Genomic DNA, 62,540 nt, shown 5'->3' with positions numbered 1-62,540 from the left:
TGTAAACATGCCGGTAGGCCCTAATGTTTAACATTTTAAGGATAGGCATTTGTGTTTGTGTTTTGTAATGACAGAAAGACCCATGACATCGTTTTATGAAATTATAGAACCCTGCACAAATCAACGCTTTTGTTGGGTGTCTGCTGACTTTGCTGAACGTTATCATTTCTTTTCTAGCCCCACAATTATAGACCCAACAATTTCGTACCATTGTACAGTGTTTATAGACCCAGTTTATCCAGCATAATGATATTCACGTTCATTATATTTTGTCAGTTTTCTTGTTATTCAACTCCTTGCGTTGCAATGTCATGGTCGTTTCCTTGGCATTAAACACTGGCTCGTTCTAAATTCACGAGTTCTACTTTAGTTTGTAGTTTACTATATTCATGAATGTAGGTACCCTACTCTGTAAACAATTCATGTATGCTTCATCAAAACAAACACAGTCATTCGAAATCTGATTTATCAAAAGAGAAAACACTTATCTATTTGTCAAACAACATTCATTTCACTGGCACTAGTTGTGATGATTGAAAACTCGAGAAGTTTTCTTAACGTTTTGTTGTTGGTTTTATATGACGTTATTTCTCCGTTTGCTCCATGAAGTGCCAATCGTTTTCTTTCCTAGAAGAGTCATTTTTTTTCTTTCTCTCTCTCTCTCTGACTCATGTTCATGACATGAAACGGACATAAAATTTTAAGCAGGTCTTCCAAGACAAAAATCTTCACGGAAACTGACAGAAAAAAAAAGGGTCATGTGTGAATCAGGATAAATTATAGTAGCACTACTAGTACTCGAGCAATAGGCAAAATCCTATAAGACATGTAGTGACGTTTTGAACAGAGTGCATCTTCGCCACTCTACACCTAGTCATGACATGCCAACAGTCAAACACAGATTCAAAATTTAAAAAAAAAAGTATTATTTTGCTCAGATTCTCATTCATGAAGTCATTTTGCGCAACAACTTTTGTGCAGATCGTTCCTGTAAATTTCCCAAATTAATATGGGGGGGGGGGGAGCCTTGCTATTAGAGGAGATATTACATTATGCGCTGGATGTTTTCAGAAAGACGCACAGTATTCGACATGTGGGGAAAACCCACTTCCATAACTCTAAATGGATCACACGGTGAAAAGGTCACAATACAGACAGCCCTTCCATAGTTGCTCGAATAGCCATTTTGTGAGTGCTACGTCATCTCTCTTTCCTTCTTAAACTAAGTCTTGTTACTCTGTCCGGGTTTTAAAAGTAAGACCTTTTTCAATCTCATTTATACTCGCACCTTCGTACAGGCTGAACAGACTATACACGCTGCGATCTCATGCCTAAATGTAGGCACTACTTCGGAGCCAGACAGAAACCAGCAAAACTAACCCCGGAAGTACGCAGCATATTTGGTAAGCATACGAAACGATCTATCCACACTCACGCATGTTGCTTGTGCCTGACACGGAGTGTAGTTTACAAATGCAAGATCCCTACATGCCTAGAATTAATTCTCCCTTGTTCGTTTGGTGAGTGCCTCTGCTATGATCTAGCTGATTTTGTTTAACATATCTAATCCCATAATTAAGAGTATGTCAGACAGGAAAAAAACCATAGCCTGTTATAATAATTCTATTTAACAAAAGATATTCCTTTGAAAATGAATCAACGGCTAAGGATTCTACAGTGCGTATAAAAAAAAGGTAATCCAACTTTGCAGGGCTACTATTTTTGTCTGCTATGGAGAGCGCTATGGTGGTTAAGGGGAAAGGTGAGCTCTTCCTCTTTCCAATGGTACCTAATTATGTTATAAAACGTCATGCATGACTGAGCACATGAACTAATAAAGACAACAGTGACAAATTGCACTTTTTACAAGTCTGCGTGTTCTATTGAAGGAACAATGCTTGTCTCACTGCATGGATGAGATCTGTCAATGAAAGTGGTCAAATTGTCAGGCCGGCCTGCCGCGAATGCATCTTCGTGTTTAGAGTTTCTTCTAACCTTTTGTGGTTATTTGATAACCGTCAACATGGTGTTTTTTATTTATTTTTTTTGACAAAAAATGTTTTACCCTCTACAATATTCCTATTCCTTTGGCTAACTGGGAAGATGCATTAGTTATACATGTATAGTATGATTGCAGCTTAAATGATTATCAGTGTAGTTACTCCTAAAAACTTGTATATGGGATTACAATCCCTTTTGTCTAATAATAAATCATCAATCTTTATACCAGAATCAATCTGTGGATTGACATTGCAGCGCGTTGTTTGAAAATGCATGAAACTTGTTTTATTAATATTCCTAGACAATCTATTGCATTTAAATCAAGATGATTCTTCCCAGTTCTGAATTTATTATCCGAATAATGGTATGATGGTTCTTACGAGGAGCAGTGATGTCATCCACAAACATGAAGTTGAGAATCGACCTTACATGAATTTATTACTGTATATCATTGACATATATTCAAAATAGTGAGGGAGAACTATGGAACCTGAGGGTTCCACAATAATATTTGACTTGGATAAATCTGACCTTGTACACTTACAATTTGTTGCCATACAGATGAGTGTCTTTTAAACCAAGAATAATTATCCAGGTACCATAAATTCTAAATAACAACATATTATAAAATGATTAAAAGAACGGTAATTATCTAATTTCTAAAGTAGAGTTTATATCTTAGGCATCAAAGACCTCGCGTAAATCGATTTAATATGGCATTAACGAGCTTTTTGTGAGTAGTTTTATAACATGATATCTATCATTATTGTATGATGGAAGAATTCAGTCCAATATGTTTCCTACAACCAAAGTCGGATTGATTGAGGATATTTGAATTGTCCAACCCCCCCCCCCCCCAAAAAAAAAAAAAAAAATAAGTCTTTCATATAATCTTCTCTACAAATTCTGAAATAAAGGGCTCTAACGAGATGATAATGAGATAATTTTTTCCTCGTTTTATCATATCTTTTTAGATAGTAAATTGGTATCAAGTTTGAAATTTTTTGCAATTTCGGGCAAATCCAACACAGTAAAGGCATATCAGGACACTTGAAAGGAGATGCAATTGAAAAAAAAAAAAAACCTGTTTAAATCTTTATACTCAATCCATCATATCCAGTTGAAGTCTGAGGTTTCAATGATTGAACAAAACAGCATATTTAATTTCACTTTGAGGTTTGGCATTAGAAAATATTGGACGTAATACAAATTCAGAAAAATGTAGATTATCACAGTGTATCATTAAAGTAGATCGGGTGCGATGGAGAAGAATCATCCTATCTACTGGCTCACCAGAATATAATAAATTAATATCCATAAATCAGCATCACTGAAATAAAAAATATTTCTCGTCTTTTTTATGATAATGGGTGGTCACACACTACATGTACACGTATCGATGCTAACTTGTGCCTCATTGCTTCAATGAATTTTACAAAACGCAAAGAATGTAAGAGCATGCCTGGCACTGACCCTCCCGTCTCCGTTAGGTAAATAACTACGCTATTGATTCTGCTTGTATTAGTTGATCTATTTAATGATATGTGTTTCTCTTCTCATAGACAAACAATCACCATGGCAACATTTCATCAAATCAGCAGCCAGAATTTGGAGTGTCCTATCTGCCTGACACTCTTTAACCAACCTAAACTACTGGCGTGTTCTCACACTTTCTGCACTGACTGTGTGGAACGCATCGTTCAAACTCAGCTAAAGGAACAAACCATAACCTGCCCTGTATGCAGGAAAGAAACGCCCCTACCCAGTGGAGATGTGAGTAAGTTACAAACAAACGTACCACTGAGTTCTCTCGTGGATGAAGTGAAAACCAAGAATCCAACATGCACAGTTTGTGAGATGGACGAAAAGGCGCCAGCTGTATCTTACTGTCAGGACTGTGGGAAATCTATGTGCAAATCGTGTGAGAAAGGCCATGGTACTTGGAAACCGTTGTCCAACCACGAATTGGTGCCCATAAACGAGGTGCTCGAGGAAAAGGTTCCGCTTAAGAGGCGACAAAAGTGTAAGAAACATCCTAATGATGATGAAGAGTGTTTCTGTACCGGATGTCGGGAGTATATTTGTTGTAAGTGTGGGATGCTGGAGCATCTGCAAGAGGGTCACAAGCTGGAACATGCAGCTATCCATGAGGAAAAACTAATGACAAATATCAAGGAGTTACAAGAAAGGGCAAAATCAAAGAAAACAACTTTTGAAAATCATATCGATTGCATAGAGACACAACGAAATGAAATACTAAACATGATGAGAAAGCTCAACAATGACATCGACAAGACGTACGAGGAATACATGAAACTATTGTCAGCCAGAAGAGAGGCCCTGAAAAGCCAAGTGAAACAATGGTCTGAAAAATTCACGAATAAATTACAAGTCATGGAGAAGGAGAGTCACCAAATAATTCGTCACATAAATGCTATGGAAGAACTGGTAACTTATGGCATGAAGGTACCACTAGAGAAAGACGCCGTGTTTGCACACGACAAGCTATGCGAGAACTTAAAGAGCTTTCTGGGACGAGATGATCCTGACGACCAATCACCGAGAGGTGTGGCACAACGAGCTCAAAAGATTTCATTCCGTAAGGATGTAAAGGTCAATGAACTTTGTCTTGGAGAGCTGGGAGGTTACACATGGGAAGTCAAAGCAGACGTAGAGCTCCCTATAAAAGACGGCATGGATCGTATCACTCGGGCGCCAGACGGTAAGATGGCAGTGGGGTTGTACCTTAGCGGCGGAATCCATCTCTACTCCCCTGATGGTGAGTTACAGCAGACCGTGCTAAAGGATGTCCACATCCGTCAGTTTGGATTCCTATCTGATGGTCGAAGTGTTGTACGTGATACAAAAAACAAGATGTCACTATATACCCCACAGTGGGAGAAGCTCGACGTCATGTTCGAGACGCTGAGTAATGATGAAGGAGGTAATGGTGGTCTCACTGTGGATAAAGATGATAATATCTACGTGAGTTATAAAAAACCCAAAAAGATTCAGGTATCTAGCCCGCAGGGTGGTAGGGCAGTCAGGGAAATAATTTGTGATGGGTATACACCAGTGCAATTATTCTCTTTTCACACCACCGGGAAACTGATATTAAAAGACTCATCAGCTGTCGTGTGCCTTGATGGTAAGGGGAAGAAGGAGAATGTCTTGAAGAAGGAGGGCATGTATGCCTTCCCAGCTGTTTGTCGAGATGATTCAGTCATTGTAGCCTGGGTGAAGCACAAGGAGGGTCTCGTCAGTATTGATCGATACACAAGAGATTTTGAGCCCGTGTGCAACATCGTCACTGATTTCAAAATACAAAAATCAGAGAAAAGAATTTGGTACTACCTACAAGAGTTTGAGAGTGGTGAAATAGCTTTCTGCACTACCGATAGACTCTACATATTATTTTGATGCGATATAATTTGAAAATATAAGTATCGCCACAGACGATTTTGTGCTGCTGTTTGAAGTTAGGAAAAAGAAAAAAAAAAGAACATCTCTATGGAATATTCTTGGTAATTTGCATGTAATGTAAATGGAGTTTATATTGTTACAGATTTAGGTCTGCCTCGTCTAATTACATGAATATGTATACAACAATAATGTTGTAAAACACAATGTTAGGAGGTACAGGCATGTCCTCATAATGATACGATGCTTGACAATTCCAGTGGTCACGGTTTATCAACGTTCCGTGTTTCAGATGTCGTTGACTTGTTCCACCTTCGTGAGTATAGTGAAGTGTCTCTCAGTATCTGTTTTGAGTACATACTCTCTATGTTTGTATTAGATTTTTAAAAACTTTATTTCATTCTTTAATTCTTCAAGTAAATAATGTAACAAAAATTTTTTCAAAAATCATACCTTGGATACACAGATATGGGTACGGTATGATAATGTATAGTAATGTAAATGTATGTTGGGGCCCCATCCCTGCCAAGCTCTGCTTGCAATGTCTGTCTCCTGTAGTATAGTTTCTGTAGTGTATTATGTTCTTCATTAGGGGCAGTCTTGTTACGAAATCAGAATCAGAAATTAACAATTCGTATATTGATTTGTATCTTATTTTTGTGCATATTATGTATTACTTGAAGATAATATATACAAAGTGAAACTAAAACCAATAAAAAAAACACCAAACAAACAAACAAAAACGTATAACAAGACAAGGAGTACAAGAATTACGCTGAATAGCGCCCTCCATCCAACGAGTGGTGTTTTTATTTAAAAAAAAGAAAAAAAAAACAACAACGGAACTTTGTAAAAAAACAAACAACGGGTTATATTTCAAAGAGAGAATGTCACTGCCGTTTACTGTATAGGGATTTCAGTCATGTAGACGATTTCGTTCCAAGGAAAACCTCCCAATCGTTAAGTGTTTCTCTTTGATATGCATCGTGTTACGGTAAAACATATTCTACAAGGCGTATCCACTATGAGTGAAAATACTAGTGTGTTACAACGATAACTTTTGAATAATATCAGAGATACACTTTCTTCTTCTCGCGGTTCACTTTCAATTAATCGATCAATCCAATAATAATTCAGGAGAGATTAAGGTTCCCGTTCCGTTTGGCATGATCTAAATTGTGGCCACGCCAGAGAACATGTAAATTTACAACTTAAAGTTGATTTTATTGTCGATTACAAGCAGTGTTCTACTGTGTCTTATGAAATCACGCCGATGACAGTTTTGTTCTTCAGATGAAGTGACTGTAAAGCAACCAGTCATTACATGTATAATAGTTGGGGTCATCCCACGAGGCCGATATTGAAAATAGGTCCATGAGTCATACATCCTACGTGAAATACAGCCAAAGAGTCATACAGCTCATGAGTTCGATACTAGGCAAATGAAGCCCATGGATTCGATACTACGAAAAAAAAAAAGGCTAACGAGACCGACACTACGTAAAAAAAAGCTCACGAGACCGACACTACTTAAACAAAGCCCAAGAGACCGACAATACCCATAAGAGTCTCACAAGACCGGTGTGACGTGCACCCAATAGTCAACCTTGCCTAAGTCGAATCTATTTGGACTAAAGAAATAGCTTCGCCTTAGAGAAGATTCGACTTGGGAGGGATTAAAACCAATAGAAGAATATAAAAAGAAGAGGACTTAAAATGACCTCCGACTTAGGCGATGATAATTCAAAGGGTGTAGGATCCTTGAGGCCATATAGTTAAAGTTACTTGTATATATAATTTTTGCACCGTATAAAATGTTACACGTTTACTGACGGCATATGACATACTAAAGTCACACAATGATAAGTTCCACAGTAACATTTCATAAATTCATTGAATATGCCAATTGTTAACGTATGATCTATCACTAGGTCAGATTTTCTGCCAGAGGTATGTCTGTTGTTATGCCGTTATGAGTTGTGAATGCGAATTATGAAATATGGCATTAACTGAAGAGACTTGACTTGGAAGAAAGCTCATTCGCTTGTGATATACATAGTGGTGTTTATACAACTAGCCAGAAGGAAATTATAACCTAAGTCTAAGGCGACTTTTACCAACCAGTTTCAGTATCTCATTGCAGAGTTGCATTAAATGTCTTGTCCCCGCAATTTACTGTCTTATCATGATGCATTTTTTCTAGTCATGTACACGCTGCCAGTCATAACAAAAACTCCCAGTTGTAGATTTTTTTTTTGTAATTTTCGTTTTGTAGTTACCTTTCGTTTATTTCACCGTTCTCTTGCGTTGTGTCCATCATTTTAATGATGTAGTCATGAGATTATTAGGTTCCTGTTCTATTTGCCAGGCAGCTGATACGTGACTGATTCAAAGCTCACGATCACATGTATAATATAGAGTAGGCCTTGTATACAAATGATACACAGGTCAGAGTGGATCGGTGAGAATTGGACGAGTTTAACTTTGGAACTGTTTAAACCCACGAGCGCAGTGAGTGGGTTTTAGACTGTTCAGAAGTTAAACAAGAGCATCCAATTCTCACTGATCCACGAAATCGGCCTGTGCATCATTTGTGTTATAAAATGGGCCCGTAAATTCATGAAATACACCTACTACACTATACAAGACTTGAGCCATGCGCTCGGATTTTACCGGACGCATGGCACAGTGTGGATCAGTAAAAATCAATGCATGACAATAATTGACCAATCAAATTGCAGAGATTCTTAAACCCCATTTTATAATAGGTCTATGAGCCGTGATTTCGCTTTCGACTTTGCCTTTAACGTTAAGATACACTGTATAAGATCAAACGTTAAATCATTTCAAAGTACCCGAAAAGTTAGCGTATGTATAATTTCCGTAACTGAAACGAAGGAAGTTAATTGTATTCAGGTTCTTCAACTGAAGTGAAACGTAATTTCTGCAGTAAAATCTAGGCCGCTCATGAGGTAGAAAGCCATATCAGAAAATAATCGACATGTATTTTGGTAATGTTTTCACACTGGAGATGATACAAACAAAATAATCTATTTTCCATCTGTTTTTCGTTCTTTTTTACATATTTCTTTTCGAATGTCATTCCTTGGTAGTCTTTTCGTATTTTGTAAGCTTCAATACAAAAATGAAGTATTGAGCCATATAGGCTACTACTGAAGTCGTTGCCTAGGTTTTGATACTCGGTTGAACAAAGTCTTGTTTTGTTTTCATACTCCGGTATAGGGTATGATTTAGGCTGATAATTACACTGTATTATATAATCAAAACAAAGATATTTTGTTACCTGAAGTGTTTCCCGCAAGAACTGGTACTAGTTAGGAATACGTGATTTTATTTGTGATTGTTGAAGTGGTATAACTGTAGGATAATGTTACCTATAATATAGGGCCTACTCATTTGTAAGTGCTCCTGGGCAAATGACTCCATTGTGCATCAATTCAATTATCCATCCGTCAAGTGCTATACATACATGATATAACGTCATACCAGAGTAAAAAAAACTATTTTGCTTCGTGTTCACATTGGTTGGAAAATCGATGCTTTCATGATAACTATGTAAACTGTGTATTTGTATTGTAATGATTGTTGCATGGCATGTGATCTGATAATCTCATAATATTAATAACATAATAACATTGAGATAATAATGTTATAGTCATGTACCACATGAGGTTTCGTTATTCATTCTACAGACAGTTCCTTCGTCCCCTTCATCGACTCTTTTTTTCCTTCCTATAAAGTTGTTGGTTTGGATTACTGTTATGTGAACACAAACCAATCGAGGTAGTATGCCTAGATAGTATCCCTTATCTGCTCCAGCTGTTCTTTAGCATGTAACATGATGACATGTAACATGATGACTGCTTGCTGTTCTTCCATGGATTCAACAAATGAATTCCAAACAGGAATGTCACCAGTTGTTTGTAAAAGGTACAAGGAAAATAAACCTATGGTGTATCGTGTGCATGAGTATGTATACATGCATGCTGTCACTGAAGACCATGGAGGAATATGGGTAGAGAAGCCGGTGGAAATCTGTATGAGAATGGCACAGGATAAGGAAACCTGGAGAAGGACATCTCAGTTCCCTAACGGCAGAAATGCTACGGGTGTGACCTGACCTGACCTGACCTGATGTCACTGCTCTGTATGATTAAATAACAACTTGAATGCAAATAAAATTGCTGGCCATTCAGTAATCGTTTGATTCCTTGCACTCGTATTTGTGTGTTGTGTGTGTGTGTGTGTGTGTGTGTGTTTACTTGCCTTCATGAAAGGTTAATCAAATACATGTAGAGGTTTGAATTTCTATATGCAAAAATGAAAGAGAAACTCCGAAAGGTCCTGACTCTCAGGCAGCATTGCAGCAATATGAGGATCAAAACACACACACACACACACACATACACACACACAATATATATATATATATATATATATATATATATATATATATATGTATATAAACATTGACATATTTAAATTATATATATGCGTGCATACTGAAAATAAGGAGAAAAAGGTAAAAGGAGTAGAAAAAGAGAGAAATGGTATTAAAGGGCATGACGATATTACAGTCACAAATCGACCATCCATAAGCTCACTGTTCAGACTCCCTGACATACACGCTTCTCCCTTGGAAGGCACTGAAAGTAAAATGTTACTACGCTTAAAATTACTCACTTTGGGTTATTGCATCGCCTGGTCCTTAGCTGTACTCCGAGGCCACAGCTGAAGGAGCACTCACCCCACGGGGTCCACTCGCTCCAGCCACCGTGCACGATCGTTACACGAACGCAGCGTTCCCTCACGCATTCCTGAAAGAGTGTGTAAGCAAGATTTTAATTAGTCTTGTCGTACCAAATTGTGTGGTGGTATCTAAAATGTTGCTGTTTTTTCATACCTTGATTTGTCTATATACACACAGTTTGTTCTTTCTTCCAATTTGACTCTTACACAAAAGAGGACATACGGCAAACGTAATAAACATTTATAGGGGGGGGGGATGTTTATATGGAGAGTTATTTGATTTTGATTTGATTTGATTTTGATTTGATTTGATTTTATTGGTTCCTGCATTACATCATTGCTCATGCAGATACATAAACATATATCATATACATTAATGGCACCATACATATAAATGGATATACAGAAACATTAGTTGCTAACAAAATGAGTTTTTTCATTACCTTTAGAATATACAGCAATACATTTCTTCATTGCCTGTACATAAATGTCCAACAGAACAGTGATGCAATGAATAACGCAGAAGAGCTACAGCTTAAGCATTGCTTGATTTGCATGCAGCCCTCGTACATAATACATAACATAGACCCCGTTTACAGTGCGAGGCTCGGCCGCGGCCGAGCCGCGGCCGAGCCCAGCCCCGCTTCAGTGCAAACGCGCAAAAGGCCAAATGCGAGGCCAAAATTGGCCTCGCATTTGGCCTCGCTCTGGAGGTGGTCTCGGCCGCGGCCGAGCCGCGGCCGAGCCCGGCCTTTTCTTGGTGTAAACGCAAATTGGGCCAAATGCGCGGCCAATTGCGCGGCCAATTTTAGTCTGGCTTCCAAACCCTCTGCATGTATCTTTCGCTATTCAGGATATCAACCCCCTCAACGTCGAAAACTAGTATAGTTTAAGGTGGTTTTGTCCTGCAAAGGATTTTTTCCTTCGGCAAAGGCCTTTGCCCGAACGGCGACTTCGTCGCCACGGAATTCATTTGGCAAAGGGTCTGAAAACCAGACAATACCAAATTGCGTTTGTTTACAAGCAGAGCGCCACAGTACGACAAAATATTGAAAGGTTTGAATCAAAAGCGCGGCCGAGCCCAGCAGTGTAAACGGACAAAATTGCGAGGCTCGGCCGCGCAATTGAGGCCGGACTCGGCCGCGGCCGAGCCGCGGCCGAGCCCGGCCCCGCACTGTAAACGGGGTCATAGACCCCGTTTACAGTGCGAGGCTCGGCCGCGGCCAAGCCGCGGCCGAGCCCAGCCCCGCTTCAGTGTAAACGCGCAAAAGGCCAAAAGCGAGGCCAAAATTGGCCTCGCATTTGGCCTCGCTCTGGAGGTTGTCTCGGCCGCGGCCGAGCCGCGGCCGAGCCCGGCCTCTTCTTGGACCCCGTTTACAGTGCGGGGCCGGGCTCGGCCGCGGCTCGGCCGCGGCCGAGCCTCGCAATTTTGTCCGTTTACACTGCTGGGCTCGGCCGCGCTTTCGATTCAAACCTTTCATTATTTGGTCGTAGTGGCGCTCTGCTTGTAAACTAACGCAATTTGGTATTGTCTGGTTTTCAGATCCTTTGCCAACTGAATTCCGTGGCGACGAAGTCGCCGTTCGGGCAAAGGCCTTTGCCGAAGTAAAAAAATCCTTTGCAGGACAAAACCACCTTAAACTATACTAGTTTTCGACTTTGAGGGGGTTAATATCCTGAACAGCGAAAGATACAGGCAGAGGGATTGGAAGCCAGACTATAACTGGCCGCGCATTTGGCCCAGTTTGCGTTTACACCAAGAAAAGGCCGGGCTCGGCCGCGGCTCGGCCGCGGCCGAGACCACCTCCAGAGCGAGGCCAAATATTGAAAGGTTTGCCGAGCCCAGCAGTGTAAACGGACAAAATTGCGAGGCTCGGCCTCAATTGCGCGGCCGAGCCTCGCAATTTTGTCCGTTTACACTGCTGGGCTCGGCCGCACTTTTAATTCAAACCTTTCAATATTTTGTCGTAGTGGCGCTCTGCTTGTAAACAAACGCAATTTGGTATAGCCTGGTTTTCAGACCCTTTGCTAACTGGATTCCGTGGCGACGATGTCGCCGTTCGGGCAAAGGCCTTTGCCGAAGGAAAAACCCTTTGCAGGACAAAACCACCTTAAACTATACTAGGTTTCCAAGTTGAGGGGGTTAATATCGTGAATAGCGAAATAGTACGGGCAGAGGGTCTGGAAGCAGGACTAAAATTGGCCGCGCATTTGGCCCAGTTTGCGTTTACACTTAGACCCTGTTTACAGTGCGAGGCTCGGCCGCGGCTCGGCCGCGGCCGTGCCCAGCCCCGCTTCAGTGTAAACGCGCAAAAGCCCAAATGCGAGGCCAAAATTGGCCTCGCATTTGGACTCGCTCTGGAGGTGGTCTCGGCCGCGGCCTTTTCTTGGTGTAAACGCAAACTGGGCCAAATGCGCGGCCAATTGCGCGGCCAATTTTAGTCTGGCTACCAAACCCTCTGCCTGTATCTTTCGCTATTCAGGATACTAACCCCCTCAACGTTGAAAACTAGTATAGTTTAAGGTGGTTTTGTCCTGCAGAGGATTCTTTCCTTCGGCAAAGGCCTTTGCCCGAACGGCGACTTCGTCGCCACGGAATTCATTTGGCAAAGGGTCTGAAAACCAGACAATGCCAAATTGCATTTGTTTACAAGCAGAGCGCCACTACGACAAAATATTGAAAGGTTTTAATCAAAAGCGCGGCCGAGCCCAGCAGTGTAAACGAACAAAATTGCGAGGCTCGGCCGCGCAATTGAGGCCGGACTCGGCCCCGCACTGTAAACGGGGTCCAAGAAGAGGCCGGGCACCTCCAGAGCGAGGCCAAATGCGAGGCCAATTTTGGCCTCACATTTGGCCTTTTGTGCGTTTACACTGAAGCGGGGCTGGGCTCGGCCGCGGCTCGGCCGCGGCCGAGCCTCGCACTGTAAACGGGGTCTAGCCTTGACTTCACTCTCAGACACGAGATCACTGTCAGAAACGAGAACCATGGGGTGATCCACCAAGAATTTTAGTCGATGTTAAATGTTCAAGGAGAATTCCTGTCTTGTTAAAAGTTAGTCTGATAAGAAAGGATAACATCTTATTACCACAACTGTGAAAATTTGATCAAAATCGGAAAGAAGAATTTAGGAAGTAATGGAATTGGGAAGTTCGGATAATTTTGACAAAACACTTTACGAACAGACGATGTGAATAGTAATGAGTGAGTTAGTGATGTCATTTCCTCACAACTTTCCATACAGTTTGTACATAAAATCTTGAATTTTCTATATTTTTTTAGCCCAATGCAGTTATGCCCCACTCGCAAAACCTGATATACCTGACTGATCATTATCGTGAAGTTATTCACACAGAAATTATACCATGTTTTACAACTTAATGGTCGAAAAATTGACAGGAAGTAGCTGAAAATTTTCATTGTCACTTATCTAATTTTGTTTATTTATGGCTGCATTAAAAAAAGTCTCCCAAATTCTCATTTTCATTTAGAAGTTAGAATCCCATTGAAGACACTCACAGTATATACCTGATTTTAAGTTAGTAAACTTTTCCATCGACTTTGTGAAACACCCTATAGAATTTGTTTCATAATATACCGGAAGTATCCACCGCAGTGGCGGATTCAGCGTTTTCCTTGTTGTTGTTGTTAATGTTGTTGTTGTTGTTTTTGTTGTTTGTGTGTGTGTGTGTGTTTGTGCGTGTATGTTTGTCGGCTGACTAAACCCCGAAGTGTCACCAGAAAGATAAACTGCTTTGTGCCCTCCTCCCCCCCCCCCCTAATTCCTGGATCCGCCCCTGCACCAATACTAACCCTTTGTGGCCCGCAAGATGAGCCATCCATCGGCGGACCTTTCTTGAGACACCCGCCGTCAAGGTCCGGCCCAGTGCAGTAGAGTTCCACACAGTAATCCACGTCAGTGTGCTGTTGGGACGAAGGTATAAAAGTGTACGATTGATTTTAATTCAGAGCTTCTCAGCCAGTGGGCAGCGAAGCTCTCTCAGATGGGCCGCAGAGATATCAGCCACAAAATATGACATAAAAAATATCTATATTCGATCAAAACTGGGCCTAAAAAATATTTACTAGAGCTAAAATGGGCCTCATCATGTTAAAAAAAAAAGGTTGAGAAGCATGGAATTTTAATCGATATCACGGTTGTGGAGAGGAAGAATTCCCAACAAGAGGAAGGTTTCATGGAGAATGGAGTAAGAACATTTTAATAGGCCTGTGCCACTCTTCCATCTTCGACTGGACACTTAGATTGTAGAATCAATTCATCAAATTGTAACAACACGAACAAGCGCAAAAATTACAAGCCAGACATAATTATGTAGGCCTATGCATGCATAAATCAATCAATCAATCAATCAATCAATCAATCAATCAATCAATCAATCAATCAATCAATCAATCAATCAATAAATGAATAAATAAATGCTCATCTAATTGTTTATAGAAATTCATACACAAACACACATTTATTTATTTATTTATTTATTTATTTATTTATTTATTTATTTATTTATTTATTTATTTATTTATTTATTTATTTATTCATTAACTTATTTACTTACGCATAATAATGTAAATGAATGCAAGGAGAGGAGAACCGTACCTGAAGATACGGCAACAGAAACAGAGGACTTACATGGCATTTCCGGTAACCCTCTCCGAACTGGAACCGACACTGCTCGTCCATAGTGTAAATTTGTCCAGGTCGCTCGATGCTGGTCGCTCGCGTTCCCCCAGTGGGCTCGTCCCAAAGGCAGGTCATGTCACTGATATCACAGTCAAATAGATGGTTAAATGAACGGATAAGTATATGAACAATGAAAGAATAAACGATTAAGTAAATTAATGAATACACAAATAACTAGATAGATAAGTGAATGAATCAATTACACAAATAACTAGATAGATAAGTGAATGAATCAATATATAGATTGTGTCACAGGAGGGCAAGGTGGGCAATCTATGAAAAGTTTCTTTTCTTGCAAATCTAAGAAAGGTATGCATTGTATCAGATAACATTAATGCCTGTAAAATCATAGATTATAATATGCCATCTGCAACGATGATATTGTTGTTTTCTTTTACTGTAGAGTGAAAAAATGACTGTCTATTGACTGGTACGACCTGATGTAACTGATGTTGTTTCCAATTTTAGCACCAGCTACACTTACACGGCAAAGAAATATAATGTCATGAAGCATGAGAACACGTACGTCTTTGTACATTCTTTCTTCGGTCCCAATGTATAGCATACTTTGATTCTGATTTGTTTGCAGTTGCTGACATAACGACAAAGATCATTATAATGATTGATATCTATCGAGCCGATGTATCACTCAACGAGTTGCCGGTGAGATCCTGTAATTTTAAATACAATTGATGTCAATTTTTCCCCAGCAGACTTTCATGTTGGAAATCCAATCTAGAAATGACTTTCACAGCAACCATGGACCTTGATCACTGTTAATCTTTTACCCTTGCTTTTTTTTTTAAAATCTAAAATACTTATCTATCTAATCACATCCTTCTCATTGAATCATACCAACACTGCGTTTTCTTAGTTGAAGGTTTGGCTTGAAATTATATTTCAAGCAGAAGTGCAATGACCTTTAACATTGATGTTTGACCTTCATCCCTGTCAATCCAGTGTTGTATTTTGCTGTTTCTTTCTCACATTTTTCTCGTATTGTTTTGCCACTGAATACTGATTCAATTTTTAAGCTATAAAGTCAAGGCTTGACGATGAAGTTTTATATTTTTCTGAAAATGACGAAGAAAGGGGAAAAGCTCACCCTAGTGTCGCGTGGAGTTCGTTTCGGCTACACTCCGACCAGTAGTGATCCCTGGGGGTGGACTGTACCACTGTGGCCATGATGGACATTCCGTGGGCGTCATCGAAACACGTATTACCATCACCGTCGTGCTCCATACCTAACCTGGATCATGACGTCACACAATGATTATCTGTTTAGCATCATTATATACAACCATTAACCTCATCATTTCGTCTGCCGAATGTGTGGCTTGGTGAAGTATCAGAAAATTAGAATTATGCTTTGTTTCAACATTTTCTGCATAACGTCGCAATCAAATGGACATTTTTGCGAATGGAAAACAGTCATTTTTATGTAACCAAAAGAGAGATGTGAGTGACGAAAACCAATTGAGCTTTTTTGTTGTTGAAAACTTGAAAGAAAATACTGATCTGAAGAAAATAATTTGCTTTGTCAAGGCATATAGCATGTATGAACATTTTAGAGGACATTATTTTCTTCCCACATCAAACAAAACGTTTGACTATCAATGTTTTTTGAGATGTCATATCATCCTCATTTTATTTCTTTAAAAAAACTCTTATTTCAATAGAACTTTTACTGTTGTATGTGTTTGATATCACTCAACCCATCAAGGTTAACTTTTTGTACATTAAGAGTGGAGTGCTCCTTTAAGGAATCTCTGCTGAATGCGGCATATGACGATAATCCCCCCCCCCCAAAAAAAAAAAAAATGTATATATCCGGACCTCAAGGCGGACAACTTACACGTGGCCCGCCTCGTGGGCTAGAACGAAAGACATCTGTAGCCCATCCTCCTTCACTAGTGAGCAACTGTAGGTGACGTCACACATGGTACCGACTGGGGCGTAGCCTGCAGGAGCCCGATGAGTTGGGATGGATGACAGAGTGATGATCCAGGAAAGTGTTCCGAGAAGAAAATACAATGTATTTCAAAGCATGGCCGTTTAACAATGACAGACATGACTTCACCTTTTCATTTATATATACAATTGTTGTCACCATAATTCAATGGAAAATCATAAGAATGCTAATGCCTGGCGTCACTCGGACACAGACCCAGCAAATATTTTGAACAGACTCATATCGTGTCGGCCGCTGATCAGTTCTTCCCCAACTTGACCCTACTCACTTTGAAGGCAAAGCTCGAGCCTGTTCACTTTTTTTCTTTTTCCTTCTTGAAGGGTGGGGATGGGAGTGGCTGCATTCATAAGTGAGATTCCATTTTATTTAATAAACAAACAAGCAAAGATAGCCAACATTTTATGTTAACGTTCAAAATGAATCTTCAGATTGCTCAGCAAGACGGCGGCACCGAACCCCGATTATCAAAGGCACAGTTAATGCACCTTTGAATTCTTTTGCACGTTATCAGAAAACTGACAACTGTTTAAATAATTACAGCCAGTTGGAACTCCATCCCTTAAACCTCCTTGCTTCGGCGAAAGTCTTGGAAGCGTTCATCGGCACTCACTAGAACCTTTCGAAGTCATGCAGTCTTCACTGGCCCCCTATGCAAATTTTTGACGGAATGCCGGTTTCTGTAACGTGTCATGTTAAACCTTATTGCCACTCAAACGCAAAGATGCTAAAAAAGTGTTGGTAGCATCAAATTTCAGCATTGGGAAAAAATCAACATTAAACAAAAATCAAAAGATTCATTGTAACCATTAGAAATCTCTCGAAAAGTGATATTCACCTGACTACAGCTGCCTCATGATTATAGCCATCGTTAACTATCGCTGTGACCAAAGCGGCAAGTTTTAAACCTCATAAACAATCATGCGCGCTTTTTTTTTTTTTTTTTTTTTTTGCACGAGATGCAAATAGCTAGTGATGCATGGAGAGATGCACCTATCCCGTAAATGTACGCCAATAAACCGTTCCTTCTTGACTGCAGAAGGCTAATTACCAATGCCGCCATTCAGCCAAGAAAGCGTTGTCATGACAACCCAGGGAACGCACTCAATAGATTGTCCTAAATATGACCCTTATTACGGCCTACAAGAATGTGCAAGGACGCCAACAATGAAAATTAACTTCACGTTACCTGCCGGTCCAAAGCTGATCCTAGTGAAGAAGACGGAATGGTCGAAGTAGTCTTCGCTGCCATCATCTTTGATTTGTCTCCCGCGCTCCACACGAGCGAAACGGCACGTATTGGCGAGGCTGTCTACGGACTGGTTTGCCAGTACAAGGTTTGCAGACTATGAAAAAAAAAATAATGAAGCTCTTCTTCATTAATGATGGGCTTATGAGAGAACCACTTTGCGTGTATGTTTTCTTTCATGATGATTGTACTCAAAGATACACAACAAAAACAAGACAAATGGAAAGGTGTCGGAACAAAATCATTATAAATATCTCATCTTAAAGGTGAGTTTTTCTATCAGTTATACGCTTGTTCATTCGTTTGTCCATTTGTGGACTCTTGTCCTTTATTAAACCAGTACTTTCATTTTCCCGTAGAGTCGATCTGATCTTGGGCCCTATGTCATGTGCACACCAAACTTTACTAAACGCAACCCTTTATGTCTTCAAGGAGAAGGTTAATACGGGTCATAGACCGATCCCAATTTTGGGACCTTCTTTGGTATTCTCGGGCCGACATTGGGCCGACCACAATGCAGTATCGAATTGGATGAACGGCGCTCTCTGTTGGCGATATACATAAAGACGTCATTACATAACGCGCTGTCGTTGATTAGTATGACTTCCTCTAAAACAAAATACATGTTTTGATTTATTAATAATGCAGTATGTTTCAATGGAGCTCGTTTGGCCACCTAATATCTTGCAGTAATAGTATCTATAAGCATATCTGTCCCAAGATGACCCAACAAATCATCTCTCTGGCCTAAGAGTGACCCTCATAATCACCTGCTGATTGAAATGATTGAAATGTCCATAGAATTTGAGAGACTGCTCGTCAGGGGAGTAATCAAGAATTATCAAGCCAATGTGAAATGATGGCACCGTTACATGAATTAGCAAAGCCTCCCCACTCTGGTGGTAAAGAGAATGATATACCAAACCAAAACATACATGACACTGCGGTATATAAGGACTATCGCACAGGACTTACTTGGTCTCCATCCAATATGTTCATCCTCGTCAGCACAAACTCGATATGAGCTTCCAAGCTTGGGTGGGTGTAAACCATATTTACCTGGTTTAAATAGAACAACAAAAAAAAAAATATGTCGGTCACATAATGAAATCTGGTATTCCATGTAATGAGTATAACATTTCCCTCAGAACACGATGACGCGGATGAAGCTATATACATCTTGCAAAAACAAAATACAACAAATACTACAATGTTACTACTTCTAGTCCTGCCACTACTAACTATAGTTCTACTCACTCAAACCGTAGTGTAATGTATCTCAAGGCTTTACTTATCTCGTTTAAAACAAGTTTATTGTGTTTTAACTTCAATATAGAATAATCTTCTCTTTCTCTTCTCTTCTTTTGAGTGATTGCACAGAGGTATGTTTAAATGAAATTTGATTTATTTCACCTTACTTTCACTGACACATGATATCATAGCTTACAATATCGGGCAGATAACAATCATGGACACAAGAGATGCTTATAGTTTCATTTCTTTCTGTAATTAAGTACTGCTCCTTACTTCATTCTTCACTTAATTTTTGCCAAACTTCAGACGGCTATTATAATCATATCCTCCCTATAAGATAAGTTAATTTCTCATTTTGCGATTTATCCTATAATGACTCAAACCAGCTCTACATAACACCTTATAATAACCTGAGATAGTTGATACCTTTATTCTTATCACCTCAATACATCTCTAAGCATGAGGAGTGAGTGAATTACTAAGAGTGATGGATATCTATGCATAAATACAAAATATTGACCCAAAAATTAATTCGGGGAGATATCATAATAAACATGTTCTTACGATATTAAAAATGGTGATCACGTATTTGACGACGTTTTCATCCCCGTGGAAACTGCGCAAGCTGTCATCCACTGTTGCCATGGTTTCCACGAAGTGATGACGCTTACGAGTCGACTGCCTCTTCGCCCGCTGTCTGAAGTAGTTGGCTTCTCGACCGACTCGTGGACGACGACCAGGCAGTGGCATGATGTCCTGACTGAAATCCACGAGACCTAGAGGTGGCGGTGTGTCGCCTTCGAAGTCGTTTCTCGCCTGCGCTATCACATCTCGGCGGCGGTACATGATGTGGACGAAGCCCTCGCTGAAGTTGTATGTCTCTGACCGCACCTCGTCGACTTCGAGAGGCTCGATGAAGTATTCGTCATTGTCGGTCTTGATCCAGCCACTCTGTCGAAAATGAATACAGACATCGAGTCAATGTTCGTCATGTTCGTTCTCGCGTAATGGTTAATTGCGTGAAAGAGTAAAATGTGGATTAGATTTACGGTTTAGGGATAAGGCAACTATGATATGGCGTAATTACCCCTTCTCCAACTGATGGGGGGGGGGGTATGTCATGAAGCGTTTTGTCAGATATTTCGTCTGACAAAATGTTAAAAGCTACTGAAATCCATGCATCTGATTGACTGAGAGCAAATTTGTCCGACAAGTTGTCGGACAAAATGCTTCATGAAATGCCCCCAGGTTCCAAGGTTATTAACCATAGTTTGCTTCTGATGACCAGTTCGACAAAATGAAAGATTCATATTTATACCAGTTTACCTTGACGTGCCTCCCTAATCCGCAGATTCTGATCTTACCAGAAAGAAAGGAGAGAAATCTTATCAATGTGCATTTTCCTGACAATTCTAATAGGGCCTGGTTAAATTTTACACTTAAAAACTGTGTTAAAATTCCAATAACTATCAAAACATAATCAAAATTTAACAATACTTTTTTTTTTATATGAAAATCAAATTTCAATAAGATGCTTTGAATTCATTTAGAGTGGTTGAAATATGACCAGAACAACCATGTTTACTCATGATTACAGTATTATCAGGCGTAGATTGATGTCATTCAACTTATCGTGTTGCTGAGGTTTTATTTGACAATGTGATCCTTGTTATCACATTCGCTGCGGCTTACCCACGTTAGATTGATAATTACATTTAATGCACAAAGAAGTAAAAAGTATCTCTGTACAGTTCTTTGGCTCTGACTGGTCTTTTTTTTTTTCATTTCACGGTATCTTCTTACAACAGTCTTTTCGTTGCATTTGGCAGCTACTGTATGCCTTAGCAACATACTCGTAGTAAACGTCTCTGTTTTTCATGTAAACAGGAAGATGCTTGTTGTTAGTTCGTCTTCACGCTGCTAACATCCAGGGGACTTGAATTGACACATGGGGGGAAACTGCTCCCGCGCTCAGACGGAACACGCTAATATCATTGTCGAGGGGGCGCTGTCACTCTCCGTTAATATACATGAGAGGGTCCGTCGTGAAAGGTGGGTGGGGGATTGAGGTGTCGCGGAATGACAGAATCACTTTGCCTGCAAACTTTCCATTGAAACACAGCCAAAAATTCGAGCGATTGTCGAGCCATTTTTACGTTTCTTTGAAGTTTCTGATCTAAATTCGTATGTGCCTACTTATGATTTGGTATTTGAACACGTACACCTCTGTAGCCTTTGTGATCTAGTGAAGTTCAAGGACCTTCGTCATTACTCGGCAATGTGGTATGGAAACATAATATGAAGACGGAAAATCTAATGTGCTGGCTTGTGGTTTATATGATATCAGAAGGGTTGAATAATGGAAAATATCATCTCACCATTCCCTTGCAGTTGCTGACCGCCACCGCTGAGTTGTTAGCCCCGAGTACATTCCCTCGGTAGAAGCAGTTCATCCGCGGCCTTTCGGTAACCACCGATCCATCGGAGAAGTGGCGATGGACTGCAGGAGGACAAACCAAGGGGACAGATCGAGTCATACATTTAAATACATCGAGCTGTCAGGTTTAGCTGAAACCTTTGTACACGGTGTTTTGCAAAGTAGCAGCATTTCACACAGGTACAGAGATGACGACACATTTAAAACCCCTTGCCACCGAGAAATAATGGTTCTTTCAATAATTATATTCTGAGCATGACGCCGCAGGATCTCTTTGGCAATGGATTCCTTCTCATACACATTGGGAGGGGGGGCTCCTACTGTCTTCTAGGTGATTCGTATCGCAGTGCGGAGGGAGATAAGTTGTTGACGTTGCATAACAAAATTATATCTATTAAGTAGATGAACATGAGACCTACTTTCTGTTACACAATAATGGAATGACACCCTATCAATTCATTTTACGACATAATACAGTAAATATCTACCAGTTTCATGCATCACCGGAATAACCCTGTGGCATTTGAAAAATAAATCGAACGAATCTACGTACGAGGCAGATTCCAACAACATATCAAAATCAAATTGAAGTCTCATATTTACTATATGCATAGATTAGTAAGTCATAAAACAAATTCAGACTGAAGTCACTTACAGTATTTGAAACATGCATAGATCAATAAGTCATAATAAAAATTCAGATTGTTCGAAGTCACATTATTTGCAACATGCGTAGATCAGAAGGAAGTCATAACAGAAATTCAAATTCAAATTACATCTTCTATGCTCACCTTTGAACGTTGGCGATGTAAGGCGTGTGCTTCTCGTGACGTTAATGGTAATCTTCGTGCCGAATGCATTCATCGAAAAGTGGAACACCTTCTGCACCCCTTCATCGTAGTCCTCATCGTTCCCGACGTTCCGCCGTGATCGCCTCCTCTCGGCCTGTCTTCGAACGCGGTGGAATTCGAACTGGTCTTCCTCGAACTGGGTCGAGAGGTCATAGGTCGTGACATCACAATCCGGCGCACACCGCTTTGGCCGGACTATATGATAATCTCTGAGTGACGAAAGGAGGTGTTCTGTGCACGATTGATAAAAGAATTGAGAAAAATGTAATCGATTGTTCATATTAAACTAAAGGAAAATAATATCGACTAAACTACAATGACATAGTGAATGTTGTTAAGCCTGTCGTAGAATCTTATCTTCTGAAGACCGAACTTTATAGTAAGTGTACTGTCATGTGTATACCATCAGCCGAGGGAGATGGGACTCCCTGATTTGCCACCGTCTGGTATACTTACAATCAATTTGAGCAAGGTTCGACCTTTCAATTTTTCTTGCACATTTATCGCTTTTTTGTGTGTTTTTTTGTCGAATCATAACTGATCCAGATCATTGCATTATGAGAAACCGATTTGAAATGTATAACATGTCCTACGAATAAGATCTACGATATAGGCCTGTACTAAGAAACAGGGATGTTGTCACTGGTTTAATTCGTTGGTCGCTGGTTGGCCTGATGGTCTGAAAAGAAGTAGTAGAGGGTAATCGTAATCGGTATGTCGTGAGCACTCATTCTAAAAATACTTTGATTTTTTTTTCCGAACTCACCATGTTTTTCACTGAATACAAGGCCATCGGTGTCTCTGTTTGCCTGGGAAACGAGGGAGAGAAAGAGAAGAAATATCATGAAGGAGGTAAACAATGAAATAACTTATCATATTTTACTAATTCGGCTGGGGGAACATCAACTCCATGACAAACTTTTCATTGGTCCTCTACAACTGTTATTTCTAATTGACTACCAAGTACATGACGATACACCCCCCCCCCCCCGCAACCAGTTGCAAAGGGAGTGAATGCCTCTCTATGTTTTCTCCTTGAATCTTTAATTCTCCTTCATGTGACCTCAAGGATATGGATAGGGCCTGATTTCTTTCTCTTGTTTAGGAAAGAGTATAACATAACGATAAGTAAGAGTGCATGCGTGTGTTTGTGTGTGTTTGTATGTGTGTGTGTGTGTGTGTGTGTGTGAGTAGGAGAGAGAGAGAGAGAGAGAGAGGAAAATTTTTTTTTGGCTTGACTCAGATGCTACCTGACCCATAAGTAATCCCTTTCTGAGCCTCAAACTATGTCTGACATCTGCTCCTTCCCTTTCAGCCACATTTTGTCTGATTTCCCCTTATAGTCATCAAAGCTCTTGGAACAGGGAAAGGAATTCTTTAATAAACTCCTGTATGTGTTTTGACTGCGATGGTTGATAGGCACAAAGTGGGTGTCCTTTGTGCTGAAACGTGGGGTTCAGGTTCGCAAAGTGTAAGCCTGAGTTCAGGTGCGGTACAAATCGACGACGTCATGTTTACACCCTGCCGCCTGTGATTAACACCTCGATAGAAATCCACCCACGCGCCGGTACAACGTCCCACTAAGTAACATGTGACCCTTCTAACTAAATGTCAGGTGACCCGTTAATGTCACTTTTGGCCCGTGTATTCATGGTCTAAGTGTTTCCAGCTGTGATATGTCTCGAATGTCTCGCCGTAGAGGACAAGGTTGTATAATTTTACCACACCTTACTTCAGTTCTCCCAATCATATCTCCTAGCTGCAGATTCGATGATAGTCAGAAATCTCCGTCTGTTCAGGAGAGTTTTTTTTTTCTTCTGACTTTGATGGTTTCACTCCTAATGCATTTATGATATAGGAGAGTGATTCCGTGAAGCCAGATTAAGTCCCCGAGGAACATATCCGCGATGGTATAGAATGATTTTTCGGTCAAGTTCAATGAAGTAATTATTGATGTGACACATTGTCTCTTCTTCGACCTTCATAATAGCCTGATAGGATCCATCCCTCTGGACAAATATTCCCTAAAATACAGTCCAAAAGACCAGAGAGCTTCAAATTTACAACCTGTCGCGTAAAAAAGTGTAGTATTGCAAAGGGTCCACATCCCTTGTATTACGCATTAGTAGAATGGAAAAGCGTCTAAACAAGAAGGTTTCGTCTCGCCTTCCTGGTCTAAATTTTTCCCTTTGATAAAGTCAGCTAATGATCTTAAAAATTGTCGCTCATATTACTTTTTGTATCGTATTGAGGTGTATATGTGTGTGTGTGTGCGAGAGATACGAGGACAATACTTCATTCACTGTATTGATTTTTGGTTGACCGTCAAACATACAGAATTCTTTAAAAGATGTTGGCGATTTTCCTTCTTACGCTTACAATTTCTTCTTGTATTATTTCAGATATCTGGTTATAATGGACAGTGTTAGACACTCTGGGATGCTATAGCTCCATGTTTCGAACGAGAGCTGTGGACAAACTGGTGGGTTGAAGCAGGGAGGTCTGTCTCCCACCTCCCTGGTTGAAGCAAAATATTTTGGAACGACTCAAGAGATGAGCATAGTGTACGTGGAAGCACGTTGGAATTGCTCCATCATTCCTGTTTAAAGAAAGTCCTGTTGAAAGTTGCCATGGAGACTAAGCCCAACGCTCCCTCACTGCCGGTTGGTTGACGAGGCGTGGACGTTGACGATAGTCACAGCTGGGTAGGTTATTTATTTTTTTTTTTTTGTAAAAAGAAATGATAATAATAATGTTCAAAAGGACGACAGCCAGCCCCCTAAAACAGATTGTGAAATTGTAAAAAAAAGGTATAATATCCCACATAAAACGTTTTAACATAACGTGATTACTCACTTAAAGAGCGCATGTTATCTCCTTTAATCCAGACTCCTGTAACGTTGACTGCACCCGTCAGCTGTTAGAGGGATCGTATAGTTGTGGTTGTGTCCTAACTTCAGGTTCCTCACATTTTTTGGTGTGATAAAGAGAAACCTCTTATGAAATATCAAAGGATGTGATTCCAAAAGAAATTCAACGTTTATTTGATGAAAGTTGGTTTTGAAATGGCTGAGATATCCAAACGGTGCAAACGTGATAAAAGGTGGGGCCCACCTTTTGTTACGATCGCTTTGTTTCACTTTGTTTTTAGATGTCTCAGCCCTTTTAAAATCGATTTTCATCAAATACACTTTTAATTCCTCTTAAAATTGCATGCTCTGTACTATTTCATATGTGGTTTCTTGGTATCTCGCAAAACATTAAAAGCCCAACCCTCATATCCACCAATACCTTAAAGCACAAATGTATTATCCATGGTAAATTTAGCAGACTGGTGAAGGTGAATGTCCAAGAACTGTTCAACCTCATAACTCTTTATTGTGACGGACGAGACATGTATTCATATCATACTGGATCTGAATCCTTCTCCGCAAATTTTGCAGTATACCCCCCCCCCCCCGTCCTCATGGAACCTTGACACAGATTTTACATACATATCAAGCTCACGCTGTGATCAAAAGGACAAGGAGATTTTTTCAGCATCACGATTAGTCCAGATACTGGACGATTTTTATCATCCGCAGTCCCCACACACTCGGCACCCACCCAATGCGCCCAACCGCTGATTGCGACACTCCACCAATTGGTACTCCCGAAAAAAATGTATTCAGGAGGGGTGAATTGTGTAATACAGTGTACATACGACACCATCAACGTACGTCCGTACACACGCGGGCACACTACGAATACAGTCCAGGAAGTGGACTACATCACGATGGACACGTATAGGCCTACATGTGAAAAGAATTGATAAGTGAATAATAATATACAAACCAAGTGATGAAAGAATGAGTGTATGAATGAATGCAAATGTGTCATGACTCACGACGGCTAAATTCACACTCATAGTATATCCGATTTGAATATTCTTTTTGGCGCGATGATTGGTTATGGATTCTATCGTGTTCGGGAAAAGTCGTAACAAGACCATTACAAAGCTAATGTTATGATTTTACACCGAGGTATTCGCATTCTTCTCTTTCTTACCGTACATGTATCAATAGCATGAAATGATTGCTGGCAAACTCTTTATTTTCTTTCCCTGAAGTTGACTCTCATATGGACTTACTCAATTTGAGTGCATGAGCTGATTGTACCTCCCTGGCTGATTGGTAGGGAAAGATCTTGGAAGACGACAACAAAGCTACAAACGTATGAATATGTGCTCATAACTTGAGATATTACCGGTATTCGCAATATTTCCAGGGCTTCACGGATCCATGTTCCTCCCTCATAAACGTCGGTCACATATTCAGAGACCAGCAAAGTTATTTCGGCGCAAGGCGACGACTGAATCTCTGTTTATCAACTCTTTGATGTATAGCTCCAATAAAATGGCGTTCCTCGAATTTTGCCAGTATATGTGGTCACTGACTCTCCTCATAAACAAGGGGCTTCTCGGAGGTGGGAATCGAAGTCAGAAATCCCTCCCACCTAATGAAGATGACAAATCGCAATCTCTGACACACTTTCCCCTTTCCTTCTTCTCCTCCCTTTTTGCGACATTTTCTCATCCATTTGATTCTTCTTTTGTCCATTTTCTTCACCACTGTTACAATATCCTTCCTCTTTTCTTTCTGTTGACTTCATCCTGCTTCAAAAATTTAATTCCCGTTCTTATTTTGTCCTCCATATGACTACTTCTCCATCTCTCACTACCCTTTCCCTCTTACCATCTGTCCTTCGTGTGCTCCTTGATGTCACGTTGATCCCAATCCCTTTCTTCCTTTTTTTCTCCTCCGATTCATCTCTTTCTTCTTCCTCTTGTTTTTTCTATGTTGTCTTTCATCCTGACAACGAATTCTGCCACGTTCGTGACGTAGACAGGATCCAGGCCATGTCGTCACGGCCAGACGATCTCGACGTCACAGGGCGAGGAATCGCATTCCTGAAGAGAAACCCTCTGCGTGCCCTCAACATGAGGTAAAGGGGTTAAAGGGAACTTCGAGAATTCCCTAAAAGATGTGGGACAACTGCTGGACCTTCTACTCTGATTCTATCGGAGCTGTTATTGCTTCTCTCCTTTATAGGTTTCCACCTTCCTTCAAGTCTTTTTTTCTTTGTCATCTACGTTCATTTTTCTTTCTCTTTTGTTCTTTCTTTTATTTTCTCTTTATTTACCTCTCTGTATCCACATCTTTCCGTATTCTATAGTCCTCATACATTAGTACATCATATCGTGTTTGAATACAAATGCAACAACAAAAAATTGACATTTTCTTGTCAAATACCTCTTTGAGTTATGTATATTCTTTCTGTGGTCGGTGCTTGGCACTTGATCTTTTTTCTTTCAACTACACGTTTTACTTTGTCTTCTGACATTACCTTAATAACGGCTAATGATTTCCTCCCATGAGATGTAAAGAGTATCACCGCAGCTGCTTGCGGCCCGGTGGATTGATATACGACAATATTGGTATGGCAAGGACCCATATATTTTCTATCAAATTTTGACCTCACGTGCTGTCGAGATCAAAGAAATTATACTGAAAATATGGAGATGGATAATGTCCGTTTCCTGGCCTGGGACATTTTTATGGAACACTGCGTGTCTCTACTAACGGCTTTTAATGTTCATCTGGATATGACCGAACAACAAAAGACACAAACAAACAAGAGTGTATTTCCAGGAAACTGGTTGTTTGAAAACCATCTTCAAATTGTTAGGATGCTTACTACTGGACTGAACCCCATCCTGTATCTCTATACCGAGAAAAATTTGCACATTATGTAAGTATATTACACTCACTGTCATTGTCATTTCTTTTCTTTTTACATTTGATATCCTCCTGCTGTTAATGAACCTTATGTTGTAAAATGTTGTAAAACCTTAGCTATTATTGACTGAAAGTTTAGAAATAAAGTCCTCCCAAAATAAGGAAGCAACTCCACCCCACCCCATCCCCCCCCCCCCCCCCCCAAAAAAAAAAAAATAATAAATAAATAAATAAAAATCACTCCACATTCGAGGCTGGGCTGGTTCTAATAGTAATACATAGGCCTAGATTAAAATCAGACGAACAAACATGGAAGAAGATTGACATCGAAATCTCATACAAAAGAGGCTACATCATCAAAATTCTTTAGCAAATGCTGACCCCTTCTTCCTATAAGTCATCGCTGTAAGGTTATTAAACGGCTTCATTAATGCTGCCAACGATGCAATCGCTTATACCATGTCAAGAAGGGGAATTGTTATGTGTATACAGGTCAACAGGAGACATTTAAGGTGATGACATCTTGGAATAAATGAACCACGGGACTCGAACCTGTCATCTACTGCTTTTTTCCCCGTCATGTTTGTTAAATTACAGATCAGCAGTTGCGATCTTGCAAATTTCATTTGCAGAGGGAGACAAATTGAAGAAAATTCGCATCTCGACTTTCATCCCTCTGATTGATATTCTCTTTCTTTCAAAAAATGATTCTTATTTAGGCCCGATTTAGTTGATGAAATCGCTATTATTCTTTTCGTTCCACTTTGACAGTCAATTCGTTCATTTTAGCCTGCTTGAACAGGGTGATGTGGACATTATCGGGCTTTAAGCAAAGAGGAGCACTCTCATCTGTCTCTCCTCCCGGGCATGCACTCGGCCATGCAGTGGTTAAGTGGCTGCCAACGTGTTGCCTGATGATGGATCCTTAAGATCCCATGCAGCGTATAATACATATCGAAATAAGAAAACCAAAAGGCGGATAGATAGATATATCCCCGTATTCTTGACGAAGAACAGCCTTACAATGGATTATAGTTTTGTTTGTTTGTTTGTTTGTTTTTGTTGTTGTATTTTGTTTTGTTTTGTTTTTTGTTTGGCTCTCCTTCTTTTTCAAACATGCACGTTCTTTGGTTCAAGTCGTATTAAAGTTATTTTGATTGTTGAAGTAAGCAGGGATTTGAAGTCACGTCATGTGCAGCCGGAGACAGGTAGTGAGGAAAGCTACTGCTGATGGTTGCGTAAAATAGAATTTACATACCTCCATACGACATTTTTAACAGTCAGTACGATTTCATTGAGATTGCTTCATTACGTCGATCAGGGCATAAGAAAGAAAAAAAAAGAGTAAATTTCAGGGCGGATGTAAGAGCTAATTGTTCCAAATGATTCACCCTGCAAAATTCATAATTTATCAATATGAAGCGTGCATGTGCAAACAGATAAGTGATTTTATGTCACATCTATCGATGGTGCTACAAGACGAACTCACATAACAAGTCTGCGTGTCTATTGAATGAACAGGAAATTGTAAGTAGTTCTGAAACAAGAAAACAAACAAGAATATCAAGCACATGAAACCGCGTGTAGGCATACGCTCACAAAATAACAGATACACTTGGTAATATCATGGGGAATCAAGCTTTCTTGGAATGACCAAAGCTACGAAGGTAAATATAGTGAACACTTGTCTATTATCATCAAATGAAAGGAAATAAGTGGGTGATCTGCACCCCCCCCCCCTTCTGATAGGTCAATTCAAAATCCCACGTCATAACATCAGGGAGGTGAGTTGATGACATGTAATACAGTGACAGAATCTTCACAGCGATGAATGAACTAATGCAAACTTTGCTCGTGAGCGACAATTTAAGGCGGACATAGAGATGAGCTGGATAAAGAGAAATACAAGATCCCTGACAGGCAGTTCAAACTAAAACATATTTGATTAATGAACCGGTATGTAACGTATATTGATAGAAAATGATAGCAGAGTGTGCAGGACGCAATTTTCCAAACTTCACATCGTCTGCACCTGTGTTTATCTACAAGCGAACTTTGTCCTAAAACAGTCCTGCTATGTATCCTGTCTGACCAATCATAATTCCACTGTTCGCCTCGGCGGTAATCCCACAGGTCACTACGTTATTTGTCACTGCCCTGAAATGAACAAATGTTTTACACACAGTCATATTTTTTTTTTTTTTGTATCGTCAAGAGAATCTAGCTAAAAATACATGTGTGTGTGAGTAGGAAAGAAATACCATTGCTCCATAAACATCCGTATCTCAACTTTTCTCCAGAATTCCTCAGTGACGAACAAGTGTATATTTTTTTTTTCTCACGATCAAAAGTAAATACAGCACAGGTTGAATCATTCACCTCAATTTTAGTTAAGATCTTGAGAGACATGAATTACTTAAGTGCAATATAACTTCACAGTGAAGTTGGACTTAACAAGCAGAGTAGAATTAAAATTCGGATGGAAGTAAAGATAGTTGGTGGAGTTTGAAGCCAAATATATGTTTTCGCAACGCAGCAATATTTGTTGCAACAACACATTATGCAGATTAAATGAGATGAAGATTTTTCCCATGTTATTCCCATTCTCGAGTTTATCATTGATATTACTCGAATATGTAAGTGACTTCTCTATCAATGTTAACAGCTAAGAATATTTTGTATCCTTCGTATCCAGTTAGCGCAGTGTTATAAAGACCTACAGTTATGATAATCTTTAAGGAGGTAGGACTCGTTTGCTGAAAAAGCAACCTAAAGCATGATCATGATGGTTTTTATGATTTTTTGGGGGTTTAAAATCGAAGGGGAGAATAAGACATTTTCACCTCGTTTTATTTTGCGACCGATATATCATTGTTTTTTTTAAAAAGCCACGAAACTTCAAAATTCTGTAACTGTTTCAAATTCATGCTTAATCTTAATAAACCTTTATTCTCTGTTTTCGGGTTTGTTTGTTTGTTTGTTTGTTTGTTTGTTTTTTGCTTGCTTGAATTATTTTCTTCAACATGATTTCATACATAAATCAAATTTCTTTTCAGTAATATCAAAGAAAACATCAATATACGGGTTACAATATGTCCATGATGCAAAGAAGAAAGAAAGAAAGGAAAGAAGAAGAAGAAGAAGAAAGAAAGAAAATAAATGTGTACAAGAATTTCGTTAACAAAATTTATATTTTGCATTGTATTACCAAATTGGCAAATGATTAACTCATTTTTACGATGCTTACAAATCAATTGGCGGGTCTACGAGTTTCAGCGTTGTTGTGTCCACTCTGTTTCGAGGCACGAGTTCTCTGAAGAGTTCTCACAAGAACAGAATTGTCTTTACAGGCTGAGGCCTTGTAAGATGGCTGTTATGAGCATCACAGCCGAGCAGCACTACATAGATTTGACATCTACGGGGTATAGGTTGGCAGCAAGTCGTCTGCAGTTCGACTGCTTTGAGCGCGAAAGAAGATGTTACCCATAACGAAATGAGATTTTGATTCTGGAGTCGCAAAACTTTCTGCGAATCCTATTGTCTCTGTGCCCAGCGTAATGCGTTTAACCTTAAGTGGCGCTCTCACCACACTAACTGAGGTCAAGATCACAAGGAACAAAAGGTCACAGTTGCTGAAATCAAGCAAAGGGGACATGAAGACAGAAAAATAGAATAGTTTACGAACTCGGTTTACGAAACGAGTATTCAATAATTTTTCTCTCAAAAGTTTGTATGTTGCTCATTTTGCTTGTCTGCTTGTGTGTTTCTGCTTCTGCTTCTTGCTTCTGCCTAAAATGAGCTGAATGTCACGATCAGAAGACTGGAAAAAAAGGACATACCAGTATGAAATACATTCCAGATAATATTTGTTTTTCTACTCCCTCTGAATGTGACGCAAATCAGCCAAGTATAGGCCTTTATCAAATCCGCAGAGATGATGTTCATGATGTTGGTGCAGGCGAAATACTTTAAGTTCACAGATCTTTGAGTTCAAAATAGGCCCTTATATTATATGATATACCGTAGACACCTTCACAAACCTTTTCTTTCTCTCTTCTTTCTCTCAACCCCCCCCCCAATCCATCTCTTGCGTTGATTGGGCAGGTTAAAAGCAATCATAATCAAAATTATTTGTAAATCATTCGCCTTTGGCCTTCATCGATGTGATGTTTGCATTAATACTTCTCTGAACGTGTAATATGTACATTGTGTTATAGATGTGCCTGTAAGTAAATTGTGGTGTGATTTAAACAGGCTGCATCTGAAATTCAAGTTAAGAGACTGTTTTCAGAGAGAGAGAGAGAGAGAGAGAGAGAGAGAGGGGGGGGGGGTGAGAAAAGAAAATTTACTCATTTCCACGTCCAAGAGTCAAACATTTATTAATTCCACAGAAATCAATCAATATGCCCTGTGAACTATTTAGGATTCCCTGATATTTATGTCTAAAGAGATATACAATTAAACTTATAGTCACCTAAACGTTGACTTATGTAATTAAACAAATCGTTGTTTTTCTTTGTTTGTTTGTTGTTGTTGTTGTTTTGCTAAAACGGGGTATAATTGTCCTGTAGAGACATGCTGAGAGTTTGTGCACCGCAGTTACAGACCAATACAAACAAGGGAAATTGATTCACTATCCAACTAACTTCGGAAATTGTCCTATATGTGATGCCCTATATGTAATGCGACGGAAACAGTTTAACACAATGAGAAACGGCCTCAAAATTGACATATTCCACTAATGGTGGAAAATTTTTTATCACTCGCAGCAGGAACTCCGTGACTGACAAAATGATTATATCGCCATTCTGACCGCAACTATATGTTTTGACATTCAAATCTGCACCTGTGAAACCAATCAATTTTGATTCATACCGGCAATGTTGTGGGTGCATCCTTATTTGCAGTCGTTGTAAATTATTGCTGCCGATTTCCTATCGCGTGAAGCCTGATTTCAATGCCATTGACCATTGTTGTGGCAAAATGTTTGCTGTTTTGTTTTCTTACACCTGGTGGTACCTGTAACATCATGGAAAAGTTGATCAATTCCTGTATTACGTATTATCGTGTAACTCGTAAATATTCGGCTAAAAAAGAATGAACATATTGCATTATCTATGATTTCCGTGATTATTTTCAAAATCATTATTGTCATTATCTTCCCAATGATTATTAATGCAGTAAAGTTCATCACACAGTTACATTCATTATTTATCGAACAGGGATCCGACTGATCAAAGTGATTCAACATGCAGTTTCAATTCTCGACGCGACTGAAAGAATGAAACGCGGGAATTCGGCCTGGGGACACAAGAACATCATTCGCAAGCAACGCGTTAGTAGCTGATTTCATTACCCTATAGAGAAAATAAAAACATGTAGCAAGTACTTTTTGTTGGGACTGTGAGGCGGTGAGCTCAAATATAAAAGACCCATGCAACATATTTGCAAAACGTGACGCGAAGAATGGTAATACGACGGAACAGTTACTCTTTGTCATATACTTACCACCGTGCTTACCACCGTGCTTCCCAACAAAAGGAACTTGCACGCACTCATGTATGTTACGATCGAGAGGAGTTGTTGTTGTTGTTGTTTTTAATCCCCGAATTCATAGCACACGAAACACAAGTTGGTCCAGGTAAATACATTCGCTTATAGCCAGCCTACCCACCGCACAGATATCTTTGTGTGATATCCATGTAGAGAAAGTGAGACAATACTGGGAACCGGCACTCCCCTACAGGATCACGAAGAATTCTAATTCCAGTATTATAGATGCATTTCCTTATACTCGTACCTTAAAGGCATAATTTACCATTTGCAGATGAAACAAAAACCCAGCATTAGTGCTTTAAAATAGTTCCAAGATAAATATGATTTGAGGGATAGGAACAACCCCTGTAAAAATTTGAAACAATATAATCGATGCTAAGCATTGATAAATATACAAAATGTGAACAATAGTTATAATAAAAATGCTTCCAGACTAAAATGCTGATATCTCCTTATATCTTAGGCTGTATTGCAAAATTTTACATGGTAGAGTGTTTTGTGGTACAACAGACTTACACATAAGCATCAAATGTGATATCTTGAAAAAATTTTTAAATCTCTGCTCCCAAAGGTAAACAGGACATTTAACATCCTCTCTCGTCTCAATCTGAAACGGGGAAAATATCCTCAAGACCTTCCATGTTAAGCTAGGTGTAATAATATTTAGTGTACGTCCTCATTAACTCATTGCATGCCAGACAGGCTGCTGCTTTATGGAGCTTTGTATTGATGGTGTGATATTGCATATCTGACATGCAAAAAGAGAACATTACACAATCGATGAATAAATCAATAAACAATCAATAATGATAGTTAAGAGAAAAATATTTGCTATCGGGGGTAAGCATTAAAAGCAGTCATTATTGTCATGAGAATAACTCTCATTTATCATAACTATTGGTCACTGGCGTAAATATGATGTAAACCACTGAACGAAGTTACCTTTTTGAAAATAGCTGAATAACTTTACTCTTCAACCTTTTCCTCATCTAGCACCAAATATCTTTCAAAAAACCCCACCTATTAATAAAAAAAAAAATGATTCTGGTTGATTGTAAATAGAATATTAACGAACACAAAACATAGACAAAGTATACACGCGCGATGCTGTATACTACAGACCACAGACTAGAGAAGGCAGGCAATACAAGGGGCAAGACCCCCCCCCCCCCCTTATTTTTTTTTTTTTGAATACAAATGTACTTCTTTGTTATAGGCTGAGTGAGTTAAGTGTCCCTGACTATCAGAATTTTTTGTGTATTGATTTTGTGTTTTGCGATATCCTTGTTTGCTCATGATATTTCTACCGAAGCCATGAGCAATGGCTGAAGAATTCTGCGAAATATTTATTCCGTATATACGCATTGTTAAATCTTAATCCATCACTATTATCATTATCACCTGGTTTTTTTGTTTGTTTGTTTGTTTTTTCCAAAGCGGACAAGCTCATCCTCTTAGCTGTGAGGTCATCTCTTCTTCAAGAGCAAAACAAAGTTTGGCCTTCGCTTCCTCACAAACACCATCTTTTTATAGTTTGTACAGCGCACTATACGGACTCAGGTCATTGCCACCCACTTATTAACAAAAACCTATATCCCAGTAGAAGTATAAGTGGTATGATCTCTTCAACCCTCTCAATACCACTCACTAAAAAATATCGTTAATATCGAATACATGCAGAACGTTGTCGATGATCATGACAGACCTCAGCCCTTGACAGACCCAGGACATTGCAGCCAATGTACGCCGAAGGTAAATGTGTATGATAGCAGTGAGACCATCTCTTCCTTCAGTCTGAAACGAAGCGAACTGTATGCGTGGGGGGTACTGACACTAGAAGGAGCTGAACCTATCCATCAAACCAATATTGGGGCAGATTTACCTTAGAATTTTTGTTGACACATGCTCAACTATCTTCTTTTTTTATTCAGTTGTTTTGCTTGTACATATATGCAAGCAACGCTCCTTGGTATTGTATCGCCGTGTGTTGGTGGCAATAATCCTCAGTCATTATATCAGGTCCCATTCTTATCTTCTAATGGACGGTATTTGCAAAGGATTTGAGCTGTTTTCGTCTAAGTAATGTAAGACGGGTGTGTAGGTGTTATGGCGCGATTGCGAGTTGTGAATTCATTTCATTCAATGAGCCTGGCAGGATGACAACCCGCCTAAGAAATTGAGGTTCTGCGACATTACAACGACGTGCCAAACCATTACACGACAGATAAAAAAGGTGTCGAAAAACCGAGTTACTTTGAAGATTTTGTTTGCTTACTCCAGACAGTTCGAATTCCCTGGCTTTTTTTTTTCAACGGCTTATACGGTTGCTTTGTATACGTAGGCCAGTTCTCACCTTTAATCCAATCCTGTTAGGCCACCATCATATCATTCATCATTCCCGGTTTCTGCTTGTATTTCTTCTTCTTTTTTTTCAATGTTTTTCCAAAGCTGGTTTTGTAGTCTGTTTTGAGACTTTAGCGTTTTGATAATACGCTCTCTCCTTCTCCAGATAAGAAGGTGCTATATTCTCCTTGACTACTAAGTTGGATTCCCATTTAACCATGCAAGAGAGAGAGAGAGAGAGAGAGAGAGGGGGTAGATAAAGGGACAGAGAGATGAAAAAAATCATTGATTTAAGATACGATGAAAATCATATCTAATGCATCTGAAGCTTTTCTCATTTTCATGCAGACGGTTTCGTCGGAGTTTATCATCTAGGACATCGTCTTATCTCAGTCTGACAACGAAAAAGATGAGACAATATCATTTTCTACCAAATCATTTTTTTTTGAATCAAATCAATCCCGAAAGAATGTGCGCTTCTATGCCATTTGCCAGAAAACCAAAAGAGAAATTATACTCTATCCGAGTGATATCACAGATAAAATGTTGCGGCCTAGAGGTGATATGCTAGCATTGATTCCAAACGTCATAAATATCCTCTCTCGAAAACTCAAGACAAAATGAAACACTCAAAGTGGGAAAATCCGTTTTCCTATAAATGATAAGGGATTGCTGTTCTATTCCATCACGTTAAAAACTCTGGTTTGAAGTAAAAACTACATTAAGGAAGTTCTTTTAATGCCATAACATCGAGTTTAAAGCGAGAAATAAGAGTTGTATAGTACTGCTTTCTATCATGCAAGCAGAATCTGCATTGTCCCAATTCTTTCATCTTTCTCCTATCAAATATAGCGCTCCACCAAAAACTAAATAAAAAAAAATGCACCTTCGAACTTGTTTTATGCTGCCATACGTTTAGTGTCACTTGATAATGCCTTGTTCAACAAAACAATAATTGCTCGCGAGATGGGAGTCATTTTCGTTTACTTTGTGTTCTTATTACCTCCTCTCCTTTAACGGTTGACCGTTTTGCAGATCCGTTTCACAAAGAGCAAACACTGTTCTTGTTGTTTTTTTTTTCTATTTCTCTCCTTTCTATGGGAAGCCTGAAGTGTGTATTTTGCTTCAATAAACAATCGGACATGAAAACCCTTTGATACATCCGCCTAGTGAAGTCTGTCTCGTCAAACATTACTGCCGCCTGAGATAAAATGGCACAACTAGCAAATGGCAACCTTTTGGTATGAACCATGCGACAATATCTATCTGGATGGGATGAATGCAAGATGAATGAGGCGATACGACAGACTATAGCTTTGTTCACACAAAATGGCTTGGTGCCAGCCGCACGGGAGCTACTGCATTATAAAGATGAGTCTAAGGAAAGTCTTAAGGGACTGTTAGAATGTTATTTCCCACTTGAATAGAATTCGTCATATCTTCATGACATCATAGTAGGGTGCCTATAAAGATTGTCCCAAAATGTGTACTTACTGGTGAAAAGAACAAATCAGACGACACTAAACTGATCCATTCTCGATATAAAGACCTTCTATTGAACGTGTGCCAACATTGATAAGAATTCTCGGTAGTTCAATGTTACAAACCAACAAAAGAAAAAATAGAATAGAATAGAAAAGAAAAGCGTTCTCACAGGAACAACGTTCCTGGAATTTCTTTGAAATAGACATACAAAAAATCATTTACGCAAATGATTGAGAGACAAGCACAATCATGATATATCTCATATTGTATATATCTCATTTCATAATATACCTCCAACCCTTAAAACGGGAAAGGTGGATTTTATAGCGCACTTTCAACATATTGCCCTACAACTATTCGTATATAAAATTTTCTTCCTGCTGAGCATCTGATTGTATCAGGTATGAATGACCAAAGAAATCAGTTACCATTTTTGATACTAGGTTTACATTATTGATGAATTAATAATAGGCCTACTCTAGCACGCAGGGAGAAAATTGTATTTTTAAACATAATCAGAAAATATTTGCATTGTTTAAGTGATAATTGTTCATATATTGATTTCATCTCATCATCCATGTTTCAGATTTATCAAAATATTATGAAGCAACAAGATCCCACCTTTCTTTCATAGTATCATCTACGTACAGGAGAAGCGTGGTCGTCCTGGTAGAGGGCTGGCCAAGAAACGGATGATATATTTCAAAGAACTGACTGACCATGTTTATTAGAATTCTCGGTGTCAATACTTAACCACGGCTTACTCCTCTTCCTCCTCTTCCTCCATTCCCTTTCTGCCTCTTCTATTTTCTCTTGGGATATTCGACTAACATCCTTCCTGTGGTTATCATTCTTATCTTATAACCAATTGCTGCCAATGTCAGTATCAATATGCATCACCTCAATACACTTTTTCTCGTTTCTCCTCCTCCACCTACCATGTTTTTCTTTTATCCTATACTCCTCTCATCACCATCGTCATCATCATCACTTATCATCAGTGGTAGCGTCTTTTTTTTTTTTGTCTTCGAGTACATGTGTTCGGCACCGAGGTGCTTATCTTACTTCTAATCATTGTTCTTATTTTTTTATTGTTATTATCATTATTTTTGGTTTGACGATTGCTTCCATGACATCACCGATGGATTTGCGACTTTAAAGCTGTTATCAAGTTTTATTGTAGTTTAAGTTGACACAATGGTCATCAGCGATTCATTCCTTTTAAAGCATGAGTATATAGTCACGCAGTACAATAAGGTTATTCTTTCTCAGTGCCCTTGTGATATACTAAGTATGTGACTTATCTCAACACACAGAGCAATAGAAGTTAACACTCTGAGTACCAGGCTATTTACAACACGAGGCTTTGAAGATGTCTCGAAAAACCATTAAAGGGACATCTTCTTCATTTCCAGAATTGCTGCACCTGAGGCGGTATAATGATGATGATGATGATGATAATGATGATGATAATGATAATGATAATAATAATGATAATAATAATAGTAATAGTAACAGTAATAGTAATAATAATCAAAAAATAATAATGATAATAATAATAATAATAATAATAATAATAATAATAATAATAATAATGATGATGATAATAATAATAATAAATATGAATATAATAATAACAGCAACAACAACGAGAAAATTAATGTTGCTATACCGTCTCCTTTAAAGGGAATTTTCTTGCGATGTGGTATGGAAGGACACGCTAAGTAGTTATGACTGGAACCTTTCGAGAGGAAGTATACCACTTCGCCAGCCAATGTCACATAGCACTCATGAATGTCACATTGAATCGCACAAATTTTCGGTCACGTATACTTTCAAGGCGCGGGTCTCACAGTGTGATGTAAGCACACACAATATGTCAATGTTTTGCATTCAGAAATGTGCCATCAGGAAACACAAGGTTGATGAAAGCATGGAGCTACTAGTAGCTTCATGATGGAAGTCAGCAGAGTGTATAATATGCACCCAAGAGCACTCGTGAGCACCCATGAAAAATAGAATAAACCAAGGAGTTATTAACTCCTTGGATAAATTAAACACAAGAGAAAAGTAGGAGTCTACCATATTATAAACCTAAAGCCAATAACCCAGCAACTGTGCACCTTTTTTTCCAATCCGATGTTATTGCCAGATGACGGATCAGAGTAATAATAAATAATAATAATAATAAATAATAATAAATATACGCATTAAAAGGTTTGGCGAGATCACAATACTCTTTTGCCTTTGTGCTATACTCATTGTAATCAGGGTTTTTTGATATAAAGACATAATCATAAACCCATTCAATACTATTGATGGTCAGTCTCTTCTTTAGTCACACCGCCGACACTTCTACTGCCTCACGTCTGGCCCGACATCGTCGCGTCGGGAGCGACTGAAACACCGCCTCTCTCCCGCCCAACGAAGGCAAGAACGGCATGGTAGGGTAGAAAGGTCTACAATGCCATCAACTGACAATATTCAAGGTCATCGTATCGATCCATGACAGATAATGGATCAGTGATGATTTTACACTCTTCGAGTTTTAATACCATGATAAAAGCACTGCGTACAGATCAGATTTTGCTCCTTGATTCACGTGTAAGCCTAAGGCGTTGTTATAAACTGTATTTTCTTTATCATACCAGGGAGGTGGAATGTCCTTATCTCTGCTCATACCAGTAAGAACATTCTCACATACTGGTATGTGGTATATATGTATTGATTACGTATCAACAACAGTTACAGATTGGGCGAGAACCGGAGTGAGAACTAGGTAAATGGCAGGTGTATCGTCTTAACTATCCACGCTATCCAGTAGAATACAATTATACATGTGTAACAAAGATCAACCTCAATTCATGGAAGTTCCATGCTCAATCCAATCAGGGAGGTCTCTTTACACTTCCCTGATCAAACCGTGGAGCTACTAGCTCCCATGGTAAAAAATCAGGTACACTTACTCGTTCGTCGCCTAACACCACCGCTAGATTTGTCCACAAGATGGCAGTCAACAGATGAGCGTTCAAAATCATTGTGTGTTTCTGCTCAAATAACAAAACGGAAGACTTAAGACACGAAGAACTGGACGCGATGTATCTCCGAATTGCTTCCTCACGATCAATGCAAACTTCCACCCAAACTCTTCGACTTAAATAATGCCAGAGAATGACAGAACGAAGTTTATATAGTCAGTAAGCCAATTGCGTAAACGAATACACGAAGTTCCGATTGTGTCCGGGAGGCGAGTGTATAGCTCTTCTGGTATTATTATGACCAGTCCCATTCGCAGAAACGCACATCCTTAATCCTGCACATCACAGCATTTCCGCTGATACAATTATTGTCTGGTGCGGTATCATTCTGACTGAAGAGTTCAAATGAGGAGAAATCGTATATAATCTAGTACGAAGGGAGAAGTGATTGAGAGATACGTCTATCTGTTTAGTGCGGTGTCCTTGGAGTAAATGACATGAAATCTCTGGAGACAGACCGACAGCACGGATTCAAGAGTCACCTCTTTTTCGTCAACTCACATTTTGATTTTGTTTGCCCAGTTATTTATTTACTTTTCTTCTTCTTTTTTTTTCGCCCTCATGAGGTCGTTTTCCTCAGTCTATCACGCACAAGCTGGGCTCAGCGGTGTGTTTTTGTCAGCTTGTTTGCTGCGCGGGTAGCGACGTAGCAGCGAATTTCCTTCGCAAACTTGTCATGTGTTCTATGAAAGAAAAGTTTATCGGTTCATGAAGCGCGCTAGCTAGCTTCATTTGCGATACAAAGAATGGACACATCATTTTTTTTTTCTTTGCTCTTCTTATGTATATATATATATATATATATGATATATATATATATATATATATATATATATATATATATATATATATATATATATATATATATATGGCAGGGCTCGACACTAACGGTGGCCCGGTGGCCCGGGGCCACCAAAAATGAAAGTCGGGCCACCAAATTTCAAAAAAGGGCAAATTTGGTGGCCCGCCTCGGGCCACCAAAATTTTTTGAAAAGTATGTCAATAAATTCGTAACTTTTTGCGCCGGAAATTAGCAGTTAAATTTGTTTAAAGGATGGATGAAAAGGACTGAATGAGTGCCTTAGAGTGAGTGTTGCAAGTTTGTTGAAGTTTATTTATGAGTTGATATGTCCAACTTCTAATTCTTACTATCATAAATCTTAAATATTTGACTCATTAAAAAAAAGGACTTTTAATGTTTTTTATTGTTGTTTTTTGGGATACCAAATTTTTCTCTCGGGCCACCAAAAATTTGAAATTTAGGATTTTGGTGGCCCCATCGGACCACCAAACAAAAAAGTTAGTGTCGAGCCATGTATATGGTGTATATATATATGGTATATATGTATATGGTATATATATTATATATATATATATATATATATATATATATATATATATATAAAATATATATATATATATATATATATATATATATATTAGGTTGGCTATTCCAAGAGAAACGCCACCGCATTTTCAAGTTAACTTGGATGATGACAGCAAAGTGACACACAAACAGAGAAGGAAAACTTTGCCACAAAACATGAAAGTGTTTGGAAGGTTGATGTCCATTTAAAACAAGATGTGTGTGTGGGGGGGGGGGTGGTGCGCGCGCGCGCACGTGTGTGTGTGTGCGTGTGTGTGTGCCGATAATACAACAACTATGATCTCGTGAACGTAAATTTTTTTATCATTGCTGATAGCAGAAACTCTTCAAGATTGATGTATTTTATAAACACTGAACTCTTCTTCGCGAATTTGTCTACAGATATGAAAAGTGATTCAACAAAAAAAAAAAATCGTGTGCGGGTGAACGTATTCATTACGTGCAAAAATAAACTGAATGATGATTGCTATTTCCAGAGAACAGTATAAAGTTTTCCCTATACTTTTTTGTCCAATCTGAATGAAGTTCTCATTTATCTGCTTATTGTTTAGTTATGTTTAATCAAAATTGGTATTGAATTAAACATAAGAACAGCTAGCACAAACATGAATGCACCGACACAGAAAAAGCGCGGTTTTTTTGTTTTGTTTTGTTTTCTGTTTGTTTGTTTGTTTGTTTGGTTTGGTTTGGGGTTTTTTTTTTCTCCTTTTTGGGGAGTTGGACTTTTCCCCCTCGTATATCATGTTTATGTTGGCACATCTTATAGTAATCACGTAATCACTACGTAAAACCCTGACACACCGTTTCCGCTGATACTTTAACACTGTGATGTCTTCTTGACTTATATCCAAGAGTCGCTGTGAAACCCACTTTTGGGCACTCCACAAAATAATGACGTACAAAGGTACATCAAAGAACTAAAATGCATTAGCTTCCTAAGCCTTCACTTCTAGATCCCCAATTCCGCAATGTTTGCTTTGAATAAAAGTATGGTGTCAGAGAGTTAAATCATACCTGAAACACTCTGGCAGTGAATTACGGAAGCATAGAGTGTTTTGTTTTATGGTTTACTTTCATACAAAAATGTGCCACGAATTAGGCCTACATGAGTCTATACATCCCCCAGCGAATGTCACATTGATATTGATATTCATGAGTGTTTTCTTGAATGGCAATGATGTAATTGTCATCTTGGTTGTCGCGTTTAAAATCTTTACAAGCCGACTTGAACAAACCTGCCAATTTTTCGCCGGGTTTCCTTCTTCATAAATTATGATATGTCTTATTCAATTGCCTTCATATTGCCTTCTTCAATTTTCTTCACATGAATTTTCATCAGTGTTTGAAATATCTATATATCAATTCCGTCAAAGTTATTTATCATCATGCGACAGCTCTTGTATATACAATAGTTATACTTGAAGGAGTAAGTAATGAAAATGATAATCTTAATGATGACAGTATTAGTGTGTAATGAAAAAATGATATTACTTAAAAATCCTCTATTTATTCTTTAATCGTTGAGGGCGTATTTTAATCTTCTTGAACAGAACCGCGTATCTGCAGAATGTTCTAAGCACGGCTTTGGTCATGACGTACAGGAAGAGTTCGTTGTGCCCGGGAACTTTGCATTACCAATATCCCTGGATGTCACAAGTCTGCCCACGCTACTAGCAGACTAGTAGTTGATTTTCCTTGATACGACTCTGTATGTTCATAATATACTCTCCACATCGCATATCTTACTAAGATCAACGGAGCACAGTTGTTTCGAAATTCAAAATAAATCGCAAGAACTCGCAATCACTAGATAATGCTCTATCATGATGCTAGTTCTGTGACAAGATGTTATGCTATGCACATAATATGTTTATGAAGTCTATAAGATTATGGACTTTGATGATGCTGATATCAATAACAATATTGAAATATTGTGTCAATGTTTCTGTCTTGGACGTGATATTTACTGCCATTTACTTAGTTTTGCATGTAACACTTTCCGAATGCGTCACAGACCAGAAACCCCTTTTATTTGTACTAAAAAAAAAAGTAAAATAAAAACAACGTATTACTGCAGTGACATTGAAAACACAATTTGTAGGAAATTGACGTCAAGGCAGAAAATTCGAGAAGTAGAATTTCATTCAGAGGACAATGCAAATAACAACAGTGTGTTTCTGTAATCGATAATTCGGTCTGGCCGGTAGTTAAGTGACTGGCGTTTTGTGTGTTTTGGAAGAAAAGAAATACACGTTACGAGCAGCTTCGTAAGTCCACACATTAAAGGGATATGATAGTCTTGGTTGAGACCTAACCTCAGGTTTCTAACACTTTTTGGTGAGATAATTAGAAACCTCTTTTGTAATATTAAAGAGCATGTAATTCCAAGAGGAATTCAATGTTTATTTGCTCAAAATTGGTTTTGTAAAGGTTGAGGTATTCAAAACAGAGTTGAGTTGAGTTTATTTATTTAATCACGGTAAAAAGCTTGCTATCAGCTAAAAGCTGTTTTTCAGCAAGGCCGTGAAATGATAACAAAACATAGAAATCATACAATGAAGAGAGTGCAAATAAAAATATGAAATAATCATTGCAAACGAACACCCAAAAGAAAAAAAAGTGAACAAGTTACAAAGTATACAAGGTATAACATGAAAAGTTTAAGATAAAAAGTATATACAATGAACAAAAGAAATCAAATGAGAAGAAAGGAAAAGAATTATACAGAAATATACAAAGGTTTGAAAAATGGACAATCACACTATCACAATGCAAACAGATTTAGACGTTTCAAAATGACAGACGAGCTTTTAACGAGACGGGGTTGGGGGAGTCAAATGATTTGACCAAGGAGGTATACCTCCTTGATTTGTCAGACCTGCTCTATGAGAAAATATTTAAATGTACAAAAAGATACTTTTTTGTATCGTAATAAAAGGATCGTAATAAAAGGTGGAACCTACCTTTTATTACAATCACTTTGTTTTACTTTGTTTTTGGATATCTCAGCCAGACCAAAAAAAAAAAAAGAAAAAAAAGAAGAAGAGATTTTCATCAAATAAACTTTGAGTTCCTCTTAGAATGGTATGCTCTGTGCTATTTCATAAGTGGTGTCTTGGTATCTCGCAAAAAGTTAAAAGCCCAATGTTCATCTCCACCTATACTAAACTATCCCTTTAAATTGGTGAACATGAAACGGGTCAATATTTCACACATCTTGGACACATCAGGGAGGTGGAATCCACCTCCCTGGACACATCCTTTCCCCCTACAAACATTAACACAAACCAATACTCATGGCACAACGAGTGTAGCCCTTTAACAGTTACTTGTATATAACCTATGAGCTGGATCCATGCCAAGAGGGCGACTGTTCGGATTTTTCTCTTCGACGTCATTATTTTTTTTTCCTACTCTTAATCCAGAACTTTGCTGACTTGCTGCTTTTCAGACGTGAGGTTGTTCCCTATACATAACATATACCTCTTTCACGGAAAAAAAAAACCCAAAACAAACACCCATAAACCGCGTAGTTGCACTTGAACTGCCCTGGTGCTGGAAGAAATGACTGTTTGCAGGGAAAAGGCGAGAAAGTATGAAGGCACGAAGAAAAATAAAAACGAACAGATGTGGAACCTCCGAGATTTTTTTTTTTTTTTTTCAAGCTCTCTTCAACGCATGGGAAAAAGCATGAAGTTTAAAACAGTAGCGGGAATATCTTGCAATCGCATACAAAGAAAGAGAGGAGAGAGCTACGTAGGTTTCATATTTGGACCTCCTATAGTAAGAGGAGTAACAGCTGATACATAATGCACCTGAACTTTCGTGATGATGCGTGGAAGAGCAGTGTTAACACTGACAGTGCATTCCAAACAATTGCAAGTAATGTTATTACAACATGCATTATTGTTTCAATTATTTTTGTATTAAAAAAATGGGCAGAACATTATTGTACAGTAATAACTGAAATAGTCATTGTATCTTAGTTATGTTTGTTTCATATACTTTTGTGAACTCAAAGTGGAAATAAATACAAATCAATCAATCAATCCATCAATCAGTCAAGTTAACTCTGATAAATAAAATCACATCAAATGAACAAAATCAAAGTCATATTTTCTAAATCGAACAAAACACCAGGATTTAAATTATCGTGTGTTTTATCTCAAAAGTTATAATGGTCACACACCTCAACAGCGCCAATGTTGTCAAAATTCTCTAGAAATACAGAAATCTGGTCTTTCTGGTCTTTGATGCAGCAACAACAACAACTTACCCCCCTCCCCCCCCCCCTAAAAAAAAAAAAAAATCGCTGCTGAGTAACTACAGGATGCAACTGTGATTTGAATTTGATTTGATTTGACTTTAAGGGGAGTTCTGGAAAACCTTCGGACAAGACAAGTTGATAGGATCAACAGTTGCAATTTTGATCGATATCGGTTAAAAATCAAGGAAATTGTGAATTGTAAAGGTTTCACAAATTTTCACAAAATTCTTAGTGAACAGTCAATATGAATTGCAAATGAGTTAAGGCCCGGTCACACTGCCCAAAAGTCGCGTAGACGCATGAATCACGCAAGAAATTTGGTTGTACGTGCTGTCCGTCGAGAATTTTCGCTGATTTACGCGATGAAAATCACCGATGAATTGCGCAAGAATTACGGAAAGATCAAGCAAAAATCCATAACAAACAACCACGCACTTTAAATTCGTGGTTGTGCGCGACGACTGAGGTCCACGGAAAACCACGCATAATCTGCGCATTATCACTAATGAACTGCGTATGAATCGTGCATAATTCGCGCATGAACGGGATAGCGGCAACATTTTCGCGAACGATCACTGATATTCCACGCATATTTCGCGCATTGTTCGTTTAAGAACTACGCAAACTACGCAAAAATTACGTAAAAACAGCGCGATACTGCGTAAACTTTTACGCGAAGCCAAGTTTTGAGCTGCGCAAAACCTGGAATCGCGTAAAGCGCCGATCCGGCGCACATCGGCGGACAACTACGAAGGTTCCACGTCAGACAAACTCATGAAATGCGCTAATCGCGCACGTATCGCCTAAAGCTCGAATTTCTTACGTGATTCATGCGTTTACCCTACTTTTGGGCAGTGTGACCGGGCCTTAAGTTGCCGATGTCATCACCTCACAACTTGCCAAATCTTAACATTTGCAACTTTTCATTGTTTACTTTTTATCTTAATGTATTTGTTCAAGTATTTCGAAAATTATTTTATCTTTTACATACTTCATATCTCATACTGGATTTTTTTTTTTTTCTATTCAAACATAACGTAGTGTTATTTTATGTATAATAAAACAATCTATTATAATAATTCCAATGGAAAACGCAGATATAGACTGCAACTGACTGGACTGAAGTGAATTGCTTCAGGTAGGTGTACATGATATGAGCTATCACCATTTTCACCGGTCTTTTTTTATCCAAGGATTCTCTCGGGGATGGGGCTTTGTATGACTTTTACACGACATGTATATAAATGCCCTTGACTCATTTCTCAGCGATATCGATGACTCATACATCACTATCGGAAATCAAAGAGAATCTTCTCCGGTCGATAGAGGCGCGTTCGATTCCAGTTCGATTCCACGAAATCTGAGTAACGTGATGCTGTTGTGCCATTCTGGTTTCGTCCATTAAGGAAAATTCACTTAGTATGTTCAAATTTACACCGATATGACGAATTCAGATGCGCTATAAGGACGTGGAAAGGAGACTTCAACCTTTCTTGCCTCACAAACAGCACGTAACGATTTTCGCTACAGTCAGAAGACAAAGAAAGAGGAACTAGATGAGATTTTAAAGTTTATCATGCTTCATCGAAACAGTATTATCGGTCATTATTGCTCGTCACAATAAATTGCACATTACGCAAACCATGAAGGCAAAATAATGTTCATATAATTTAGTAATTATGACCCTCTTCTATTCAAACAGTCTTCACTGTTAGAACTTCAGAACTATGATAAGATATTATGCGGAAGAAAATGATTTCGTCTTCTTGAATTCATGTTAAAAAGGAAGAAGTGTAGAGGGGATTAGTGTGTGAGAAAATAAGAGTGGTGTGTGTGTGTGTGGGGGGGAGGGGCATGACAACATGGCAAACATCATCTGTTTACACGTGACGTGGATGGTGGTGTTTTGCCGACCAATAGTCTGCCCAGAGTGTGAAGACCTGTCGGTTTCTGCTTTCATCAATACAAGGTGAAGACGATTCAAGGAAGGAATAACCAAAGAGGTATTCTTACCTCTTTGGAATAACCAACCATCCCTCGCCGTTAAAGCTTATTCTTGGAATATCACGAAAATGACTCAAAAAGGGGGATGTTCTTGAAAACATCTTTCAGGGCAATTGTCGAACGTTTCGCAAACTGGTTCCATTTATCCCGGTTTGTTTATATGTGCTGCTGTCTTATTCGCTTTATCTCATTTCGCATTTTTATCTCTCTGATGATGTTAGCATTTCACAGGAAATCTGACTCACGACGAGGAGAACATGGAAAAGGGAACGTGTCGTTTGACAGGGATGATGACATACAGTGGTACGCTATACGTCGCGTAAAGTCGTTAGTATGAATTCCCCCCAAATCACCTATGCAAACAAAGTATAATATGTCATGATTGGAGCGAATAAATCGATTGGCGATGATAAACAAGACTGTCGTCATAGCGCGCCACCAATGCCCAGAGCACGACTCTTGAGGCCCACTGATCTCTATGTAATGATCAGTGTTTGAGGCTTCACATTTGTAAACAGAATGGACTAGTCTCATCACTTTGTCGTATCGAACATACTAAAGAAAGGATAAGGTCGATAACAATATCAAAATTTAAGTGATAAAACTAATAAGCCGGTTTGTGGTTGATGAGGGTGAATTCCTCTTTTAAAAAGTCGTAAGGAGGTTGAATATGCCTTCTTTTGGTTTTGACGTGGTTTGATTTCATCACAGCATCTGTTTCTATTTTCTTCTGGTACATTAAAAATGGATGCAAAGTATGTAAAAAGTAAAACATATATGTCAAAATAGGAATTATCAATTACGTAACAACAGTTCCCATAGGTACATAGCATACAGGTTAAACAAAAAGAACAGAAGGACGCCCGGAGAAAACAATATAGGAATACAGGAGACCGCAATCATGCGTTCAGAGCATAACTTGGATGGGGTCCGTCTTATTTTTTTTTTCGTAACTATAGCTTTACTTATGCAATTAACATCTATTACACCTCTGTGTGTTTGTTTGTGTCTGTCTGTCGTCTGTCTGTAAGTTCGCGGAACACCTTTATATATTATATACAGAGAGAGAGAGAGATAGAATGAGAAAGAAAAATGACTCATGCCCTTTTTGGAGAGATAGAGGCAGACATGTCTCTGTTGTTGTTGTTTTTTTCACATGATATCATTAATTGGGAAACAATAGGATAAAAACGAGAGAGGGTGAATTTCGTACGCGTGTACAGGAAGGATGAGCGGAAACAATATATAGGCAAAGGATTTCAAGCAAAAGTACATTGCACACGTACTATCATTTCGCGAGTGGAGGTGTCGCGCTATCAACACTGCCGAGATATCTAGCACTACGTTGTGACAACCACGTTACCACACAAATAGTTTTTTTTTTTCTTCAGTGTTTGTTGTTTTAAGTCTCTCGCTGCCGTGAAGTGATGGAAAGAGTGGAAACTGATCAATTTATTAATTGAGGAGGTAGTATGCACGTTATTACTGCCTGGAGTTTGCGTTCAGAACGAATTGTGTCCAAGTGGAAAATGCTCAAAATGTTCAAGACGAAAGGCAAAACTCTTTGATTCCAGCAATAGAAGGACATGTAACATGAATATCCACCACAATATTTGTCTCACTCTTTGCCTATTTCCCCTATATGAGCCCCATTTCCCACCCGTTTTCTTAAACTGTGTTTCACTATAACGTGATCTGGATTTGGAAATCACCCCCCCCCCCCCCACACACACACACACACATAAACACGCAGCATGGAGTAAATAGAAAACGAATATAGGGATAATCCAGCAATGCATACTCTCCAAGAGCTCATTAGTATTTTTTTTACCATATTCATATACATTTAAGTCTCAGTAAATCAGACCACCGTTTCATGAAAGTTATCAGCCCTGACAAGTAGTCAGTCTCTGATGATTACCATGGTAACAGTCAGGGACAAAGAGCTTCTTAGCCAATTACTGAACCAAGGATTTTACTGAATATTGTCAGAAACTGAAAACTTTCATGAGACGGTGTCCAGGTATTCTTTGGTGCACTCTTATATGATTCTATACCGCACATCATGTAACAATGGTAAGTAAAGATTAACAAATTTTAGCACATAGATAATAATCTCTCTAATACAAGCTGTGACTATTGTTACACCTGTCACTCTCTCCAAATAGATTAAAGTGGACTGAATTACAGTGGTGTGTCTCATGTTCATCGTCGTGGAGGCTATGGGCCGAATTACGATTGTCTTTTCTATCCTCAAATAAACATGATTTTCACAATAGCCTATACTTTCCATCTGCGAAAATTAATGGAGGAAATAGTCTGCAGCTGCTTTCAAATTCCACATCTTTTATTCTTTCATTTTTTTTTTTCGTAGATCAAAGAACATGTGACATGGACATATACCTATATCGTGTAGTTTGTTTTCTAGTATTTATACGAAGTATTAGGCGTGGGCAATAGGAGGAAATAATGGAAACTCTATTGTGCAATGGAGTATGATTCATCCATTTTTTGTGGAAAACTGCTGAACTTAGACCTTGTTTACTCCATCCTGTGAAGGCCCCCCCCCCCAGCTTTCCGAGTTTCCACCTATGTGCACCTGTCTCTTGAAACTGTCACTTCCAACTTGGCATTTTCACATTCTTATAACTTTCAGTAACTTAGCACAATGGCGAAACCATTGGCAGATATAGTTACTCCGTTTTAGACCTCGGGAAAATTTCCTACCACATGGTTACTCAAGTGGAGTGCAGCTCAGGTTTGGAATTGAAAATGGAAAAATCTCCTGGCATACAGGAAAAAACGGGGAAATAGCGTCAAAGAAAACAACCCCATGATGGACAGCTCGAAGACTTTGATTTACTCAAAGAAGTGCGGAGGTGGGTGGGGGATTCATGAAATACTAGCCAGAGTAGCTTCATAACTGCTGTTGATGGTGGTGAATTCCTTTGCAAAATGAACCTTGAATACGAGACTCCAATTAAGAGGAAGTATTCACGAAACATGTGCAATTTAGAGTGATAAAAGTATATCATTATTACGGACTTCGGAGCGGAGTGTCATTTTCAGAGCAGGAGTGAAACAAGTTGGTTAATTTGAATGTGGAAGATAAGAAACATTCATACTTTACAGGTTTTAGTTAAGTTCTATTTCAACACATGTCATGTCATCTATAGATGATGATAATAATTCCCGTATGTTAGACCTGGATTGGCACAGAACGCAAGGCATCAATAACTTGCAGCTCCAGGCAAACTGAACATTAGATGGCGCTCTTCAGGTTAAGGTCAAATGAAACTTTGTTCACAAGTATTGTTTTGTTGTGTTTTTTCGTAGTCATTGTGTCGGAAACAAATTTCGTTATCAACTGATTAGGCTTCAAATTACAATCAAGAATATTATTATATCATATCATTGACCACCATCATGCATAATTATCAATGACTGACCTTTCTCTACAGGGAACTTTCGACAGTGCGTATGTCATAGGATTTCTATGCCAGTCTATACACAAAGTACACAAAGGTTTAAAGCGTTACTTGCATCAACCCGATGGAAGGGTTCTTTTATTATTATCATTAGTCATGAAAGGACACGAATGTAAACAAATTACGACTGACGACGACGAAAGCTTGCCTCGAAAAGGTCCGTTCGTGGTGTACCGCGGCGTGTACGGCCCTCGAACCTGACTGCGTTGGTTGCATGCCTCATTACACCCTAGCTGGTATGCATGTCGTGTCTATCAACGTGAAGTGTTTGCTCGCCTGCACGTAATAACTTTCAAGCATCCCGCTTATGAACATGCTATATACATCGTAGAAAAGTAGTGCGCACTTTAGTGCTGCTTTCACTCGTCAAAGCAAACGAATTTCTTCAAAAGAGCCACTTGACTGAAAAAAAATGAATGTAATAGTCCCTATAACTTTAAGAACATTTAATGTTTCATTATCTTCTTAGGCCATAAACACTATCAAATATCTTAAGAGCTACAATACTTGAAATGGTATAAACTCTGCATAATTTATCAGCTATTCTATTTTAAACCCTCCCCCCACCTCACCTCCCATAGAGAAAAAAGGAAGAAAGAAAGAAAACTCATTAATCAAGTGAAATAACTGGGTAGATTCTTCCTTTTATTTAAAATGTCACTTTAAAGGGAATAATGAAAACAATTTTTTTCAAACCACGTCTCACCACACAGTGTGGTTGGAAAGTTGTTAATCAGAGGGAGGGTGGAATAATTCCACCTCCCTCCGTAATCTCCAGTAGATAGTAGACGGACTATGAGTTGAGGTGGAAAATGTGGCCAGAGGAACGCCTCTAGCGGGCGCCACCTAGTTCTGCCTGGGAGGAGGGGGAAATTTTGCGGATGGGTTTCTCGAGCACAAAACTCTACGAAGAAAAGTTGCATACCATACCATATAAATGAGAGAAGAGAGAGAGAGAGAGAGAGTAAAATGGCATGTACAGTTGCAACTTAAACACAACCAATAAGCCAGTTCAGAATTAGATCATGGGCACATTGGTATGAATGACCTCTCTGTTTTGTTTTGGGTTGTTGTTGTTGTTTTTTTTTTTCTCAGTCGGTTAGGGACACTTCACTCGTTTTCAGGGCGACATAATGCATAAGCTTTATGTAACAATGTATGGGATTCATCAATCCTGTTGAAAAAAAAGAAGAATTATGTTGTTGTTGTTGTTATTTTAAAGATCGAAAGAAGAGAGAGAGAGAGAGAGAAATGGGGCCCTATACAAATAATTTGCCCCAGACAGCACTTATAACATAAAACAAACATTTATTTAATATAGATCTTAGAGATATAAACAAGAATATTAAATGCATACCAAGTCTCCTCGAGGGAGCTCATATCGTCTCCACGAGGGAGCTCATATTAAGAAGAATTAACTTGATTCCACCAGAAGACCAGAATGATCCGTCATCCATTAACACTTGAGAAAACATGCCTCAATTTCATTGTTTAGCATTGAATGTATTAACAATCTCTTTCTATTGATATTGTCATATACCACTTCTGCTGTCTTGCAGGTGGATATGCTGGCAAACAGCACCGATAAGGATAACATGAATAATCATTTCACCACAGATATACTTATCCCAGTGAATTTAAAAACCAGAATGCCCGGTTGGTACGAATTACCATTTTTTTTTTTTTTGCTTTTGCATGAAATGGAACTACAAACTGGCTTATTATACAAGGTTGCACTAATCATGGAGCTATAGAGTGTACATAGCAGCCCCATATCATGTACGGACGATAACATGTCACGATAGTTAGTCTGCACTTCATGTTGAAAGAACACGAGTTGAATTGACAGCAGCAGCACTGTACAAATAATTCCTGACTTTTTTCACCTGTGTAACCGTACGGAGGAAGATGAAGTAGTCTACATGTTCTAACTCTCACGAATGTAAAAGCGTGAAGAAAATCACCAAACTTTCAATCCTTTTCTTAATGATAAGTGTAAATTATGTTCCCTCCGCTTGTTATTGATATTATTCCTCCTGCTTTCTGAAAGAAGTAAGTCAAGTGCACTTTCATTATGCTAGAAAAATGAAAATTTGTTGAATTTTCTTTGTATCTAATTTATATCGTTGTACAAGCATGACGTCATAAACATTACTGCAGTAGTCTTCTCATCCAGCGATGACGACACCAAAACCTTCATAACTTTTCAACGGATTGTCCGACTTCCCCAAACTTCGCTGATGCGTTCTATACCACCATTGCTGCATTCCCTCGATCCACATTTATTTGGGGTTCATTCTCGTTTAAGAAAATTGGGACAGAGTATGAGGAAAACTATGTGCTCGAATCTATATCAAAATATGAAAAGACAAAACAAAAAGCGCATTCCCCATCGTTACAAGGGCGTTACCGCGATAGTCAAGCTCTTCAAGCCCAGAGCAAATCCACACATCTCCCATAATAGTTGGTGTAGGGTGTGCCATCCCAGTGCGTTAAAAGAGACCTCCGGATGATTTTCAGACTTTTACATGTGAACGACTATAAATTGGTTACAATGGGTGCACAGTTTCAGAATGTGTAGTGATTCGGATGAGGACTAGGAGTGTTTTCAAAATTTATAACAAATCACAATGAACAAGGATGATGACATGGCAGCCTCACAACAAGAACGAAGGGGTAGGGACTCAAGGAAGCATAACAAAAGAAGAAGGCATGCATAAATTCTACACAGGTGAACTTGTTAAGCATGCGGTATTGTAATGGAATTACATTGCTACATTTCTGAAATATGTGAGGCTCCTATGTCATCATCTTTGTTCAGTGTAATTTGTTTTGGGTTTTCAGAGTATTGATTTCTCTGCTCAAGGACCACAATGAATTCCACAAATTTATACATGGAGCTGTTGATTTATGTACTACAAGATGTGACATTATGAAAATCGTCTCGAATGCCCCTTTAAGTGAGGCTTCTGGGTATGCAGCCGCGTTGTTATCAAAGTAGGGCCCCAGTGTCATTTGCATGTGTTTTTATTATTAGCAAATTTATTAAGCTGGATTGCTTGCTTTATGAAAAAATATTGTTTGCTTTTGTTTTATTTCTCTTAAAATGTTATTCTCCACATTGTTACATCCTTGATCGAATCCAAGGTTATTTATCTTATTCCACAGATTACCGCTGTGCTATTTTTGGCGCCATAAAGTAGCGACTAATGAACACTAAAACACAGAGAAACACATCAGTCATTAACACAATCAGATATGTAGCAAAGTAGCAGCTGGTACAGCCAGAAAAATAATGTAATGGGAATCTATAAAAACCTGGTTAATGGCGCAATTCATAAACAGTCATCCAATTTACGCATCTCACGTTTATACAAAAATAACACGATCAAAGAAAATGTTGCAATACATGAACGCATTTATTGCGTAACCAATCGTGAATGTTATTATTGTATGAGTTCCCTTCCACAGTTCTCCAACACATCATATTGATACCTGTCCATTAACCTTGACACCAGTAATAATAATTCTTTACATTGTTTCTCTTGTTGCGATCAAGCTTACCTCCGTATATAGTAATTAATTACAGCGCTCTCAATCGGACCTGTTAAAGATGTTACTTTCGCGTACAGACATTTTCGCGATTTTGACACCGAGGCTATCGTAAGTGCACTAATACATGTCAGTTCGAGATATTCGTAATGTTCGTACTGTTAACCAACAGTGATTCGCGAAATTCGCGAAAATAACAGTTATACAGTATTAAGTAGGCTACATTACCGTCCTTTTAGAACGACATGCCAGTCTATGGTAGAGAAATAATTATTGCGCCTTGTTGATTTCCATATGCTTTTTATTGCAAAGAGCAATGATGATCAACGTAATTTACCACATAACCACCATAGTAATTATATACAGCTAATACAGTACAAAATATTAACATACTATAACTCAATACCTGCAACATCTCTACCGTAAATAATCTGCTCATAATTATGTTGATTCGACCCTCAATCAGCAACGCAGTTGGCTACAGAAAGAAATGTGAATCCGCTCTTTTAAGAGCACTGATTGGAATTTATCCACAGCAATAAGCGTACAGAAGCTATACACTGCGACGACATGTCTAAACGTCTACACTGTACTACTGGGAATATAGGCTATTAACTGCATGCCGGGTCTCTACACTGGATCTCTACAAAGATTACAATGAATGTATGGGGTAATAGAAAGAAATGGGCAAATAGCATTGACATGAACAAAAATCTTCTCAATTTGGCAGGGAAAGAAAAAGCGAGCCACGTACATCAAATAAATAAGCTGTTTATACACTTGGAGGAAAAATAACATTTATCTTAGATGGAAGGAAATTCGAAGCAATCGGGACGTGCATTGTTCAGTACAATTTATAACGATATTCATAAAGGTCATGATTACCTATGCATTATCAATCTTCATTTATAAGGCTTCTCATTTTTCTTTTAGTTTCCTTAAAATGGGTCAGATCTCGCGCATTATAAGCACCCTGTATTATTATTATTATTATTATTATTATTATTATTATTATTATTATAAAGGTTTTGATGAGATGTAGATTGCCTAGTTAAAAACTGCCATTTTGTAGACCGTAAAAATATTCCGACACCGCCAACAAAACTACACACACAGACACACACAGACACACACGCACACACACACACACACACACACACACACACACACACACACACACACATATACACACACACACACACACACACTTTTCTATGTCATCATGTGGCTTTACCTCCTTGCATCTACCGTGCCATCGCAAGCTCAAATACAGTGTTATTCGACACAATTACGCCTACGCAGCTTGAACGCCAAGAGCATGATGTCAAATTAGGCTGAAACCTGGACATTTTGGGTAGCCTTTTTTTTTTCAAGATAGGTCCAGTGTCCAGAATATCATGCTGAAAGTCCTCAACAAATCCCCCCCCCCCCGCTCCCCGGGCGTTTCAGCAATCCAAGATGGCGTCCAAAACAACTCCCATTTTTTATCTTTAATCACGGCATATTGCATTGCAAGTATAGGCCTATATGTTTCACCAATACATCCATTCTCTATGTCTGTCATGTTTTGAGAGACGACTATACTTATTATAGTTATTATAGTAATATACTTATTACATGTGATTACATGTAAGCACTATACCATTAAACACTTGATTTTTTTTTTCTTTGAAATCCAAACTTGCGCCCAAAATGGCTGTCATGTTCTGTTATTCACATAACTTTACAAGTTGGTGTCACCAATCAAGGAGGTGGAAAATGTACATTTCATTGTCTGTGTATGTTTTGAAAGACGAAGACCCCCCCCCCCCGAAAAAAAATAAGAGATTTTTAGAGAGATTTTGAAACACAAAGGTACCAATTATATATAAGTACCTGGCTCATTCCAGAATTCTAAATGACTCCCGCCATTTTCTCTTAACTTTGGAAGTAGGCAACCCAATAAAATTCCCGAATGTCTATATGGTATTGTAAAAGCGCTTTCATCCCTGACGGAGGGGGAGGCCCCCGAAAATTCGGATTCTGAATTAAAATCAAGGCAATTGGCATTTAATGCATTCCTCTATTGTGACATATATATATAAATAATTATATAGGGGTTACCGTCTTTCTAAGTTATGAGAAAAACAGGATATTAGGGCCATTTCGGTGGTCTTTTTGGATTGCTAAAGAGCTCAAGCGGTATTGGCTCCGGTGTGCTTCAAAATCTGTGAATGATTATTTAATTGGGTTGCTCGTGTCTCAATATATCACACATAGACATCTAAAATGCGCATTCTGGTTACGTTCTTGCGAAATTATGAGAAAAACAGAAAAATGGCAGCCATTTTGGATGCCATCTTGGAGTGCTGAAAATACCCATAGAGGATGAGGACTTTTAGTATGTTGTTCAAAGCATATTCCTGGACCAATCCTGTAAAAAAAAAAATGATAACTTGTTGCCAAAAATGTCCAGGTTAAAGATAATACTCTTGGTCGAGTAAAAATGTGTAATAACAACGTGTTTGATACTCACACACCCATGTTAAAAGATGGTATAAAAAAAATCATGGACGTACATACTCGAGCAGTACCCGCTGCATGCTATTTTATAGGATTAGAACCAACACTTGCTGTCGGGCGGAAGTTCGGTAGTCTAGTGGAGATGACGCCTGTCCGGAGATCAGGAGGTCGCAGATTCGAATCCTGCTCGAGTATGTTCGCCCATGATGTTTTTTTTTTTTTTTTATCATGGCTACTACTAAAACACTGATCAATTCAGTGCTTATTTACGTCGATGTAGGGCAATTTGTCAATCAGTTGCAATGAAAACATCTCGACGGAAGAATTTCATGAATTTAAAGTTGTGAGTTGACACACAGGTTCACAATAAGTCATGCTAGTCACGCTCTGCTTATGAAGATGGTCCCCTGTATTTCCAATTATTAATGATATACGTGTATATATTCTTTACCTCATCTTTGAACTGTTCCTTATCGTACAATCAATTTGACATTGTTGTATATTTTTCCCTAGGCCTATACTTTTTTTTTTATACAATCGTACTCTACAATCTGTAATAATACGTTTATGACATATCGTCAATTTTTTTTTTTACACATTATAATGAAAAAGGAATGGAGAAATAAACTGAACTGAACTTAACTGAACATGTTCATCTTCTCGTGTGAAACATAATGTATTATGGTAAAATGTTCGCCAAACTTGGCAGGAATCATTCTTGAGGCCATATCCTGATTGTTCATGTCAAAAGGACACATCTGGTCCACACGTGGGTCCCATTGCTGGACCAACACTAAAAAAAAAAAGTAGATTCACATTTCTCATATTTTAAGTGGGAAAACATATCCATTTGCATGTTCATGCTCTTAGAACTTCTATTTATAGAAGCGGCAATACGGCGTGCGTCAACGAGGCCAGTGATATTGTAACTTTTTTCTTCAAAAAATTGTTGAAATTGAAATTCCCGATATCTAAAACAAAACAAGCACACCTGCCATGCAGGTTAACACAAATGTTACAGTTCGTTATTACTAAGGTTCGTTTCCACTTGCATACACACGCTCGAAAGCACGCAATTATGCGTTTGAAGTATACTTGTACTTCTAAATTTGATAAGTTTGTATAATTTTAGCACATGGAAATAATTATTCCTTACCCAGAATGTAATGAATGTATGTCAATCCAAAAATATAAAAAGAACAACCTTTTGTGATTCACAAACCACATGATCACAAACTTAATTTGAACAGAATGGGGGGAAAGGGTAGCAATTTTAAATGTTTGTAATGCGAAGGACAGGAGTTGTTCGTTTGGAGAAGAGATTCGATTGTCCATTTATACCAAATATGGTATACGTAAATGTGTTTTGAAACATGATGAGAACTCTGACGGAATATCGATTCTCCCTTTCTTACGATTAAAATGAGAGAGAGGGGTGGGGTGGGGAAGGAATAGGGGGAGAGAAACATGGTAATATATAACATGTGCTAACGACGAATCAGTTTCCGGCAAACTTCTCGAATTGATTGAATTCCTTACATAACTCTTCACGAGACATAGGGCAATGTATAATAGGGAGTGGGAATACACATTCTTCTGAGCGTGCACGTATTACATTCACAAGTGGGTTGCGCGCCCGCGCGCGCGCACATACACACACACAAACAAAAAACACACCACAAACAAACAAAATAACAAAAAAAAACATAAAAAATAACAGCAACAAAAAGCAAGCAAAAACAAAACGAGGTCAGTTGAGTTTTAATCGACGTAATGGTGTACGAATGTATATCAAAGTCAAGTATTCTGAGAGGTGTTATGGACAAGAGTGTAACAAACTTCCCTTTATAGAGTGAATACAACGATGAGCAAGGCTCTCCTTGGAAGACAATACCGTAGAGACCTCTTCAGTATTTATCTCTTTGAGCAATATAATACCCTTTTTTCTTTGGCAGGAAATTCTATATTTCATACGGATGTGGAGTAATGAGGACAGAGCAATTCTTATAGAAAATATATATTGACCACTTTTGCCGATCAAGGTTATATTGAAAGGACTGTATATAGGCCTATACCTCTTCTCAATGCACCATCGTTTCTCATGGCGCGTTCACAAATGTAATCCGCAGCAACGCGCGGGGCAGTTGCGCTATAATAATCATTCAGGAGCGACGTGCAGCGTAGGATGTTGCCATGGGAACAGCTGACATGAATATAATACAGCACCATCTGTGACGAGCGTATAGCGACTAATAAACAAGATACTCAATTCGAGTGCTATGAAATGCTCTCATGAGCGGAACATCCTCCTTCAACCGAGGACAGTTTAAGAATTTGCAATGAATACGTGCTCTCTTAACTCTCCATAAATCCTCCCTTATTGTTATACAGAGGTTAACATACATTTTCCCCATAAGATATGTGATTTTTTTCCAAATCGATGGAGAGGGGATAAACAGTATGTCCCCCCCCCAAAAAAAAAAAAAAAGCAATCCACTTTTCGCATTGATAACACCCAATATGATTAAACCATCTAAATGCTACTTCAGGATCTCAAAATATAATATCTTAGCTCTATTTTGCAGAAAACCCCATTCAATTTGATTAAGCGGTCACAGAGAAATGTGGATTGTTGTAAAGCATGTCATGAGTCTGATTCTTCCAAGTTTAGTACTCGGATGCTCTTGGAAATATAAATTAATGTGTTAACACAATAGACCAAACTTGGAAGGAAAAGATTTCTGACATGCTCTACAAATTTCCTAATTTCTCTTTGACCACTGAAGCAAATCGAATGGGGTTTTCTGTAAGATGTGGGCAATGAGTTATAATTTCATACCCTGAAATCGTATTTGGATTGATTCAGTATTTTGAAAGCTATCGTTGCGGAGGGTACCGTTGTAATCTTTTTGGGGACATACGGTATAATCATAATATACATATATTCGCAGGTTACAGTTCCATGCAGCACGTATTTCGATTTCCAAAGTATGAGCAAGCGATGGTAGTTCATTATTCTAGCTGAAGTCTATATACTAGTATTCAGTGTTTTTTTTTTTTCACCTTACATGTTTGGATGTATACATTTCATTTGCTTTGATGATAAGATGCTCTCAAGCAACCTTATATCTTAGATTTACTGATTTCTTATTTTTAAAAAAGAGATAAGGCACAATAGATGAAAATATAAAGACATAATATCACCTGAATCAGCCAATTTTCCACGACGGTCTCCAAAAATGATGAAAATGGGGCTTCTCACTCCAATTAAATACTGGTTTTTACAGAGAATACTCTACAGAACTTCAATTATGAGAGACGTAATGCTAAAGCTGATTTACCATTGCTGTGATCCTGTTGGTTATCGCATTGATGATTATAGTGATGATAGTATAGTCACATAGATTAATCAATGATCTGTTCTTTTTTTCCTTATAAATATTACAGTTTGAGTTTATTACAATCAGTGCACTGAATGAGTGCTCTCAGATTTGCACATCTAGAAGAGCACTCATTTTCTTTCGATGCATTGTAGTATATTCATGCGTATAACAAGGTAATTCATAACAGTGTATTTCAATTTCATTATCTTATCTTTCTCATTCTTGATTCTTCTTTCTTGCTCTAAACTTAATTTACTCATTAAGTTACTTTCAAACACAATGTCATGCAGTAATTGCGTGCGATGTATCGTGTTACGGCTCAATAGCGAAATGTATCAGAATCAAGAAACATTTAGAAACATTCAGATATAAGCAGTCGTTTTGTGAGCAGGATTTAGTTAGCTTGCTTCTATCATTTTTGGTCAGATCACACATAGAGAGATTAACAAACCAATGTTTCACTTAACATTAAAGATATTTAACAGAATACATAGGTAACCATAATTCAACTGATATCACTGATTTCAGCCAAAAAAAAAAATGTATCTCTGATATTAGCAAAACAAACAAACAAACACAAATACAAAACAAAACAATGTGTGTATCACTGATATCGGCAAAACAAGGACAAAAAACAAACAAAAAAATTCATCTGATTCCAAGAATTGACGTAGATAACCTACCGACAAAGGTTTTTAAATTGTAAAAAAGAAGAGAGAGATAGAGGGATGGGGGGGGGGTGGGGAGTGGGAAAAGATTGGGGTAGAACAAAAAGACGATAGAATATTATACAAGTTTGAAAAAAAGGTAACAAATCCAATTTTGAATCTCCGATGTAATACCTTTCCAATATCATCAAAATCTGCATTAAATTGGAAACAAAAGGAGAAAGGAGTGAAATTCAGCAATTTTCAATGTTTCTATCTGTGAAGGAAAGAAAGCTGAGATTCCATCATCCATTTAAGTAATGCCTGCCTGCCTGTAAATGTGGCTTGAAACATGAAAACCTCTATATTGTATTATATTCTCTCTTGAGAAGAAAACATTATATACTGGGTGTCAGCAAAAAAGCGGAACGGTGGATTTTCAGAACCTTGCGTTCTAAAA

At 38.6% G+C, this 62,540-nt stretch overlaps 2 protein-coding genes across 2 annotated transcripts; one reads left to right on the top strand and one right to left on the bottom strand.

The window, feature by feature from the left end:
• Positions 1-3,576: 3,576 nt before the first annotated feature.
• LOC140228255 (uncharacterized) lies at positions 3,577-5,421 on the top strand. The gene has a single exon (XM_072308484.1). It carries the CDS (start codon positions 3,577-3,579, stop codon positions 5,419-5,421), a length of 1,845 nt encoding a protein of 614 aa, XP_072164585.1.
• A 4,010-nt stretch (positions 5,422-9,431) lies between these two features.
• On the bottom strand, positions 9,432-23,972 carry LOC140228899 (A disintegrin and metalloproteinase with thrombospondin motifs 2-like). Its single transcript, XM_072309169.1, has 13 exons — positions 23,937-23,972; positions 23,418-23,460; positions 22,592-22,882; positions 21,742-21,863; positions 19,928-20,314; positions 19,085-19,168; positions 18,050-18,206; positions 16,747-16,852; positions 15,997-16,140; positions 14,841-14,970; positions 14,003-14,113; positions 10,126-10,259; positions 9,432-9,477 (listed from the first exon to the last, which is right to left on the bottom strand). Exons 1-13 carry the CDS (start codon positions 23,970-23,972, stop codon positions 9,432-9,434), a joined length of 1,791 nt encoding a protein of 596 aa, XP_072165270.1.
• Between the last annotated feature and the right edge of the window lie 38,568 nt (positions 23,973-62,540).

The sequence above is a fragment of the Diadema setosum genome, chromosome 5, assembly GCF_964275005.1.
Source record: "Diadema setosum chromosome 5, eeDiaSeto1, whole genome shotgun sequence".
Taxonomy (NCBI): Eukaryota; Metazoa; Echinodermata; class Echinoidea; order Diadematoida; family Diadematidae; genus Diadema; species Diadema setosum.
This window is presented reverse-complemented; position numbering and strand designations above follow the sequence as displayed.

What these genes read in the sequence shown, in the direction of transcription:
- LOC140228255 (XM_072308484.1), top strand. Translation starts at nt 3,577, where the DNA reads ATGGCAACATTTCATCAAATCAGCAGCCAGAATTTGGAGTGTCCTATC.
- LOC140228899 (XM_072309169.1), bottom strand. Translation starts at nt 23,972, where the DNA reads ATGTGGCTGAAAGGGAAGGAGCAGATGTCAGACATA. An exon ending in ACATATTGGATGGAGACCAA is followed by an intron (nt 18,207 to 19,084) that starts GTAAGTCCTGTG and finishes TTTTTTTCATAG; the next exon opens with TCTGCAAACCTTGTACTGGC. An exon ending in CATCTTGCGGGCCACAAAGG is followed by an intron (nt 10,260 to 14,002) that starts GTTAGTATTGGT and finishes ACACTCTTTCAG; the next exon opens with GAATGCGTGAGGGAACGCTG.